This window comes from Anser anser (genome assembly GCF_964211835.1).
Source record: "Anser anser genome assembly, chromosome: 13".
Classification (NCBI taxonomy): Eukaryota; Metazoa; Chordata; class Aves; order Anseriformes; family Anatidae; genus Anser; species Anser anser.
Window position 1 is genome coordinate 14,483,031 of NC_139734.1, and position 71,503 is coordinate 14,554,533.

Here is a 71,503-nt window from a genome sequence, read left to right on the forward strand (position 1 = left end):
CAGCTTCAGAGTGATGTGGGAAGAAAGTTTTGTGCAGAACTGAGCAAAATGGGGCCTTCACCAGGAATAACCACTTCTCCCTGTCCTGGTTTGGTGTTCTGGTAATTAGGGTATGCAGCTGGAGAGATGCTTATGCCAGAAAATGGAAGAGACGCCACTGTGTTTCCCCTGGAATGTTTTTGTTGAAAATGTTCCGACAAGCTAATAGTGTCTGGGGCGTTGGATATTTCTGGAAGGACAAACTGTTAATTGCTTAGCAATGAACACAACAACACAGTCATGCTACTGCAGAACAAATAATTATACAAAGAAAATTACGAGGTGTTCAAAGTGGTAGGCTCAGAGATGTAATAAGAGGTTGTAGAGCCTTTTTACCTTTGCTGCAATACAGATTAGGTCAGTAATGAGCACAACTGTGCCACTAATTGGCATCTTGGTAGTCTCAAAACAAAATATAAACTACATGAGCTGACCCCAGCGCTACCTATGCTTCAGCCTTATCTGTTCTGGGCATAAGTACAGCTTATATGTTTTCAACTTGTCAGTTTGGACCTGCTCAAAAAGAAGAGTTTTCATCAAGTCCCATGCCTGTGCAAACCTCCGCAGGTAGGAAAATAAGACAAGAATCTGAAATGCAGCTGCAGTTGGATTTACACCTGTGAGAGGCAAGGAAAATGAAGACAAAACTTCCCAGAGGATAGAGCAGCAATGCAGGGTCTCCCATGGCTGCAGCCAGAGGGCAGAAATCAATGACTGCTTCTTGGGGCCGAGAGCTGCACTCACTTTTTTCTTGTCAGAAAAAAAAAAAAAAAGGAAAAAATAAAAGTAATAAATGGGAGGCAAGACAGGGAGGGGAGGATAATCAATTCTTCCAAAAAATGTCTACCCAGGTCACATTCTGCAAAGGTGATAAACCAAGACTCACTAGCTCAGCAGAGTGACATTTCTGTTTGCCAAATCTGCTTTGTATTTTATACATAAGTCATGAATTCTAGTAGCTTGGTTAAACAAACACCCAAGAAAGACTGTCTGGAGAGGAACCTGAGATAAAAGTTGGGAAGATGCTGTGTTGGTGTTGCTTTATTTTTAGAGCAAATTGAACACTGTTGTGCTCTATGACTTTTTCATACTAGAGTTTCTCATGGGACTTTCTGGGGATTTTCATGGAAAATGTGATTTTCCACACTTTTATCATGTCGTGTTTATTTTTTTCTGGATTTCTGGAATGTAGACAAAAATGCAAGTTGTTTTTTTTTGTTTGTTTATTTGTTTGTTTTCTTGCAAATTTAGAAGCTATTTTTTTCCTTTCAATAGAACATTTTGCTGATATTTGCAAACCATTCTAATAGTTATACTGTGTTACAGCCTCTCTCTAGCAGACCTCAGATTCCCTCTCATGCCCTGATCCTTTGCAAGCCTTGTGTTCCCTTAGGGACTCACAGAAAATGCAGCCAGTCAGTCCAAGGAGCGATGTGCAAGCTGGGGAGCCCCACTTATGCTTGCTTTGCTGCCCTGCAGCATCCTGTGCCTGTCCTGACACTGCATCCTAGCGTGATGCATGCAGTTTTCTCAGGGAATCTCAAGCACATGTGTGGTTTCTCAGTGTCTTGGTCTCTGTGCAAGTATGGTGAGATGAATTTATGAGCAACAGCTGGATTTTGGAGGGGTTGTGCCAGTGTCAGTGCCAAGGCAAACCTACTGCAGAGGGGTGAATGATGCTCTTCCAGATGGAAGTGCTAATGGGTTTGGAATGAAGCTGAGTGGCAGCATGATTTCTTTGGAAAGGGGGATGTTCTGGAACATTTCTAGGCCTATCAGTGTGTGTTTCCCGAGAGAGGGATGGAAGGGATGGTTTCCCATCGGGTTCATTTGTTCTCTGTCATATTTGTACAGCAAATCCTATTTGCATCTTCCTTTTCTAGCTGTATTTGATTACTATCAGCTGAAATGAATTGCAGAGAATCTTGATCCAAACTGAGCATCCTGTGTGCGTCCCTGAGCTGACTTTATAGCTGACTTCAATATATGAAGCAGAGAAAGTCACTGGCATTTATTAGCACGAACTAGTGCTGAGTGCTAAGCTAAATGTCTTGTTTATATAAGTTATACAATAAGAAATGTTTGGTACAGCATGTTCTCACTGAGAAGTCAACACAGCCTGAGCCTGCCCTGGCACCTACTCAGCACACTTGTCCAACTCCTTGGGCCAGAGTATGGGCAGGAATATCATCTTGCTACCCTGCAGCTGACTGTTGCAGCTTGGCTGCCCGCTGTGGTGAGTCCCCTTGCCCTTCAGCCAAGGGACAAACAAATCGCTTGTGCTTCCCTGTGAAAATGAGACTATCTGGGAGTTGTCCTGGAGGGAACACGGAAAAGCTGAAACGTGGGGATGCGGAGGTCTGGCAGCCTTTCCTCGAAGCTGGCAGACTTGCTGCTCTCGTCTCAACTCTCCTTCCCTCAGAAGAAAATGACTGCTCTTGTTGGGATGGGCTGCTCCATTTAGCAAGGTCCTGGGATGTGTTCTCCTCCTGTCTGCCCGCTGCGGGGTCCGGCTGAGTGCAGCAGAGAGGGGCTTGTTGTGCTGGCCCATTGGCTCTGCCAGGAAGGGTCTGGGAGTCTCCTGTGGCTTTGTCTTACCAGGTACCTCGCTGTGGAAGGAGCCCAGGGCTGCCGTCTTCAGCGTCACGTACCTTCTCTTCCAGGTACAGTGGCTGGCTGATCACCTTGTGGTTTGGTAGAGTATCTACTGAGGTACCTGTCTGAGAACAAGCGCTCCCCCAGTTTTCTAAGTTTCACAAGAATCAGGAGGAAAGAAGCAAGAAATACAAAATAAACAGGAGTCAAAATAGAGAATTGCTTATGAAAAAATTCCCGAGGTTTTTGTTTTGTTTTGTTTTTTTTGGGGGGGGGGTGTAAAGTGAAGTGATGCCTAACCCTGTGGAATACCCAGCCAGCAGCTGCAAGTCTGTGTGCATTTCCCTCACCTGACGAGGTGCTTGCAGACCTTCTTTCGCACTGCCATTTCCACAGCTGTACTCGCGCTGTTGCGCTGCCCTCGCAGGAAGCAAGGCCAAGGGGTGCTGGGCCCATGTGCAGATGGGGGAACACCCACGCCTGGGCACAGCAAGGACACGAGCAGGGCTATTGTGCCTCTTCTACACTGGAAGTCCAGAAGCATCTCCCCACAGCACTCATGTTCTCCATAGCCCAGGGGATATCCATCCATCTTTCTTTGTGCCCAAGCTGTAATCTTGCCCGCTTTGAGTGTCGGCCCTTGTGTCTGTAGACGGTGGTATAACTCCCTCAGCTTCCAAAAACAGCTTTTTTTTTGGCTTTGCAGCCTGTCTGCCGCTGGGAATTAGCTGGGGTACAAAGCCAGTGGGAGACATTCCTGGACAATCTATCCGCAGGCCTGGCAAAAATGGTCCTAGGCCTTGGTCTGGGAGTGAGGAGCCCTGGGAGAGGAGTGGACCAGCCCCGCTTGCTGCCTCTTTCATATGTTTACTTTCCATTTCCTCTGCAGCTGAGACAGAATCTGAATTTGACACTATAAACTCCAGGCAGAACACTGTTAGTCCCAGGAACATTTCACGGGGGGACAAAACACAGTAATACAGAAGTGAATGTGAGTCATGATATCGATTTCCCTGCTGTGAGGGGATCTAAACTTAAGCCCTCACCCACTGACAGCCAGTAGCTCTTCTGTTTGAGCAAATTTAGGTTTGCAAAGCTCCACTCCATGCCTTTAAGACAAGATCCAGTGTGAGTTTTGTTTTAAAAAACATAAGTTTAAATATCTTATTTTTTTTACATTGGAAAAAATAAAAATAGATAAGAAAATCAGCAATGCCCAATTTAATGCACTGCAGCAAAAGCAACATATCCAATGCAGATGCCAGGTCAACATGACATGCAGCTAAAATGAAATGTGATGGATTGCCTCTAGAAATCAGTCTCACTTTGTGATAAATGTAAGAAGCCTTTCTAGCAGGAAGGAAAACGGCATAGTCATTAAATGCATTTAGAAACAGATTTATTAGGGATGTAAGATAAATTTACATGTTGACTAACATGTGGGAGAGCTTGCAGAGAAAATGCAATGAAATTGAAAGATATCATTTATATAATTATATTGTTCATGTCATTCATATGAACAATAACCATAAAGAAGCAAAAGCAGCACATTATTATTGCTGTTAGAATTTCAGTTCAACAGATTCTTCTGCATTCCCCAGGGAAGCCTTTAAGTTTTTGTTCCGAAGCTATCTGCCCATGCATAGGGCAGTTTATTCATCATGTAGGAAGTAAATGCATGCAAATGGGTTTGCTGTTTTATCACCAGTGCTGGAGGAATGGGGTTGAACCCTGGAATAACTTGCCTATGCCCTAAACCTGCCCCTTTGTGCTTTACCAGGAGTTGGCATGCAGGCAGCTGCCATGGGAGCACTGAGGCTGGGAGCCACAGGCCACAGCCATCCCTGCCCCAGTGTGCCCCACCAGCTGGGATGCAGTGCTATGCACAACACACAGCTTCCTTCAGAAAAATTACAGCAAAACATCTGCATTAAGTACTAGGACAGCATCCAAACATGCAGCTCTTTCGCAATGACAGGAAAGTGAAAATTACAAATACAAAATGTGCAAGGCATGCAGCTGTATCACAATGGAGCAGAAAAAGTATGGCTGCTACCACTGCCTCTTGAGAAAACAAAGCATTTCATCTCTAGTCCAAAACCTGCTTAAAATATGTTGCTTCCCAAAATCTTTGATGAGATGATGATCACATGGCATGCAACTGTTCAGGGTCTTCACTTGCAGGGGAGCTCAATACGTTTTCTTTGCAGATGTTGAGGAGGCAGCATCTGTACTCTGTACTCTGACCTGCTATGGTAAGTGATGTAAGAAACTTAATACATCATGAAATAGATCTCATGACCCTTGAGCTGCTAGCATCTTACCCTGCAAACTCCTTCACTGATCACAATGAGATTCATTCTGAAGTAAGGTCACTCACTGCAATTTGGTTCTCTATACAAATCTCTACTGTTTTGAATTCAGGGCTGTTAAAGCATCCTGGATCCCTTTTTATCATAAAATGTTAAATGTCCTTGTTTTACTGTATTAATGGCCTCCTTTTAGATAAGTATGTTGTACAGGATTTGTTCTTCAAAGTGCTTGTGCTTCTTTGGAAGAGGATTCCTCCATGTGTTATTCAATATGCTATTCAAAGTAAATATGTTTGACAAAAGTCTGATTAAGAATGTATAGAAATCTTACTATAATCAACATATTGACTAATAAAAAGATTTGTTTTTCTTTCAAATCTAAGATAATATACTGCTGTCTAGCAAAGAAATGATACAACATAAGGGAGTTATTTTCAAGGACATGTCTGGAAAAAAGACTTTAGAGTATGATACTAAATGTACTGTATTAACTGGAGAAAGCCCCATGGACATCACTGGCTGTCCGCCCAGGATTTGGCAGTCTTTCATCTGATTTTATTTTGATCCTTATCCCCTGAAAGACTGCAAAGTTATCTTTCTTTTATGCACTGGAACACCCGAAAAAGAAATTACCCAGAGAAGTCAGGAATGTTTATTCCTTCAGCTGAGAGTCCAACATGGATCCATCCTACAACAAAACTATCTTCTTATCAGAGGCTCTTCTGCTGAGATTCATTCATGTGGAATGAACAGGATGGATTCAACATGAGGGCTTCTTAAATGTCTATGAATGTTCAGAGGCAGTACTGAAGAATGTTCACATGTTTTCCATGGGTCGCAGAGCAGGTGACAGTACCAAGAACTTGTTCTGGTACATTGGGACACTGGTAACAGGTGGCCTGGTGAACCACACTAGACGTGGTTGGAGACACATGAAGAATGAGGGGTTGTTCCCAGAGCTCCCCCCTACTGTGGACCCTGTCGTAAATCTTTGCTGTGTTCATGTTGCTACCTGTGTTTGTTCTATAATCTTTGCCTTAATATTACTGCAGGTATGCAGGTTAGACCAGCTTAAAATATAACAGCAAAGTAAACTCCGTAACATTTAACATCATGTCTGAATAGCTCATAAAGAAGTAGTGTAAAACTAACTGTTAACATCTACAGTTGCTGTACAGAGCATTTTCTTTGCCCTTGCCCCCTTTGTGTATCCAAGTGGTTTACAGAGAAAATATTTAAAGAAAGCACATAGAGGAAATCTGTTTTCAGTTTCTTTGAGGTCTACAACCCTCGCTGTCACTGGTTCAAGCAGAAAAATACTCAAAAGAAACAGTGGAGCTAAGCCAGAGAAACTGCAACAGGGCAAAGAGAGAGCTGAGTGTTCTCCTTCATGCTGTGACTAAGAGAAGTCACTATCATCTGCTTTCCTCTTCACAGGGGTGTCTGTCCATGGAATATTTGCCTCCTCTGTAAACAAATTCATCTAATTTCTGTGGATGGAGGAAGTTGCCACACCATGGCAAAACATGCTTTATTTCCTCATGTAATCTCACATAACAGCACATACTGCTCTAAAGACTGAATGTGCTTGCAAGCATTTGTTTAGCACAAAGTTCATTCTGCAAAAGCACAGTGATTTTGCAAGAAAGTGATTGTGCTTTCTGTGGTTGGGAAATACTGAAAGGCAAATTAAGAACCCCTGTCCTGAAGCCATTTTGCCAGATTGCTCTCTTGCTCTAGGCAATGCCTTAGTTCCTCATTAGTGTCTTCAAGAAAGCTGAACACTCCCATTAAACTATTATGTGCTAGTCTCTATTTTAGAAACCTCAGTCCCATTAGAATTTTACCATCCATGAAAGTCTCTTAAATGCTCCATGACTTATCACAATTCTCTGCTTTTGCAATCCACTTGGCAGCAAGAGGACACACCAAGCAGGAGCTTGGTTCAAAGGGAGAGGTGAGGCTCTGATTGTGGTTTTGGATATTATCTGGGAAAACCTAAGCAGGGTAGAGAAGAGCAACAATTCTATCTTCATAAGCTCTTCCTTTCTGTACACTCTGATATCTGTTAGTTGGATGAAATGGTATTGTTTTTATCTGTTTTTAAGGAATAACATACTATGTGTACCTTCTTGGAGGTTGCTGTGTGGATGAAACATTGTTCAAGGCCCAGGCTGCTAGCCAAGATATTCAGTTCCTTATTGATTTACAGTAAATACATTCCAGTTAGGAAACAATAGACTATTTTGCAGCAATGATCTTAAAACCCTACTGAACAAAGTTCTGTAGATATGCTTTTTTTTTTTCTTTTCTTTTTCCTTGTTATGTCCTTAGTTCATATAATGATATATCAGATTTCTTCAAAAGAAGAAAGAGGCCACCTAGTGACTAATTACAGCCTGCTGCAGTAGAAAACTGGAAGGTATGAAAACAACTTCAGTGCACTAATAATGTTATTTATTTTTTAAAAAGAGAAAGACAGTTGGACATTGAAAATCAGATTACAACCAGCTGTGCTTTAAAAAAATTAACATGTCTATTTTTGGCGTGGATCTCATGCTCATCGTAAAAATAGTCAGATTTGGCAGTTTGTAAGTTACTGAAAGTTCACTGTGGCACTCAGAAGAAAACCATTTCTACTCTACCTGGTAACTTTACTGACGTATTTGTGAAAACTCCATGACCCCACAGAACAATATAAAAGCTGAGTGAGAGGTGAAGTGTGATTGAACCAAAATGTTCATAAAAGGTAATTGCTGGTGCCAGACCACCTGCTAGGGCGCTGCAGAAAATCCCTGTGGATTGTTCTCATCTATGTGCAGAGATACCACCAGCACTGCAGAATCTTTGGCTTCCTTTTTTTTTCAGCAGTGAAAAGGGATCCACAGCAGTTTGTCTTACACAGACAAATTTCCCTCTGTCTATATTGGCTTTTAAGGGAGCCTAAAGCTGTTGGTATGGTTGGAGAAGGGTCTAAGTTTATGTTTTTTTGAATTAATGTTTCTTTGTTTTCAACTGGACATACTTAAGTTTTCCTGCACTGTCTGCACAAGGAAATTGGGCTCCTAGCTGTCTGTGCTTAATGTCATTTGGATGACTAATATAGATGACATGAATAGCTCCCTAAGACATGTATCCGGTGTCTCTGTTAAATATTGATCTTGCATGCTTTAAGTGTTTAGGCAGGCTTCCAGTGACACCCTTACTTTCAAAGAGAATTTACTGTATAGTATGTGCAGTGTAATCTCAATACCTGCAATCACATTTTATTGTATTCAAGCAGTATCCTGAAAATACCTTCTCCCTACAAATATTCCCTACACACATCAGGGCTTTGTTTCAGCAGTGTCTCCAAGAACAGAGAATGCTAGCCTCGGACTACACAAGTCATCAGATGTTGCCCATATTACAGTTCCAGGGTCATGTAGTGCCAGTATGGTCAGTTTCATTTTTTTTTGCCTACCTGTAACAAGATTCTGTAACAAAATTCTGGTTTACCTGTCATCTAAAAAAAAAAATCTACATAGAAATGAAGGATAAAACAGAAGACAAGGTAAGATTCCACCGAAGACTATGCATTGATGAAATCAGCTTTGACCTGTGTTTGAGGAATTTTGCTGCAGGTATAAATTGTTGTTTTCCAGACCAGATGGGAATAGCAAAAATAATAATTTAAAAAAACAAAAGTTGCATAACTTTGGAGAAAAACACATTTAGAAAACTCAGTGTGACTAACTCAACAAATATGAGTGTTACTTTATACCTAAATGAAATATTTCAAATGTTTTGAAAATGCTTGTGGCAGTTTCCTGTGGCACTTCCAGGCCTCTTACATATTTCATTATAAGCTCTAATTCAGTCTGGTACCCTATGTGAGTACTAAATTAATTTCAGAGCAAAGCCATTTGTTTTCTATTTGCTGGAATATAAGTTAGTCATAATTTAACTCCTTTGCTTGGCTTTTATGCCTCCTAGGTATCTGGTTCATATCAAGTCTATTCCAGGTGTTCTGTTAGATATGCCCTATGTTTATGAATAGTACAGTTCATGTAGGCTAATGTGATGTAAGCGTAGGAGTTTTGTTTTTGTTTTTGTTTTTGTTTTCTCTATACCTATACGAAATTCCAAGATCCGAATACAGGAAGGATATTTATATTAGCCTACCCTTGTCTCCTGCAAAGGAATCTCATGCAATAATTTTTGCTTCAGCCAGTTCCTGTGGTTGAACTCAATCAGCAGTTTTCTACCTCTTTCTATATATGAATCCTAAAAAATGTCCTATGAAAGTGCAAGACCAAATGAGCTATAGGAGACTGGTGTTTTGTAATTGTTCTTTGTAGACCCTTATGTATCCTTTCAGGTACATAATACATTCTTTGCTGGTGATGATATATTTGGTAGGAAGTGTTTTTTTTTTTCATTAACTTTACTTGAAGTCAGCAGCAGACTGTATCTTCATGGCCCCTTCCAGAACACTGTCCAGGAATAATACACTATAATCAGAGCGTAAAAACAGTGTGTTTGACAATGTGTTCATTGCAATGAGCAATACCCACTTTGGGGAATTTCTGGGCTGCAAGGCTGAGTTAAATAGTGAAGTCCTCCTTTCAATATGTACAGTCACAAACAACAAATTTGCCATGCCTTTACGCTGTATCTTTAACCCTCTTCTATATGAAGCAAAATGATTCCTTGAGTAAATACGTAACACCTGGCAGATTTATCAGCAGCAACCTTTCCTTTCAGAGTGCTAGCTTCTGCCTGCAGAGTCCTCTGGTATTTTCTGTCTTGTGCAATCGAGGAAATGTTCTTAAACACTCAGAAGACAAGAAGTGAAGGAATACTCCAGAGCTTTTCTGATAAGCTTCAACATTCCAATAGTATTAATGTCTTATCTTTCCAAACCTGAAGAAATAATACAAATAAAAATTACACGGGGATCAAACACACACAAATTGCAGATTTCATAACAGTTGTGGTTTTTTATGATTTCCAACAAAAAGAAAAGTTAATATTGAGAAATCTGGTGCCACCCATCAGTCTCATTCACTGCAATAACTCCTGATGAAAGACAACAGCACCCAAATCTTTGCTTTGCTTTTTCTTTTTCACCCTTTGCTTTTCCACAAGCCTATTGAAGCTGGATTTTAAAAGCTCTCAAGTCAGCATTTCAGAGGTGAACCTGACTGTTCCTTGCCCTGAGTAGGGATGGAGTTAGTCATCATTGTTAGCAATGATCTCATCAGTTCTTTTTTTTTTTTTTTTTTAAATCTTACCTTTTCTATTTTGCAAATCTCTGGCCATCTCTACTCATGCATCTTCCTATCTGGCTTACAGCTCTTACAGAGCTTTAGCACTGCATTCCTCAGAGCAGAGGTTAGATTTTGTGTTTGATCTTGTCATTTGTCTCCTGTGCCATGACTACATTCTTCCTCCTGATATTCCTTGGTTTCAGTAGAACTGGTTAAATTTTATTTCTGTTTTTCTTCTGATAGAATACATGTTTTGCTGGCTGATATTGATCTAGTAATGCAGCAAGTTACAAATGGCAGGACCCAAGTGTTGGTTGTTTGCCTTGTATTTGTTCCAAATTTGTTAACCTTGTCTTCCTTCCCTCAAATCCCATTATACAAATGACCAGGGTAGTGCTGGGATGCTCCTGGCAATTGTCTTCCTACGTTATTTTTTATTGTTGCCTGATGTAGGAAAACTGTTGGTGTCTGTCCAAGAATTTTGATCTAGTAGCTTTTAATGGGTATGCTCCTTTTTCACAACAGTCTGAACTTCTTGTGTGAGTCATAAAAAGCAATTATTTGTGTAGGTGTAACTCTGTAAATGTTCCCCTAGGTCCCTGTAGAGATTGCAGAGAAAAAACTACTCCCAAAAACTATGCCATGAAAAATCTATAATGTACTTCCTGAAGAAGTCGTCAAGTGTTGCTCCAGTGTAATCCTCTAACCTTTTTGCTGCGGGGCTTAATCCTCTGAACAAGCATTTCTCTAGTTCTCAGCAATGTATTTTAGGACACCGTCCCACACAGTCAGTGTCAGTGCTTTATTCTTTCTCCCACCAGGCGGCATATTGGACATTTTACTGTCACTTGTTTAGATGGCAAGAAAGAAACGGTTGTTGGGAGCAGCTGGGAGGGGGTTGGGGGAAAGGCTGCTGTTGTGTTTATCTTTGGATGGATGGAGGGAGAGGGACTGCTCAGTATTTGGTTTTGATCTGGCATCCAGCAGGTTCATGGCTTTATTCCAGTTCTTTGGATGCTTTGTCTCATACAGTCCTGAGACTCTGCCTGTTGGGCAACAATTTTGTTGCTCTTCTGGAGCACAGCTATCTTGGAACGGTCCAGCTGGAGCACAGAGTAACACCAGAGCAAAGGACTATAAGTCTGGCATCTGCCTTGGGCTGTTGAGTGGTGAGATCTGCTCAAAGCAGTCTGGAAGGGGTGGCACTCAGCTGTCCATGCCTGGCTGCTGTGCCATGCCCAACTGGGAGGTGTCCAGAGCCAGCTAACAAGAGCTGTGCTCACCAGTCCAGGCGTTAGGAAAGCCCATTCTGATCAGACTGCCTGTGATACCTGGACCAGACCCAGATGAGTGGGAACATTTTTTCCAAACTACAGCTATGTGCAAGCCAAAGAAGGTCCCAAGAGTGCTTATCAGTTGAGAAGTCTGAGTGTAGAAGCCTTTAAGGGAAAAACTTTCCTATGCAGGAGTGAAGTTGTCCATGTTCTTCTCGCTGTTGTATTATAATGGGTAGATTGCTATGCAAGTCTCAGTGCACACTGTGATAATGTGTACCACAGTCACCAAGACGGGCAGGCTGTGGGGTTTTAACTTTCCTGAAGTGCAGGACCAAGGGGAATTCCTGAGAGGGGGTAAATATGGTAGGTTATGGGCCTGGAAAGAAGGAGGAAAACCCAGTCTCACCTTTACTTTCAGTTTCAGCAGAAACACCTTTATCTTGAGGTGAAATCCACCTCTCCTTCCTCCACCCTTTCAGTGAGGTCACTGTAGCAACGGAATGTGCTTATGAGTTTTGGGAGAGAGAAAAACAACACCCTCCCACACCCAAATATAGCCCTCAGAGCCTACACTGTCCTAAGACTTAATAGCATGTTACCTGCCAGTATCATGATAATTTAATGAGAGATTAAACAGAATCACCTGTTAGTAGTAGCCCTCCCCACTCTAGTCTGGGTCTGCTATCAGCTTCTGAGAGGCTGCCAGAAGTACAGCTTCATTGTCTTGAAGAGCTGCAGAGATGGACATTCCCCTTGTACACGGTCTTGCTCATTCTGCCCCCAGTGTGATCCTTGAGCAAGCATCAGAGAGCAAGCTGACAGATAGTTAAGCTTTGCTTTCTGATAATGTTCTGCGTTGCCAGTATCCCACAGCTGACCAGGTCTGGGGATTAAATTCTGGAGTTGAAAATACAAATTTTAGGGCAGATTTGCTGGTGGATGATGGGAAGAGGAAGGTTAAGGAGTTGTAGCTTTTGGTTGTACAATGGAAAAGCCACTGCCTCTTTCCCCACTGCATTCATACCCTGAAACAGACGTAGCAAAGGCTCTGGGCTCTGCTTGTCTTTAGGCACATCAGTTATCAGGTCTGAAGTACACACATACCTATATATGCAGCTTTTTGGAATAACCACACATAAACTTTAATACTCTACCAGTCCTACTGATAAATCAAACAGGTGCAAGGTTTTGAGTTGCTCTGCTCTACTTAATGCTATGGAAGGATAACCTTAGGTTAGATACATAGCTTGGTCATGTCCTCCCTGTTTTACATATGAGGAAACAGAAAGATGAAATTGCTCTCTCAAGCTGTGTGTCTGCATTCCAGGCATATGCCAGCCTCCTACAGGTTCACTGACAGCTGTAGGTGCAGAAAGAAGATGGAAATTGGCCAGCAGTGTGTTGTGTCAGACTCAGAATGGGTGTTCTTAGTTTCACGTTTGATGTTCTGTCTAGCAAGCCATATGGTCTTTGTTTATGAAAATGTAAGAATGCACTATAAGCCATGAGAAAAATGAAACTGCCACTAGTTCCATTTATTTCACCTGATTTTACAATGTAATAAAAACAAACAAACAAAAAAAATTCCAGTCAGTTATGACAGCAACTGCAAGAACCACAATGATGATGTGTTGTTGCTTGTTTGTTTCATCATTTCTAATATTGTAAAGCAAATAATTTATATAGGAACATAGAACTGGAGGCGCTCTTTAATGAAAAGAGCCACAGCTTTTCATAGCAGTGTGGTAAATACAGAGATAAAGTTATGAAGCAATTAAAACATCTAGTTCAGAGGATTTAGTTTGGCAACTGTCTTTTTTAGAGTTGTTTTTAGAGTAGTTCTGAATTCTCCCTTGAAACTACTGTGGGCATGGCATTACTGAGAGCTGCCCATGCCCCTTACAGTGAGAGCAGATGATCAGTTCTTCACAGGTCATTCTTTATAGCACTTGTCCTCTGCAATTGCCTTGGGTTCAGTCATGTGCCTCAAGGGCAAGAGCAACTGTTTTGGTATTCCCCGTGGGAACACTAGGGCTGTCTTTTCCTGGAGTGATGAAATCCTGATCCTGCAGTGCCAGTTCTGTTTGCAGTGCCCTGGTGTGTACTTTTGTTTGCTGTTCCCTGGCTCTTAAGTCATTTCCACTCATTCAAGTCGGGTTATTACTACACTGTGGAATTCCAGTTCATAAGGGAATGAATAGCTTTAACCTGAATATTATTTCTAGTCTTTTCCTCATTTATTTCCTGGACACCCTCACCTTGCTCTCTCCCCAGCTTTGGCCTTTATTCTGTAATCTTCTGTGACCTTTAGAAGTATTTCCTTGCCAAAAGCCAAATAAAAGTCTCCACACAATAAGTTTCTTCAGTCGATACTGAACTTTAAACAATCCATAATGATTGTCTCGTTTTGTTTTAAACTGTTTTCTGCCCATAACTGTGTGCATTGTTTCATACAATATTCTTGATCAAATATGATTCCTTACCAGATTTCTAATCTATTTAACATATTCTATGAAAGGTCACAGTATTTTGCCTAAAACAGATTGGATCTCAAATTCAAGCTCTGGGTTGTGGTTCATAACCCTGATTCTGAATTTGTCCAGTGGCTCCACTTTGGGACTTAACCTTGTTTCCCAGTTGTTGGTCAGATAAACTGGCTCTCCCGTAACTTTTCAGCCCTTCAAACAATAAGGGAGCTTATAGTCTTTCCTCTATACACAGTCTCAAGAACAATTTTCAAATCCAAAATTTACCTTGAGTTATAGTCCTGATATCTGTTCTGAAAGCCAGTACAGAAACTGAGTACAGAAGTCAAGATGTTCCAGGAAGGCAGAGCTAATGCGTTTTTAGATCCCAGGCCCATACTGAGTTGTACCTGGCAAATGAGGCTGACCTCCATATACCTCATGATACAGTCAAGGTCTTCTGCCTCAGAGGTTTATTTTTGATGGTGTTGCTGTCAGACACCATCCCAGTCAGAAAGCCTATATCTTGAGAATCCAATGGAATAAAATTTGGGAAATTTGTAACTAACAGTGAGATTAATGACCATCTAAACTAGACAGCAATAAAACTTCCCGATTAAGAATTCTTTAGCAGCTTGTATAAGACATTTCTTCTTGTTTACACAATCTGCTCTCAGTAGTGTGTGATCTCATATCATTTTTATAGTACTTCAGATAAACTCTTTGATTATATTACATTGACTTAAGTTCACTTGAAGTTCATTTAATGTTTTCACTCCAAATACCTACAGCAGAAACAAAAAGCAACATCAGAAGCAGAAACATAACTAAAAGAGCAAATAATTAAAGTGTATCTGATGTTGTTACATTTAATAAAACAAGATTGAGACTGATACCAACCCTGACCCAGATGCCACAGTGAAGGTGATGAAATATAGTACAAGAGTGGGTACTGCTCCTGCATGAGCTGACACCGAGCACTACTAGATAGTTTTAAGGTCTCCTTATGTTTCTGTGGTGAACCCATTCCTGCTGTCCAAATTTCTTAAGCAGCACAAACACAAAAAATGTGTTCTCTGCCTGACGTGAACAGTGTATCACTACATGCTCATGTGCTTTGGTTATCACCATGCTATGGTAGGACTTTTTAAGTCAATGGTGTGAGTACTTTTCCATGCACGTTTCTCCAGTGGCTATTGATGCAAATAAGGGATCTGCAAAGAAAGGAGGTTACTTCTCCAAGGCCAAGATAAGGAGCATTTCATGCCAGATATTAAACCTCCTCTACTAGGTGTCCACTTCTCGCCACTCTCTGGGACCAGCTGTTGTCCAGTCCAGCTTCTGCTCACCCGCTGCGAAGGCATCCAAACAGCAAAGCCCAGGCAGACAGCAAATGAGAAAAGGAAGCTTCAGTAACATCTGTATTCTAATGCAAGTGACTTCTAGGGTCTCTCATATTCAGTATGATTTTGAACACATTATTTTTTGATACACAGCCTTTCTAGGAAGAGCAGTAAGAGGAGACAAAACTGAAAGCAAAAAATGGTTGAACCCCTCTGCTGGCACTTATGAAAGAACATTGCAGTTTTAGGGGCAGTGCTGGGCAGGGAGAGGAAGATGCTGGAGGGAGTGCAAGGAGAGATTGATTTGCAGTTGTGAGATAGATTGCTTGTGTTAACCAACACAAGAGATTGCTCTTATCCGCAGAGAAGGAAGTTACAAGAAAGACCCAAACAATAGGTGAAGTCCTACCTTACTTAAATCAACAGATTATCAACTGTGTGTGCGTGGTTTCCATAAACACACAGGATTTTCTAAGCTAGGAGAAAGTTAGTGAGTTTGATACTTTCATACATTGAATGTTCATAAAAACCTATTTGAAAAAAGAAATTTTCATGTTAAACCTCAGCACCTCCATGAGCAGCAGGGTTAGGACCAGTGTCTCCAGGACTCTTTATGCCTTAGAAAAAGAGGTTTGGAAACTCTCCCTGTCCAAGATCACCATCAGTACCAAACAGGACAGTGTAGAGCCTGTCACAGCCCCTGTCATCCACAGCTACATCAGAGGCTTAAATAGAGACCTGAAGGGCCCAGAGCTGCCTTTTGTGCCCAAAGCTGGGACAGAGCTAGCTCTTCTGCATCCCATTTGTGGTTTTACTGGTATGGAAGGATGGCCTTCAGGAACAGAGTTGTACAACAAAAACTTGCAGCCAACAGTACAGAATGTTTTCCTTTACCGAGTTTGGGGATTTCCTCTCATTGCAGTGTCAGACTCAATCTTGTTTCCTGGTTTTTGCTTCAAAGGCTCCCATGCTGTGTGTGCGTGGTTTACAAGGCTTTGTTGGCATGACACGTAGACCTTTGTGATATGATAACTTACCTGCTTTCTTGAACTTTTGAGCAGTTGGCCTTTACTCTGTGACTGCCACAGGTGGGACTACACACTAATCCTTTTATGCAGTCTCTCTGGTCTCAAGTATATGGGAGGAGAGGGCTTGATAAAGGCTTTGAGTAAACTCCTTTTGGCTAAAACAGAGAAAGAAAGGTTATCTTGGGTTATATTTGTGTCTAAACTCAAACCACTTGTATGTAAATAAATTACCTTCCTCAATGGAAGTAACCTTAAGGAAAGTTTAAAAAACCTTCACACCTTTCAAACAAATTGGCCAGAAAAAAAAAAAAAAACATAGCCAAACAATTGATAGTATCTGGGAGTTGCCTCTTTACACAGCTCCAAGTCAGGTTTTAGAGCCTCCCACATTTCCACCTGCCACGATCTCACAGCACGGTGTGAACAGAGAAACAGAGTGGTAAAAAACAAAGCAGGGGCTCAGCTGGAGATGCACTGCACGCATTTAATGCCTTCCTGTGCAGGTTATCTTTTGTTCTGTGGGTTGGCAAGCTAGAATAAACAGATCTGGGTGGCACAGTGAAGTTGCTGTTTCTAATGAAGCATCCCTCCTCAGTTCCTTCATTTCTGAGTATTTTAACTCCACGGTGTCTGGGGGGGTGATGGCCGTTGATGGAGGGTGGACAGGAGTGCTGGAGGCTGTGTTGAGTTTCAGAGGACATGCACGATGGAGCAAGGGCCAGAAGTGTGTCTGGGATGTTGGATGCCATCTCCTCCCACCTGAGAGCACAAAGCTCTCAGCAGGGTTAAGGTCTGATGTGACCAAACAAAACCACAGCTTTGGAGAAACACAATCATTTAGCTCAGAGTGGACTTACAGGGGTGGAGACTTTTAAGTTTTCATGTGTTCAAGACTTGCTGGCAGTGTCAGGAATATAATTGGGAAAAAAAAAAAAAAAGAAATTAGTCTTCCAGTTTACATCCTAAAAGCTATGGCTTATATGGCAGGAAGCAAATGCAACCTTAAAAACAATTAGCAAGGCTTCTTAGGTTCCATGTAGTAGTTTCTGTGAAAATATATAAAAAATATATAAATATATATTAAATAAATATGCATATATAAAAATTTGATTGTTTTGGCAACTACCATAGGAACATACTGCGTCCCATTTGGGAGGCAAAACGAATTTTAAGTAGCCTTTTGGATTCTGATTCCCCACCTGGCCTGCTGCTCTCTTTGTTCATACAGAAATCTTTTGATCTGAATGTCACTGCAAATAAAAAAGAGAAGAGCTGCTCCATCTGTTAGGCATTGCATCTGACAGATGATGGTGTAGTTTAACAAAGAATTAGAACAACTCTGACATTTCCTTTCTGATCTAGTTTAAGCCACAGAAAGCATACTAGACATGGATTTTTATTTTTTTTTGAGCTTTTTAAAAAGAGAAACTAAGGAAGAGGATGTACAAAGCAGCTATAATGACAGAAAATAAAATACTAAGATAAGTAAATGTATTATATTTTTTTTCATTTTGAATGAGTACAAGAATTAAATCATCATGTTGTCCTGCAAAATCTATGTATGTCCTTTGACTACTAACTTTGGCCAAAATTGCTATCTGTATCTTTCCTCTAAAAAGAAAGAAGAAAAAAAAAAGTTATTTTAACAAAAGTTTTTATTTTTTGAGTGAGACTTCACCTCTGTTTTTATGCATGTGTTTTGTCATAAAAAGAGCTGAAGAGAGACAGGAATAATAAAATATTTACAAAGAAGTGTTTTGCTGTGGGTTGATCCTAATGAGTTTTAAACTGTAGTGGCATTTTATCTAGCCACTGGCTCTTATTCATAGACACAACCAAACCATATACATGGGATTTCTAATACTGAAATGTTGCTATTTAATAAGCTGCCTTATTCTCAAATACCAGTGAAAAAGCCACTTGCTAGAGCAAAGAGACACCATTGCCAGCACTTGACCAGTTGCCCTTCTCTGGGAGAGGGCACACTTAGCCCACACTTAATACAATATACTTCGAGTCAGATGTCCAGGAAAGAGTTCTCCAAGTTATCACTGAATTTTGAAAACTTGGTCAAGGAGAAAGACTGGTCCCATCATCAGGAAAAACAACCTGTTGTGTTTCAGTACTGTTAAATCAGCTTGATTTCTTTAGCAACAGTAAACACAAGTAATCCCTCTGCAGAAAATAATTGCCATGGGGAAGGCAGTGACAGGGGATGGAATCGTCATGCTGCAGCTCCTAGCAACCAGCATCACACCCCGAGGACATTCTGCTTGCCCAGCTACGGGCACCCAGCCACTCTCCTTGCCCAGGGGTGACCACTGAGGTACATGTAGGCATAACACCTGTGCCTGCCCTGGCCGAGAGGCACTGCTCTAGAAGAAGAGGTTATCATTATGTAAGCACTGAATTTCCCCGGATGTAGTCTGGCAAAAGCTCTGCCCTAACACATCGCTGAAGAGGGAGTCTGCTATCTTTGGACAACCACGTTTGCACCATGCCCCCAAAGAAAAGAAGGAATTTTCATAGCAAAGAGCTATGAGATGTATTGTCTTCCTGAAAAACTGAAACACCTGGGAGACCAAACAGACAAAAAAAAAAAAAAACAAGTGCAAATTCTTAAATGCCATCATTAAATTTAACAATGTAAGGATAAAAAGGTAAGAGGGAGGTACAAGGGTGAAGGGTGCTGTGCCAAGCAGTGAGAATTCTCTTGCAGCCTTGGCACAAGGAGGTGTGGACGTGGGTGACAATGGGTAATTTGCATGAAGCCTCCTGTCAGTGCAAGGCGTGACAAACAGAAATGGCCGCACTCAGCTGCTGTATGAAGTGGAGTTTTGGTTGTAAAGTTTGGAGAGAGGGAAAAGTCCAAGGCTACCGCGAGAGAAAAAGACGAGAAGAAAAGCTTCTGGACGAGGAAGAAGTAGGTATTTATATGAATGGCTTAGAGGTCATCTTGAGTGTGACCAGTGTGACTGACATAGGCTCCAAGCCTCGTCTTCGTTTCAGCTTTGCATGTACACAAGCTAAGCTTGGCATCTCATTAAAGGGGTGGGGAATTAAGGTAGTGTTAGTCAAACAAACAAGTTACACTTGTTATCTTCCTTCCACAATTAAGCATGAACTTTGTCTCTTTCTCACCATCCTGCTGTGAAACTGGAATTTCTGTTGTGATTGTATATGGCTCAGGTATTGTGTATGTTGGTTAAGTGGTGTCTGGGTTACATATCAGTCAGTCCAAACTGGAAGAAACAGGAATAGATGCACAAGGATTGGGCTGAAGAGAGAAAGGGAAATAGCTAACACACACACACACACAAGCACACCTTATCTACTGCATCTGTAAATTCTTCTTCATTTATAACACAAAATAAGTGTGGTCAACAATCTTAGAGGCTGGCAGATTTCAATAAAAGTGAGAAATTTCATATTGCAATCTCACAAAAGAGCTTTTGAAATAGATTTAAATCCAGTGAGGATACAGGAGATTGACTCATAAACAGTTGCAGAGGGGCAACTGCAACTGTTTGGATGATATCATGGAGCTTTATTGTTTCATTATTGTGGGGTTTCACAGTATCATCACCAGACTGTTGTTTTTGTGAAAGACCTGCCATATTGCCTAGGCATGGGATACAGGCAAAGGTGCATGTGGAGCTAACAGTTGCTGTGATTTCTTATTTTCATGGCTCTGTCAAGTCTTCAGCTTCCAATGTCCTCTCAAATGTAATCTCAGTAGAAAAAAATTAGGAGGATTTTTTTTCCAGAATATCTTATATTTTCCTGGTGTTAATCTGGCAAGAATTTGCATTCCATGGACATGAAGAGATGACCTATATGCTGCTTTCCTCCAGCTGAGCTTGTGAACTGCTATATTATATCCAAGCTCCATCTCCAGGCTTCAGAAACATTTGTACCTTTTATCTGCCTGTTTCAGTTTAATTGCTTCTCTATGGATGTCAAAGCCTTGTAGTGTTTTTCGTTTGTTTGTTGTTTTTTTTTTTGTTTTTGTTTTCTATAACTTTCCATAACTTTAAATGATTTTATAGTATTAGAAGCTTAATTTTCTATTACACTGCTGTTTGTTTTTCTCATCTCCAAAAGGCTTTTGATTTGGTGTTGGTTTTTAATCACTGAGCATGAATCTCTCTTTTTCAGGAATCTTACTTGTATTACTACTAGTATTCATTAAATTTGATCTCAGGACTTTCTGTAGAAATGTTTGTTGTAACAATATTAAGACAGGATATATCCAACTGTTTTGTTTCAGTCTGAGATCAGAATAACCTATTTCTCTTGGCTAGCTCTCAAAGGAAAAATCAGTCTCAGCAGAAGGGGTAGATAAGCAATATCTGAGTTATCACTACAGCCTGGATCTCCATCCTCTCCAGTGATATAATGATATTGCAACTGTAGATGTTCACTTCATTTACTTGCATCCTTTTGTTTTCCCTTTGGATCAGACTACACAATCCTACATTTAGAGACCTTGAAACAGCAGGATTTCTGGCAAAAAGGAACATTGAAGAAACATACACAGGGTGTGCATTGTGAAAGGATTTGCAGTTGTCTGTTTTATTTCTTCCCTGTGTGAAAAAAAACATTTCTGTTCTCAAAGGTTTGGTCATATCATCTGTAAGTAAACGGCAGTAAATGAGTGAGTGTCCCAGTAACACAGAACAATGTTTTATAAGATCTTAGTACAAAAATTAGTGTAACAGGGCCCGGGGGAATGGAGTCAACCAGTGACAGGGGAGGTTCAGGCTGGATATGAGGAAGAGGTACTTCACTGCAAGGGCTGTCGCGCACTGGAACAGGCTCCCCAGGGAAGTAGTCATGGCACCAAGCCTGTCGGAGTTTAAGAAGCATTTGGACTATGCTCTCAGTCACATGGTCTGATTTTTTAGGTAGACCTGTGTGGAGTCAGGAATTGGACTCGATGATCCTTGTGGGTCCCTCCCAACTTGGGATATTCTATGATTCTATGATTCTAATAAAGGTTAGAGGAAGGGTTGATGGGATGACCTGTATAAACCCAGAACATTTGTCCCTTTCTGTAACCATCTTGCTAGCTCTAGATATCTCCTGTGCCTCATAAAACTGACATCTGACTGAATTTCTCCTTAGCACAGCATTTTAAAAATGCAGAAAGCCAAGGATTTCCATAACATCTCATGAAAAAAACATCTCAGTATTATTTTATCCTATTCTGTTTCCTGGGAAGAGGAGTCCATTCTCCTCAGAGGCAGGAGGCTGGACTAGAGGTACCTTCCAGTTGAAGTTATTCTGTGATCCTAAACAATGTATTTCTTAGTTCAACGATTTAAAAATGTTTTGAAAAGAAAAATATCAAAAATTTCAAAAAGTTTTATATGTTTTAGCATTTATTTTTTTTTGGAAATGCTCAAGCTCTATGTTGTATTTTAGAATTCTTTTGTCCTTTAGACATTCACTTCTAATGAATTTGCTGTTTAACACAAATGTTTCCCATCTCCAGCGACTTCCTCCTAGACTCTTTTCTTACTATAAAACTAACTAATATGACTTAATCTTCTGCAAATATAGTTTAGTTTGTTTTGTCTCCTCTGGGAAACTACCTTCAAACATTAACCAAAGAATTGCCTTAATAAATAAATGTACTAAGGTGACAAAACTTTAGACTTGCTGGCTCTGCTTTATCACCCTGCTGAGATCAACAGCTTTTCAAATGGCTGAAGAATGTGCCTCATCTGTTTGGGCTCTCATGTAAACATGATGCTTAGATTGTCCTCAAAGGTTGCATACTTGTCCTCCCCTCCCTTTGTCTCTGCCTGTGCTTACCCACTTTCAAAGAAGCCTAATTCAGGCTGGAAGAGTTGCAGAGAAGGGATGTCAGAATTACCAGAGGAACTGAGATGTGACTCTTAAGAATTTGGTTTATTTATCTTAGGAATATCAAAGACTGACAGAAGATACGATAGGTCTCAACAGACAGGGTGAAAGGAAAGATGGGAGGAAAGACATGGGCTGAGGATAACAAAGAAGGAAAAGAAAGCTAATTAAGCACAACAGCAGTTGCTAAAACGTATGTTAGATCTTCAGAGGTGTCTTCACCTTTGAACGTTGTGGAACAGTGCTCTATTTGGAGTAACGGGGGAAAACAATGGGCTAAACTGAGTTATGATCATTTTAAGGAGAAAATGGGATGACACTACTGTACACAGCGGGACCCAGATCTGTCCTTCCCAAGACTCCTGCTTTGGGTCTTCGGACACTGCAGTAACCCTTCCTATTAAATAAACTGATTAGGATAAACCCTTTCAGAGTATCTATTATAAGCACTCTAAAAAGTCTATAATTTTTTTATTATTATTATTTTTCTTCTTGCTCTGAGTCTGTAATAAGAATGCTTAATAGTTTCTTTTGGTAAAGAAGATACAAGCGCCAAGCTGGTAAATATCCATAATATCTTGGAGCAAAGATACCAAGTTATCTATTTGCAGTACATTTTATTGTTTGTGACCTTAGTGTGCCTTTGAAACACCTGACCTTTCTCAGAGTGCCACGTGGCGATAGCATTCTTGTGTTTGCAATCTTTATCTTTCTAAGTGAAAGGACTAAAGCACATGTCCATGCCATTACATATATTGCTTGAAATATTCAAACTATTGGATATGTTATCTGGCCTTGATTTAGGCAAACAAGGAAGAACCGGTTCTAAATATTTATATAAACACCTACCCACATAATGGTAAATCTGTATGCCAATGTGACAGATTGAAATCTACTCTAGGATTCAGTTTTCTCTCATCCACATCCGCTTTAACAACCAATGCATGCCCACAGAGGAAGTGTATTCTTTGCTAAGTGAGCCAATGAAAACTGGAAAGCCTAATTTATTAGGACACAATAAAATAAATTTATCAGAATTTTTTAATGAACTGGTATAATCAATAGTCTTTTAGTCAGTGACAGGAAAATGTTTCACAACACCATCAACCTCCTTGTAAACTTCCTGAAGTTAATAAATTGAAACATCTAGTTTAGTGTCTCAGCCAGTTACTGACGCACAAGATTAAGCCCCAAGTGCACGTCATTTGAATATAAATGAAAAACACGACTGTCTTCCCATCAGTTAAACATGTCGGTAAATGCAACCCACATCATCTCATCTCAAACACTCTACCAGCAGTGTTTCCTCTTCTCCCCTGCCCCCATTCTTGCAAGGAAGGATACTAGTTAAACAAGTTTGGACACAAAACTGTGTAATTTAGCCTGTAAAGCAACACTATATAGGAGCAAAGAGCCAAGAAATGAGAAGCAGTGAAACACGAAAGACAAAGCCAGCCCCTTGCTAGAAGGATTCATGTGTTGACTCTTCTAATACCAGTGTCCAGTTTAGTATTAGTGTCATATTATGCTGCATATGTACCTGGGGCCCTTCTTCAGTGTCTTGGTGAAGAAGGAAACCATGATTTACACTCTAAGAAGATTCAGGTAATGTCTTGCTTTAGTTCCATACATGTGTATCAGGCTAGAAGTGACCAAATCACATGCCGAACAATTAATTCTCTTTGGAATTACACTCCAACATGAAAACTCATTTTCTGGGGAACAAAAAACAAACGAACAAACAAATAGCAACAGCAAAAAGCCAAACAACCAAACACAGAATCACAGAATCACAGAATGTTAGAGATTGGAAGGGACCTTGAAAGATCATCTGGTCCAATCCCCCTGCCAGAGCAGAAACACCTAGATCAGGTCACACAGGAATGCGTCCAGGTGGGTTTTGAATGTTTCCAGAGAAGGAGACTCCACAACCTCTCTGGGCAGCCTGTTTCACAAACACACAAGCAAAAACAAAACCAACCAACCAACCAACCAATCCCCCCGCCCCACACACACGCAAAAAAACAACCAAACAAACAAACAAAAAAAACTCATTCCAGAGCAGAAAGCAAATTTTCATGTAACTAAGTTATGCCTTATGAGACTGCCTCCTATACACAAAATCTTGTATAAATAAGACTGGCATGTCTTCGCAAAACTGAATGTTTGCTGACAGCATAACAAACATATCTGGAAAGAGTGCTGGTAACATTACGGTTTGGTTGATGTCTTTTACTAGAACGGCTGATGTCTTTTACTAGAGTGGCTTTAAATGAAACACTATCTTAAAAAATCTGTACAGCAAGAGTCGCCTAGGATTAATCTAATTCCTCAAACTACAACAACTAAACATAAAATCTTACATTCTGCACATTAATAATCAATTTTTAATTTTTAATTGAAAATGTACACTAAAGCATTATTGTTTTAAATGAATCTAATTTTTCCATACTGCAATAGTTATTTTTGAAGTGTTTCTGCCCAGCTAGTTTTTCTAATGGGTGTCGTTCTGTAATCCTTCTCTAATGTAAAACAACAGCATTCAAGGCATTATGTCTCTGGACATTGGAAATTCCATACATTATTTCAATATCCTTTATTAATGGGCACAAAGTGTGCTCAGCATAGTTCTGCTTTCTCACAGTGAACAGCATGCTCACATTACACAAACTACTTTAAAGAGTTGTTGCTGGAGTGTTTTACTAATTCTTGGAATATCAGCTCAGATATACTTGGAATCAGATGGAGTAATGGAGTAAAGTTTCCCAGGATGTTTCCAGGCCTCCTGGCACTACATTTTGTTGTTAGGAAAACAATCATGTTTCCTGATTGTCACTAAGACAGAACCTTTAATAAAAATTAAAACATCTAAAGACTAGATTATTTAATCAATACAGGTTGTCTCCTTTTATTAGCTTGAAAATACATTGTATTTTAACTATATACCTCAGGCTGCTATAATATAAAATTATTCCTACTTATGTTGGTATAAGAGGCTAGTGTAAAAGAGTATATATGAGAACAAATGTAATCTCTGTGCCCACAGTCTTTAAAGTAGACATTCTGTAAACTCTGGTGCTTGTTACTACTTTTAACTTCTTACTGGCTACCAGAACTCAGCAACAAATCTCCACAGCCTATTTACGTGGTCCTAAAAACAGTTTTATTTGCTCAGTGCTGTATGGAAGAGTCCTGGAGACTTCCTTGTCACAGACAACAAATCTAGTTACCTCATTCAGTTTTTACAACTGTTTGTAAAAAAAAAGTCCAAAGACAGACATTGGCAACAAGAATTTGAACAGAGTAGAGGCATCACAACAAGATTTTGACTTTAAATCAGGGCATTTTTCACAGCTAGTTTTCTCTGGATCAGTATTTGCTATCAATCATAGATTATATTTCAGCTTTTCAGGGGCTACTCAATCCCTTTTTACAGCAGTCACTGTTGCTAGGATGTGCCCTGGTGTTCTCTGCCAGGTGCATAAGTCATGCTTATTGTGTCTTGTTTCATTACGTGAAAAGGATGTCAGCCCATTTTCTTACTTTGTATTCTTGCACTCCTGTGCAAACTTTTCCCCCTCTCTTGCCAGCCAAGGAGAAGCTTGTAATGAGGAGTATGGGACATTACAGGATTGCCAGACCAATGTTACATAAAGAAACCTGTGACTGAAGAAAACTGTCTGGATGAGTGCCAACATCTTCTGTTGGCAATTGCCCCATCTTGAAGGAAAAATATCTTTGTTATATATATATATATATATTTATACACACATATATATTTTTGTTCAAATATTAAAACCAGCTACGAAAATGCAGGTTCTTTGAGGGGGAAAAAAAATCATAGTCAAAAATGTAACACATTATATATATACATATAAAAATTAACCTCTGCAGTTCTGAGGTAAGGAAACTAGAGTGTATATTTTCATCCCCTGGATAAAATACTTGTAGAAGTGGGCATGCTTTACACTGCAGAGTAACTGTAACCTGGTGGAAGCAGGTTGTTGGCATCACGTACGCTACTACTTTTACAAAATCTGCAGAGCAGAAATCCACAACATTCTTGTAAACTTCTCCCTAAATTTAGGACTCCAAGACATACATTTTTTATGCTAGTTGTAGCAGAATTATATCCTTTAGTGTTTTCTTACATCTGAAGTAAAAAGACAAAAAAGCATTCTCATTGTGCAGTGATACTTGCCCACCCTTACATAGAGGAAGACATAAAGCTCTGTTTGTTCCATCTGAAGCTCTGATCCCACACACGTTATGGACACTGAAATGTTGAAATGAAGTGTAAATGAGTCAAGCTGCAAGGAAAGATGGATTTTACACTGCATAATTAATAGGAAATTGTATCCTGAGAAATTCCTTTCAGATGTACACCCACACTTAGATATCACATCAGGACTGTACTCTGTTTCTCACCTTTCTGTACATAATTAAAAAAAAAATAAATATGAAAGCATTTAGCTAAGTAATTGTTGTTATATTGTCCCTATAACTTTGTTAGGGGAAGTATCATACATCGTATATTGCAATGGATGTTAATGTGTAAATCCTCTCTTCTTTTCCTTTTTTATTTAGAATTGTGTTTTTTCAACAAGTGATTTTATGATGTTATTACTTAATGTGAGGTTGCTTTTGCCTACATGAGAAGTTCCACTGATTTGATGAGCCATTTCTGAGAGTATCTATAATCTGCAGGAATAGATAGCATGCAAAGGAAAGCATTGATGGAGGCATTTCCCTTCCTAAATTGTTATGTATGGCTAACAGACTGGCTTCTATTGTGAAAGATAACAATTCCAAGGATAATTCCCTGAGAGATCACATAACAGTACTGTATTTTAGTGTGCAAAATTACATGAATGAACGGTGGACAGAGTTGAAAGCTTTTCTTCTTGCTTTATGGTAGTCAAAGCCTATACCTCAAAGCCTTACTGTTAGGTAGAAGTTTCTCAAGAATATGGATTTATGTTATCTTCTGTGAAAAGCTGTTTGTGTGTAACCGTTTGGCTTTGCTGAAATATCAGCACTTAATACTGATATTTCAGTAAAAAAATTGAAAATAAAACTGTTCATGAGAGTGATGTATTTGGTTCAGCATATTTGAAAACTAGTATTGTTCTCATTCATAGGCTTTATTTTACTCAATTAAAAATGACTCCTTAGTTTCTACTGGTCACGCCTCTGGAATGTTTCCCAAGAGGTAAGTCATTATATTCTGACACCTATGCACTCCCTAATCATTAAGTTCTGATTATGGCACCCTCCCAGGTTTTTGTTCTCCTGTACTTTGTGTCTTCCCTCTATTAGTTATATCTGTTGTTATGACTTTAATGATACTCACCCAAGGTTTTGCATTACACAGTGTTTCAGTTGCTCAAAGACAAGCTGCGTGTATTTGGAGCATCCCTACAGGATGTTCAGGGAAGGGGCAGGTAGGGGCTGGCCTGGTGGATCTCAGACAGACCTAGATGCTACTTTGGCACCAGGCTCATTCATCTATGGAAAGATGAGATACTCTGGGTCATATATAGCGGCAGAACCAGGGAAATTAACAGTCCTGGTCTGCAAATGCAGCTGTTCACTGCACTGAAGTGACTCTGAAGCAAGTCAGTATTTCAGCTGTCATTTTTCAGAGGTTTATGTAGTTGATATAAACACCTAACCTCTATTTAATCCTACCTTGAACACCCTAGTTTGTTTTTTTTTTATTGTTTTGTAACTTAATCTAGTTGGAGCTCCATGTTTCAGAAGTATCATATTCATATGTGACAACTTCAGTAATATGTGACAAATCAACAAGTTGTCAGGAACTGTGACTTCTAATGTGTAGACCAACTGCTGTAGATAAAAAGCTGACAGTCTTGAAAATAGTCTTGAAAACACTTTGATTAATTCAGGGGATGGAGACTTGCTATTCCCTTTTGAGTAGCTGGGAGGATGAAGTCCTTTTCCTGCATCTGTTTAGTAAAAGATCCATAGTACAGTCTTTCAGTTTTGCCGCTATATTTGAGAGTTTTTCTGCCTTATATATTTTTTTCCCACATGCATATGTAAAACATCACAATCACTACCTTTACTAGTGTGTATTCTGCTAATTGTAGGTTGCACCCTGCTAAAAATACCTGAAGGTAAATTTGCTTTCCATATAGTTTCAAGCCTCCACCTTCAAAAATAAAAAAGGGATTTTCCTAGTAGTGTGACTTAGAAGGGTTATACATTTTGCATTTATGGCACTTTTCCAGCCTATCTGTTGTGAGGAGATAAAAGAGTTGACTTTCAGCTGCTGTTTGGGGTATGATAACAGACAGAGGCAAATAGTTCAGCAGAAGTGACCTTGCTGCACTTCTCACCTCTGAGATGAATCCAGAAGTGTTAAGGTTGAAGAAAAATCTTATCAAGGAACATCTTTGCAATTTGGTCAATACTGATCTTTAATATGATTATATAATGCAGAATAGAGTGTAAGTCTCTTTAAAAATATTGTGGAAATTTCTCTTAAGACAATGCCACTCCTGCAAAATAAAAAATATTTCATGGAAGTATGTCAATTTTGCTAAAAACCTTGATGGAAAAATCCTCAAATGATTCAAAGTTAAAACAGACTACTTAATTTGGATTTTCATTCTTTGTTTCTAATTTCCATTTTATTTCCTCTAATTTCTTTATCTAGACTCCTTACCAATATTTAATATTATACTAGTGAATAAAATTCTTTTGATATTATTGAAAACTTTCAATACCCCCTTTCTAAGTTTGTGAATCAAAAAATCTTAGAACTTCCGTACCAGGAGATTTTTAATGAAAATGAGCTTTTGGCTGTGAGATCCAGACTGAACAGAAGTTAGCTTCCTAATGACCTGCTGAACAGCAGAGACAAAAACCAACCAACCAACCAAAAACTTCCAGCTGTGGTTTAAAAAAAAAAAAAAAGGGCACAAAGGCCATAAAGAAAAAACAACAACACCAACAAACAACAAATAAACAAAAAACAGATCCAGGAAGAAGGATGTATAAAAGAACATCTCCATTTCCCATGAACAAAATCTCATCCCTCACCCTGAAGGGATCAGCAGGGCTGGAAGCAGAATATGCTGCTCTGTTTCAGTTGTCTGACTCACACAAAATGTTGGATGGAGGCCATTAGGATTAGGCAAGCGAGTATTGGCCAGAGGACTCTTAAATAATTATTTTCCACTCTCTTTGTGTTCTGTTACAATCCCTGACAGCCTGCTTCTTCAAGTACCTCTCTGCAGCTGCAGATGGCTACTTCAGAAAAACAATGGGTTTCATCTCTTGAATTTGCATAGCCCGTGCCCTCATTAATACTATCATCATCTCTCTGTCTTGTCTTCTGTGTAATTCTTGCTGTACATTCCTTCCAGGTGTAATCCCACCTTGCTTACAGCTGGCATACAATGAAATAATACATTTCTCACCTGATGGAGAATGCTGTCTTGGTTTTGTTGGTTACTTGATCATTGATTGACTTTTTGTTTTTTTTTAATTTAGTGGTAAAGGTTCTTCCAGATCATCTGCAGTCCAGCTGACCACTAAGATCACCATCTCCTGGTCTTTTAACCAAGGCTGATACTTTCTTAAACAAAAAGTATTAATTTAAGTAAGAATTGTCGGGCTTAATTTTGTTCATCTCTGTAGGAGTAGATAATCCTTGTTACTGCAGGAGCCTAATGCCTAAATCTGCTTTACCTTGTCTGTAAGTTTATAGTAGTCCCTTCTGGCTTTCTGTCTCTTCTCATCTAGAGTACAATGTGGCTGCGGAGGTCTGGATTACAGTAATTATGTGCTGGTGAGAGATGGTTATATGGTTTAGATGTGACATCTTCCTCAGGTCCTGAAGACCAACTTTTTTTTTTTTTTTTTTTTTAATTTGGTTGCATGTGTTACTGCCATCTGGTTACCTAATGTTTGTCTGCAGCTGTGGAGAAGCTGCTGCAATGATGCTGGAATAAAGGAAACATGAGGAAGCTCTTTCTGTCAGCCAGCAAATACAGATATGCAGTCCATCACTCCAATTTTTGGCTTTGTGGGAAGGTACCAGCACCCTTGTCATGACCATCCAATGCATGCTGGCACATACCTTGTTTTTCCTAGGTGTGAAGCAGGTTCATGACACCACACTGTATTCCATGGGGTGAATGTCTCGTAGCTGAATTTACAGGTATACCAAAAGTTAATTTCTATAATAGAGAGCTACACAGATAAAATGTGTTAGCTTGTAGGCAGCTGGACCAGTCTGCCAGCTTTTCACATAGGACCTTTGTGTACCATTGGTGTGTTTGCCTGTTAGCTTTGCAGAATACTGGCAATTATTCCTGCATTTGGTCTCTTGCTTATTTTGGACTCTTAGCTAGGACAGACATTATTTTGAACTACATGATTTGCATCTCACAGAGTCTTAGAATGGCTTGGGTTGGAAGTAAGTGACTTTAAAGGCCATTTAGGTCCTGAACACCTCCAGGCATGGGGCATCTACAGCTTCTCTGGGCAACCCGTTCCAGTGCCTCACCACCGCCGTTCATAGGTGGACACTTACATATTGTTGCGTTAAAGCTCAAAGCAAGTGGGAGTGATACCCAAATAGTTATTATAAGTCCAGTTGTGTTCAGTGTACTGAACTATCACGATTATGGATGCACAAAAAATGTTATACACCCTCAATCTAGTTGCGTTCCATGAACTACCACAGCCATACCTAAAAGAGTTTGGCTGTATTCAATGTGAACTACCACAGCTAGATTAATGAGCAGTACAGTTTACTAAAGCAACAGATATACAGGTTCTTTGGATTGTTGGTGATAAATTCACTGTCTGCAAAGCACGTGCAAATACCAAAAGTATGAGTAATACAGCCTAGCTACAAGCATGTTAAAAGATATGAAGCAACTCTACAGAGATTTTTAAGTTTTCCACACATATGCAGCTGCTTGATCTTTTCTGGATGGGAGGGAACTTAATTCAAGATTCATGACCATTTTTCCAGGACTGTGGTCTTACCATCTTACCAGATGCCTGTGGTCTTACCATCTCTATAATGTAATTGCATGGACCAAGGCCCAATGACCAGTCACTGTATTTATTCCTTCGCAACAACAACTGTATCCTCTGGGACAGTGTTCTCCTTGGTGTCACTGTTAACACTGTAGGAGATGTGTACAGCTAAGTCCCATGTTTAGACTGCATCTGTTGGTGAATTTTCAGGTTTTCTTGCAGCATTCACTCTTGTTCCTCTCTGGATCACTTTATCCTAGAGAGGACTGCCTGCCTAGTACACATATCAGTAACTTCCCTTTAGTGCTTCAGTGCAAGGATTACTGCTATTCTAAAGCCACTGCTTCTGTTCACAGAGTGGGTTTTCTGGTCTTTAGTTTCTGCTCATTGGCAATAGGAATGGTGAATTCCCTAGCATTGGTTTTGTCTACTGAATCAGTTTTGAATGTGTGTGCCAGGTGCCAACGCTAGTAAGCATTGTTATCGTGGAAGATATTAAGAAACAGAGTTTAATCATCTTGTTCTTAAGTAAGCATACCAAATACATCTACTTCATTGTCAGAGCTGTATTGTGATAGCTAGAGGCCATGTCCAACATGCGATAAAATCACTGGTGCAACTGAATGGAAAACATGGGGGATCTCTCTACTCCCTAGGAACTGCCAGGATTGTTTGCTGTATTGTCAGCACATTAAGGTTATTAACAATAGATATATTTTTAAAAAGTTAGATTAACAGAATTCTCAGTAAGTTGAGTTCATAATAATTCAGGAGTGATTTTCCAAGGTAAAAGGTGACTTAGGTACCTGCTACGCTGCTGGGCAGGAGATGGGATATCTCATCTTTGCCAAAGCCAGGCTGTTATCTCTGTATTTCTAGCTGAGGCATTCCAATGATAAGTGGCTCACAGGGTGCTTGGTGGGTGGGGGTGGCTGTGCTAGCTGTAAGGAAGCAGCCTTCAGGGTTCAAGCTTGATGGTCTCAACCTCTAGTAAATGCAGATCAAAGTACTGTGCTATTCAGCTGCATATCTAACACACAGGCAAAATAAAGCTCTGCTTCAGGCACAATTCTCCCCTTTAACTACACTCATCTCTCCACTGATCACCCCTGGAATGTTGACTGTTCTGTGATTTTTATTTCTCTCTTTAAATACAAAAATGTATTAGAAATAAACATTCGAATGGTTAGAAACTGAATGCATCCCAGGAGCGATACCTCCAGTATAGTTTTACTTTTAGTCATCTTGAGTTACACAGAGAAAATGCCACAGTTGGTGACTCCACAACATTACAACATGCACTTAATCCTAATAAGGAGGGAGAGGCTGTGGTTAACAGGTTGTTTTTCATCTCATTTTGTTTCTAAACAAGCTGATAACTAGTTCTGAATCATGAGTTGGGAAGAGAAGTCAGTGCTTTTGTCAGGCCCAGCATTGTTTGCAGGAACATTTTCTTTTCTACCTGGGGAGTTAGTAATCCACAGATACCAGAATCCAAAACAAAGTCATGCTATCTCATTTTATATATTTCATACTCCTAACTCAAATCAGGATTGTCAGAAAGGTTATTTTAGTTTGTTTAAATCAAATTGGCTTTGGAAAGATCTTGCCTGATTTCTCGGTTTGTCCTCAGGGTATGTAAATTCTGTGTTGTTTTGGGCAGAACTGGTTTGAACCTTGGCATTTTGTGGCTTGACTGTTTGAATCCACCATTCATGGGCAACCTGTCAAGAGCATTTACTTGATTCATTTATTTTAATTTCCAGAGTATCAGGCCAGCACACTAGACTTGTGCTTACTTTCTGTTCAAAAGATACAGTATTCTAGCATCCTTCTAGTGGCTAAAATAGAAGTCTTCTACAGAACCTGCTGCACAGGGTGTTTTTTATTTTTTATTTTTAAGTAAAAATCTGATTTGACCTTCCTATGATTCAAACACTGTCTCCCACACTTCTCACTCCTGATACAGCTCTTACTCATGGCTAGACTGAGCCATGGTAGTGCTTTCTTCAACAAGAAATCTCACTAACTGAGGACCGACAGTGTATGTTTGTCAGAGTGTGGATCTGAGTGTCTTAGAAAAGAGCAGCTGAAGATGCATTTAAGCAGCTAGTCAACCTGCATCCCCTTGCACACGAACACCTGGTATTCTTTGGCCAACATATTCCTCTGTGTCCTTAGGGCATGCCTGGGGAATGCCACTTGGGTGGGTGAAGCAGGGGAGGTCTTCAGAAAAGTTGTCATTAAAGTTGTCATGCTCGTTAAATTCCTCCTCTGGAGGTTGGCTTTGCTTTTATGACCTGCCCTTTCTGTGCCTGTCCTGTGCTTGGAAGGTGTGTTTAGAAACTGAAATTTCCATCTTGTTTAACCCCCTTGTGCCCTTTGCTTTCATGTGTCTCTTTTGCTCAGACTCCTCCAGCACGGAGAAGAGAGGGAAGCAAAAGGAGGCAGGGATGTGTGGGAACTGGATATGAAAGAGGGGTGACTCGTGAGCAGGGGTCTGCTGGTACGGCATGAACATAGGTGAGGTGGCTGGGCAGCAGCCCTGCAGTGAGAGGCAGGGGATGAGCGTGGGGTTGGCTGTTCTGGCAGGCGTGCGGTGCTTAGGCGTGTGTGTGTCGGGGGGGAGCTGGCAGCTCTGTAGGTGGAAGCAAGGTACGGGCAGAGAAGGAAGAAGGCGTGTGATGAGGGAAGCGGGTCTGGGGCAAGGCTGGGAAGGGCAGGGGGTACTTAGGAGGGGAAGTGGGCAGGAGGCTGGGGCAGGCTTAGGCAGGTGGGTGTTGCCGAGGATGTGGGTTGCGCGGTCGGTGTGCGGAGGGGAAGTGGGCACGGACTGGGGCGGGTGGCGAGGGGATGCCTTGAGCAGCGCCCCTGGGGCGGGAGGTGCCGCATCGCCGGCGGCCCCGCCCGGACCGCGGGGCAGCCCCGAGGCCGCGGTTCCCGGCAGGGGGGCGGGCGGCGGGCGGGAGGCGGCTCCGATAAAGGACCAGGAGCCGGGCGGCGCGGGCAGAGCGGAGCGGCAGCGGCAGCGGCAGCTATGGGGATGCTCAGCCTGCCGGGTTTCCTCTCTTGCGGGAAGAAGAAGGTGGGGATGGGGGGGGGAGGCACAGGGCAGGTGGGGGAATTCGAGCAGGTATGAAAGCATGAAGGGCAGGTGAGGTACAGAGACACCTGGGCAGGTATGAGAGCACCTGGGCAGGTGGGCGATGGGGGTACCTGGGCAGGTGTGGGAGAACAGGTATGGGTGAACCTAAGCAGGTAGGATATGAAGGTATCCCGTGTGGGCGTGGGGCACTTGGGCTGGAAGGGTATGTGTACCTGGGCAGCCATGGAAGTGCTGGACAGGTGAGGTATGGTTGCACTTTAGCAGGCATTAAAGCATCTTCAGGCAGGTACAAGAATATAAGGGCACTCAGACATGTAAGCAAAGGGGGATGAGCTGGGGTCAACACCTGGACAGGTAGGGGTGTACCTTGGCATGTACAGGGGCACAGTAGGGGGGGGTGTCCCCTGGAAGTGATGCCCCCACAGGGGCTGAGGTAGGAGTAGGGCAAGACTGTCCCTGAAGATTCTTTGGGCTCTCTGGGACGACATTCTCTAACAGGTCCATGCTGCCTGGCCAGGGACCAGCTGGACTGGCAATCCGCCTGGCTCTGCCTTCCCTGTGTAGCTGCCCTGCTCAGTGATGCCCAGGTGCAGCTGCGGACAGATAAGTGAGGATATGACAGCCCTGCTCACATCGGGGGTGAGTGATCCCAAGCCATCCTTCTTCTCTTCCAAGGACTTCAGTTTGTCAAATGAAAAAGATGCCCATGCCAGTGACAGCGATGAGAACTTGGAACGTGGCAACTGGTCGAACAAAGCTGACTACCTGCTCTCCATGGTGGGCTACGCTGTGGGCCTGGGCAACGTCTGGCGTTTTCCCTATCTCACCTACCAGAACGGTGGAGGTAACTGTATTGAATGGCCGTTTTGGGTGGGCACACCTTGCTGTCTCTGAGAGTGGTGAAGGCAAGCCCTGAGGCTGGGTGTGTTTTGTCAAAGCTGGATGTGAGCATCTCCTTGGGAAATGGCATAATGCCCACTGATAGGAAAGGCAAGAGGAGGAAGAAGCATCTCTGTGTTCTTTGGGTACCACCTGAGGAGGGAAATATTGAGTTTTAACTGCAAACTTCCATCCGAGTATTCCAGAGCTCTAATGATCTACTCGTGACAGGCTTGCATCTTTTTATCAATGTGCCAATATCCTCTGTTAACCTAAATAGCCATTATCCTTCCTCAGTGTTAACCTTCTGATATGTTTGTAGAGAGCAATTGAATTATCTCTCAACCTTTGTTTTGCCCAGCAAGCAAGCTAAGCCGGAATAATTAATCCAAGCTTGATAATTATCCCCATCAGATACTTGAGAAATGTGAGGCAGAGAGAACCTTTACCTGCTAACAGGATAAACTAGTGGCAAAGCCAAATGGAGGCTCTGGATTCCCCGCCTATGATCCCAGGGCTTTGTCTACCTGCCAGACAACTGCCCCTAATTAAAGAGAGTGTAAATGCCAAGTAACTGCAGAGAACTTACCCGTATAGACTTCTTTACTCTGCCTAACAGTCATTTTAAGTCAAATTCTGGTTTCTGAATGCAACACAGTGCTTTCAGCTGCATGTGAAACACAAGATGAGATTCTTGGTACAGACGTTTTATTGGTTTGAGGTTATTGGCCCAGTTGTCTTAGTTACGGTTGTTGAAGAAAATTGTGAAAACAAAACAAGCCATGACATTATGCCATCTACTAGGTGGCTTTGTATCTGCTGCAGCAGAAAGCTTAGCATTTGGAGCATATCTGTGCCATTTTTTGTATCCTTTCTTTGCCCCAGCTAATTCGGAGGGGGGATTTACATCCTTAAGTTACAGCAGGTATTTGCAGTTCCTTGTAGTACTGGGTCCTTGATTGCTTTTATGTTTGACAGCAAAGAGGATGGATTTCAGTTCACTTACACGTGTGGATATCAGGTCATGTTTAGGAAAGCTGAACTCTCACTTTCCCTATTTTTTGAACACACACAAAAGCAGTGCCAATCCCTTTACAGAACAGGGTTCTCATTGATATCAGGTTAATGTGCACTTTAAGATGGACTCACACAAAAGCCGTGCTGAGATCCTGTTTGACACAGGAGTCAGCCAACCGTATAAAATAATTTTCATGCTTTGACATCCAGTAGCTACTCTAACAGTGCAGCTGCAACTCACAGTTAAGTACATGAAGAGATGGTTCTGTTCCTCTTTAAATTAAAAGCCAGAAGATGAAATAGAAAGCAGACAAAGCCAATGGAGCCTACAGCTGAGCAGTGCTCCTGTTTCTCTGAGAACAGTCTTCAGCAGTTCTTGTAAAATGCTTTTAATTCTATAAGAGAAATAATACTATGTAAATAATTGGTTCTTCTGGTAATCTGTGTCTCTTCATCATAGGTACTATTTAGTCTTACAGAAAAAAAGGTTTATAAATCTATATTCTGCAAAAAGCAAAACAAACAATCAGTGGGTTATTTGAGGCAGGGAAAAGCGGGAGTATAGAATGTACTACAACTGTGGTGACTACTGAAATATTCATTGTTTTATGTGCTGTTTTTTTTTTTTCCTTCTTCCTTCAGGTGCTTTTCTAATCCCATATACACTGATGTTGGCATTAGCTGGCTTGCCTTTATTTTTCATGGAATGTTCCCTGGGGCAGTTTGCCAGTCTAGGGCCAATTTCTGTCTGGAGAATATTACCATTGTTTCAAGGTGGGTATCGTTAAAATTTCTTATAGTTATTTCTCATTTTATTAGTAAACAATTCCGTGGACTAATCATTAATCCACATCTATTAACTATGAGAAGTCATTTTTTTGTGTGGAGAATATTCCTACCATTACAAGGTTAGTGTTACACTCTCAAATATATATCTTTCTCACTAGTGAACTAATAAATAGGTGTGGGTTAATGATTTTCCATGAAGTTGTTAATTATGAGGGGCTTTATCTGTGATTTGCCCTGGTGTCATGCAGCCTGCCAGGCTAACTGCAGCTGTCCAGAGAGAGGAAAGTTAGAGAGCTTGCTGTGTGAGGAAAACCCTAGTTAAATACTTGGCACTGTATGTAAGAGGTTGCAAATCATTTTTCGGAACTTAACTTTACTGCTGTTTCTTTACGTATATATCCTAAATACCTCGCAAAGCAATTCCATGCTGATTTGCTAATTCTGTGTTTGGCTACTGGAGCTGGCACAGGAAAACAGGGTTGATTGTTTTGTGCACCACTGTGTGTGCATTCATCCACGTCACTGCATTGGGATTCATCTGTTGTTATGATAAAATAGGTTAGACGCCAGCTTTATAAGATGAGGTGCCTCTTGTGATAAGAGAAATTATATTCTGTAGTAGTAGTTTGCATATCTCTGTGAGAGTTTGAATTTGATATGAAGACATGCATTTGGAAGCAACTGGCTGCATGCGTTACTCAATTATATTCATCCAGGACTTCTACTGATGGGTGTAAAGGACTATGTAATTGGTCTTGTTTGTCCTCTTTATCTATCAGAGAAATTAATGTAGGAACAAGGAAGTTTCTTCTGATACAGTAAGAACTTTACTTGCCACCTGCTCTACAGAAACAAAAGGGATTACAATCTAGCTGATTGGCTAAATACTTATTCCTTTTGCCAGTCTCCATTCTGCAGCACAAAAAACAATTTTCGAGAAGAGCAGTGTGTTTATCTGCAAAGCAAAAGTCTATAGACATAGCTAATGCTTTATGTATCTGTGAAGATAAAAATTTAAATATACACTCTAAAACAATTAAGACCTGTTTAGCAGATTTTCCCAAACTTTCAGAACAATGTTAATTTTAACAAAGGAGGATAACAGTATTATTCACAGAGATAGACTAAGCTGTGTTGTTTCTCATTTACTGGCAAAATTAATCATTACACAAGGATCTTTAGAATGTCTTGATCAGTCCTAGTTTTTGTATAGTTTCTTTTATTTTACTAAGCAATCAAAGCTTCCCACTGAACTAGGAGAGAACAAAAAAATTGAATTTCTCCTTTAGACTTGGACTTAACAACTATCCCAGTTTTTCTATGGGTCTTATTCAAACTCTGTTTGAAAACCACATCTGAGTTGGTTATACCTCTCATTTTATGTTTTTACCATTTCATGGTGGCTGTTTGCAATTATTAAAAGTAATCTTTTTCCCAAGTAACTTCTTAAAATTCAGCTGAAGGCTGTTCAATTTTTCAGCCCAAGATCAGAGTAATTAAGACAAATGTCTTTTCTCTTTCTTAGGAGTGGGCGTCACGATGGTCATCATCTCAACGTTTGTGGCAATCTACTACAATGTTATCATCGCTTATGCACTCTACTACTTATTTGCCTCATTTCAAAAAGTGCTACCATGGTCAGATTGCTTTTCATGGGCAGATGAGTTCTGCAGCAAAACACGCCTAAGTACTCAACTTAACAGATATAGCTTAATATTACTCTTTTGAAAAATTGTACTTCGTGCTGTTTTCTGGGAGAAATTATAGGTGCAAGATGGCTTGAAACAGTTGTTCCTGGATTTTGTCTCTAAACACACAAGCCTGAAGCTTGTCTGCTTCCCTTTTACCAGTTTTGGGTACTTAGGAAATCTACAGAGAGGTGGGGTGGACTTTCATTGTTGGTTGCCTTTTTTTCTCTTTTAAGCTCTGATGTTTCTGGGGATTGTACATACTAGAAGAAATACTGTGTTCCAATTTCATTGGGCTTCATGGCAAAGTAAATACCTCCCTTATGTGAAACAAAAGTATTCTTACTTTTTTTATTCTTACTTTTCTTCTTATACTATCTTATTCTTTTATTGGGGGTACTTTCATGCCTCTCCTGTGGCTATGGTAATCCCAAGCACCAACAAGGCATTGGTTTTGCACTTTATTCTATGTTTAGAGCATATCTCCATGCTATTGTTCTTGATGTTTGGCAGTCCACGTACTGCCAAACACTAATCTCACCAATTTCCGTATCAGACCAGTTTAAGGCAAAAGGTGAAGTTGGTGAGATAATTATTAATTATTAGCCCAGTTGGAAATGTGTTGCCATGTAACCTCTGAAATTATTAAAATAACAGGGACAGGATCATGATGGATTATATTGTTTAAAAAGCTAATCTAATTGTAACTCTATTAACTGTATATTTGGTAATATCTCATAAGATTCATAGGTTTCATAAAATGAAGTTAAGATGTTTTATTTAACAAAAAAAAAAAAGACTCCTGCTTATGAGTAGAACAAACATGTTTTAACCTAGAATTTCAAAGTGCTGGAGCAATACAAAACACAACTGAAGGTGATGATCTCAAGTATTCTTCAACCAGACTTCCACACTAAGTGCTGATACGGTGCTGTTCTTCAATACTGAGAGCAGATCATGTTTGTTTGATGTTCTAGCACCCCCTCCCCCAAATACAGACTGACAAACAACCACAACAAAAACCAATGACAGTAATGAAAATGTTTAAAGTTCTTTAGAAGTCCTCTACCATAATAATGTCAAGCTGCTAGAGGATAAACAGCATGTAAGCTTGGTTTGGGACAAAGGTTTTCATAGAATAACTAAGGCCCAGATCTTAACTATCCTCAGTTCTGCCTTTTGCAAGTACTCTTTACAAAAAGTGAAAGGGGGAGCTAAGCACACCAGATTTCTGGTGTTTAGATTTACATTCAGAGTAATAAACTCACAGCTGCAAGTAGTAGTTCAAATTTACTTCTAAATGTTGCCACTTTAGTAGAAAAACTGAAGCTATAACTTGAGAAAACATACTTAGTGATAAAAAAAATGCAAGCCTATTATACTGCCTGTTAATAGGTCTTTTTTTCTGTTTCACTTTTTCTTTCAGTAAGTGACTGCAATGCAACCTTAAATGGAGAAATCATTCATGCAAACTACTCATTCATCACAAGCAACAATCTCACGTGTATCAATGACACCATAAACTATAAACCAGTGCAATTTCCCAGTGAGCAGTACTGGAAGTAAGTAAGACACAAACTAGTCAAGGAGTGTGGGCATGTAAATCTGTGCAGACAGAACTTAAGTTTTCATTGGTGAGGCTGGGCACTCAAAATTATATATATGGAAGCAAAAGAGTCAATCTGTAGCAAACTGAAAAATAATCCATCTAAAGAAGTCCTCTTCTCTTGAGTCCTGGTTGGAACTACATCATATCTTTATATATGGTGTGTGTGTGTATATATATATATATATAATATATATATTTTTTAAGGAGTTATTGTGTAAAATATATTCACCTTCTGAACCTGGGCCTACTGTGAAAACTGTTTCTTTAGCCACATTATTTTTATTTGCCTGGGAACTGATTCTTCTCACAGGCTCTTTTTCTGCCATTAGAATTTTATGGTTAACTTGAAAGGCTGTGGTAGTCATGATGGAAGACATATGGAGAACTGAGGGCTGGCGGAAATTAAAAAGTGAAAAACATGCAGTTAAATATTTTTTCAACTCCAATCATGCAGTTACAACTGCACACTCATGAAAACGTCTGCAGGGTCTTGTAATATCTGCAGAAAGCAGCACATTTTCCTTTACCTTTAGGAAGGGGCCAAAGGGGAGTGTGTTCTGCTGTCACTCTGTTCTCATTGCAGTGTTTTGTGCTTTCAGTAAAGTGGCTCTCCAGCGCTCAAGTGGGCTGGACGAGACTGGTAACATCGTGTGGTACCTGGCCCTGTGCCTCCTCCTGTCTTGGATGATTGTTGGAGCTGCATTGTTTAAAGGAATAAAATCTTCTGGAAAGGTAATTTAGGAAAAGCAGACAGCAGACTTCTTGCCTGATCCTGCCTAGCAGCACTTCCAATGTCAGTTGGACTTGAGGGAGGCTAGCACAAGGCAGGATGCAATCCTAACCCACTACCCTCTGTTGGTCTCTGAATTAGATGTTGTTGCTGCTCCTTGGCTTCATAACTGTTACATAAAATATGAGTAAGGTGCTGATTGCACAGCAGTTACTTAATGCACTGCTTTCCTGGCTCTACCAGGGCCATGTATTCAGAGATTGTGCTGTCATGCAAGTGATCCAGGCTGAATTCTGGCAGTTGCTTGGCCTGTTGTGATGGACATGTGCATGTGACTGCACACACCTGCCCGCCCTGGTAACACCCAATAATTTGCACCTACAGACTAGCTGAGATGTTTGGACAATACAGGTCAAGTCCTGCAAACAGATATGCAGGTACTGGTTCCTACTTGGTTGTGAAATCTTGTTTATATTCAAGATTTCAAGCAGATTTTAGGGGCCAGGTCCCCACAGATGCTGGTTTTCAGACTCTGGTTCTGCTGAGCTCCCCTGGCTGCCTGGGTTCTCCTGGGGTAGGTGAGTTCCTCTCCAGACTTCAGGAAGGCTGAATTTCATTTTTTCCTGCCTTCTGTGATTCCTTACTACCTGTTTGCTCTTGTTCATTCTAATATCTCCCTCTAGTCTCCTTTTCTATTTCAAGCTTTCTACCGTCTCTCTCAGTACTGGATTACCTGTGGAATACCTGTGCTTTCCCAGCCTTGTTTTTTTCTGGCATAATGCTCTTCTTATACTCACATTTCTTGGGTTCCCAGCAAATGGCTCTTCCAACTGTCACTTCTGTTCTTGTATTAAGGTAAGGCTCTTTGAGGAAAAGTTAAGAATCAGAACAATCTAGTTGGGAAGGAATTGGGAAAAGATGAAGAGTGGAGAGAATTGGCCATTGTGGGCAAATATATGTGAAGGAGGTCTTTAAATACGACAACCGGTCATATGATGGTGTAGTGCTATGGCTTGATGTAATCAGAAGTATTGTGTCAATTATCTGGCTGTGTAACACTGAAACCAAGATTAGAGAAACAATAGTACTGTTGAATATAACCTGCAGCATAATAGCACTGCTGGGCCCTGCTGCTGGCCTGGATCCCATCATGCTAGAAGTTGAATAGACAAACAACAAAAAAGATCTGTGTCTGGGAGAGCTTAAAATCTTTGTTTCCAGTAAAAATAAAAGCTTCCAGCATGGTTTTCTTTTTCAGTCTCAACAGGAGATAATTCCATCCTGATAACCTAATTTAGACTGTCTCCAATCTCTCATTCGCTAGAAACACTGCCTAGCAAGAGGCAGCTGGGGTAGTTGAGTTTAGGCCTTGCTACTGCAGTAAATCATACCAGAAAACATTTCTGAAACTGATCAAGTGGTATCTAAGAAGTGGATATGTGGCTTGGGCTTTCTGCTGGAATGAAGTTCCAGAACTGGCTAAGCCAGATGATTAGTGTTTGACATGTGTGTTCACCTTCAGCCTCACTTCCCTAATCATCTGCTCTTTGTTTGTACCAGCAGCTCTTAGCCTAAACACTCATTATTCCTCATGCACAGAGGGCTGTGCATCCCCTCACTGCTAATGTGCGTCCCCACCCTTCTTTCTGCAGGTTGTCTACTTTACTGCACTCTTCCCCTATGTCATCCTGCTCATCTTACTGGTACGAGGTGCCACCCTGGAAGGTGCTCTGGATGGCATTGAATACTACATTGGGAAACAGTCCAACATCACCAAGCTGATGGAGGCAGAGGTGAGACATAGTGTGAGGTCTGGAGGCATGACAAACTTCTGTGGTTGTATGGGCTTGTCATTTATGGAGCAATTTATTTATTTATTTTATTTTTTAATCCAGTCAAATGCTTCTTCACTTCCTGCCCTGGTTCCTTATCCACAGCTGGGTTCTGATTTTCCAGCTCTATAAGAAGTCCAAGTTCCTGTTCTAGCTATGCTTGATCTAAAAAGTATATACCCTCTGCTTCCTCCCTACCACACCAGACAGTAGCAATTTCTATTGTATTGCCTCCAAGTAGTTCTCTGGAGGCATGGGTTTCATCCTAGCAAAGCCTGAGAAAGTTCTTGCTGTGGGAGCGAGCATTGCTTCCTTGCGAGGCCTACGTTGCTAAAGATTTCAAGGGCCTTTATCAGAAAAATGAAGGACCACCTGAGTTGGAAATTCGTGCTGTGCCTTGCACAGCAATTTAGCTCAAAAAATTAGATGGACAGGGAAAGGCACTGCATGCAAAGGGAGCCTGGATTTTTTGCTGTTCTAGTTTAGGACAGCATTAGATCTGTTTGAAGAAAAGCAAATATTCAGTGCACTTAATTTGTGGTATTTTTTGCAAGCATTTGGCACTAACTGTGGGGCTGCAGCAGAGGCACAGTTTCTCACAGAAGTGGTTTGTCTGGGTCATGGTGTGAGGAACACAAGTGGGTGAGCACATGGAAACTCTCATTTCTCATACCCTGTCCTGGTTTTCCTTATTCATTGGCACTGTGACAAGACTCCTATCTTGACAACCTACATATGTGAATGAATTGAATCTCTTCTTCAGGGTTAATCCAACAAGGCTTACATATTTGGCAACATACTTGGGATGTGACCTTCCTGAGATCACAGATGATATTATTTTTTGCTGGAGACTGCAGAGTCACTAGCAAGTTATATCCCACCTACTCTGAAATTCATATGAAATAAAATTAGATATTTTGACTAAGTGTAGAAAAATCCTGGAGCTGCCATGGAGGGAAGACTTGAATATTTGTGGTATGTTTTATAAGTAGTACAGTAACTCTCATGTTCTTGTTTCTGACAGGTTTGGAAAGATGCAGCCACTCAGATATTCTACTCCCTGTCTGTGGCATGGGGTGGGCTTGTTGCTTTGTCTTCGTACAATAAGTTCCACAACAACTGCTACTCGGATGCTATTTTTGTTTGTGTAACAAACTGCCTCACCAGTGTGTTTGCTGGGTTTGCAATTTTCTCCGTCTTGGGACATATGGCATTTGTGCTGGAGAGACCTGTCTCAGAGGTTGTAGATTCAGGTAGGTTGATCTGCACAAGGCTGTTGTCAATATAGGGACCTACTTCGACCAAGGCATAACAGTAACATCTTTCATTCCACTTCTTTGCAGGTTTTGATCTGGCATTTGTAGCATACCCAGAGGCTCTCTCCAAGCTACCAGTTTCTCCTCTTTGGTCCTTTTTATTTTTCTTCATGCTTCTGCTCTTGGGCCTTGACTCTCAATTTGCCACCATAGGTGAGTGAGGCTCTAAATAACCCATTGCTTTTCAAATGAAAAGTCCTTTTGTAATTGTGCTGCTTCTGTTCGAAACCCACGCTTATCCTTCCCTTGCAGAAACACTTACAACCACCATACAAGATATATATCCCCAAATGATGAAAAAGTTGAGAATCCCTATAACCCTGGGTGTGTGCATATTGCTCTTCTTTCTTGGTCTTATCTGTGTTACTCAGGTGAGGCATTAAACTTTCTTTGGCAATGGCTTTAGTTATGTGGCAAGTGATAACTCAAATCATCCCTTCACAGTGTGACAAGGGCTTCCTTGAGTGCTCCTTTTTTATTTTTATGGATCTGAGAGAATCATGAATCTTGTCAATGTGCTGGACATGCAAAGCGGAAATTCTCATGGGGAAACTTTGAAGAACCTAAAGCTTTCTGTGGTTACTAAACTGAGATATGCTTTTAAATAGAAGGCCTATAAATAGCCTGTGAGGCGTCAACCTGACTTTTTGCTCTTAAGTTTAGGAGATTATCTGTCTAATCTCAAGCATATGTATACAGTATATCTGCAGCACTGTGGGAACTGTTTCTAGATGTAGATGGGATCTTTGTGTTCATAACCAACTAACAGACAGGACAGCATTTGAGTAATAGCCTGTTCAAGTCATAAAAAACAATTAGCTCATGGTTACTTCTGAAATATATGGAATTTTCTGTACAGTCTACTTTTTCTTGAGGCAGTTGCTCTTAAGGATGTAAAGGTTCATTGCAATGTTTACATTAGAAATACAGATTTATGCATGCGATTAGTCTGAGAATGTAATGAAGATGGTTGTGGTGAATAGGCAGTTGTATGGTCAAGCAAAAAACAGGTTATAAAATGAGACAGAGAAATTTGCAAAGGACTTAATATGAAGGAGTGTGAAGTGTTATAAAGCTTGTTTCCTGCTTTGTGATCCTACTACTGTATTCAGGTGTTTAAAGCTGTGTTTAACCACTCTGGGACACTTGTGTGTGTAGGAATATACAAACCTATCAGAGTTATTAACTGGCATAGCTATTCCTGTTGCTCAATATTCAAGCTGGTGAAGCAATATTTGCCAACATTTAATCTTATATTCTTTCTTGTATTCCTGTGAAGCTGATGCTTTGATACTGTTAAGTTCCAAAGCTGAATCTTGCTATCAGCTGTTTATATATACTTTGCATGTACACGTATCTTGTTAATATGCAGATCTATAGTATTTCATCAGACGTGCTTTTCAATTTTACATAGAGATATTTAAATAAAATAATGTTCACAGATGCGTATTTAACTCAAAGAATCAGGAATTTAAAAAACTCGGACTGGTAACTAGTTAAAAAGATTTGAATGACACAACTTATTTTATTTACATAAAAAAATTTTGGGGACCAGGTAAATTTTTGCCTCTTTCTTGTTTGTTCTACAGGCAGGAATTTACTGGGTTAACTTAATAGATCATTTCTGTGCTGGATGGGGAATACTTATTGCTGCTGTCCTGGAGATAATAGGCATCGTCTACATTTACGGTAATTTTTTTGCATTGAAAAGACATGATTTGACTATACAATCACAGGCACAATCTATATTAAATGTTTTATATTACGCAATAAAATATTTATAACTTCCTAACGGTTAAAGTCTTTCATCTTGTTATCACAGAACTGGAGACCTTTCTTCTATTACTTTTAAGTAAACACACTTGCAAGGTACATACCAGCTTTACAATGCACCATGTAATTGTTTTTCAACAGGAGGAAACAGATTTATCGAAGACATTGAGATGATGATTGGAAAGAAAAGCTGTTTCTTTTGGCTGTGGTGGAGAATGTGCTGGTTTTTCCTTACTCCTGTGCTGTTAGTGGTGAGTGCAGATGACTGGATTACGTTAGTGTGATAGAATTTATTAATTTGATATAGAATGGGTTTTCATGCAGACATGAGATGAATGTCTGGGCACCGTATGTAGAGACAAGGTATGATGGAGTCAGTAGACCAATCTATATGCTACCCGTGCTTTCCTATACATATCACTCCTTTCTCGGTCCTTTCCAGGAGAAGCTAGACCTTCAGATCAGTAGCTAGTGAGATGAATCTACGTTTCAAGGAGTAACACAGAGCAACCAGAGTCTGCCCTAGCAGCTAATTTCTTGTTCTCTCAGTCTGCAGTGATGAATTGAAAACCTAGACTTTCCTGTTTGAGAGAAATCCCATTTTCTGGACAGACCCCTGACATGAATTTACTCTTTGGATGTCCAGCTGTAAGATTTTTGTCTGTGCTGTCACATGCATCTCAGTTTTTCATTACTCCTGCATTTCTAATTGTAGTTGTAGATGGTTGGATTATATTTGTATTACAGAATTTGTTAATATCACAAATCCAAGAGATTTGCAGACACGTATATTCTCCAGCATAACATTGCAACAGAACCCAGAAATCTCATTCTGTTTAAATGTAAATGTAATTGAAGTGTTGGGATGCATAAACAAATCTCATGTTCAGAAAGCAAGAGAGAACTGTGCAGTATTTGTAGATAGTCCTTTTTTTAACTACCTTGGAAATACAGTGCAAGTTAATTATGTGGAACTCTGCTTCCCTCTCTCTCTCTCTCTCATTTTAATAGGCAATTTTGGTTTGGTCTTTGGTCACGTTTTCAACTCCCACTTATGGCTCAGTGTTATATCCAGCCTGGGGAACTGCTGTTGGCTGGTGTATGATTATCTTCTGTGTCATCTGGATTCCCATTGTCGCTGTTGTAAAAATATTTAAAGCAGAAGGAAACATTTGTCAGGTAAGGGCACAAAAAATCTGTCAGAGCATCAAATCTCACTTTCCTTGGAATTTTAAGGAATTTCTGTGCCCTCTTTTCAAGAGCATGTTCAGTACCTCAAGGTGTCATCAACTGCGTTTTTAGACGAAAGCACATCTTTGGTAGTTTAATTGGAGGTAAATGTACACTACTGTGATCTGATATGAAGATAAAATCTAATTCTCTGGGAGTGTGCCCACACATTCAACAGTGTTTTTCGTGGTTTCTGTTGTTATTCCATCTACCTTTAAACTTTGAAGAAAAAAAAAACACACACAAAAAAATAATATATATATATATATATAAAAATATATATATATATATATATTTTTTTTCCTGAAGTTTTGCTTCCTATTCCTCACTGAAATGAGCAAATGTAGGAATTGTGATATGCTCTCCTTGCCAAGCTTTGCCAAGGAGTCCCGCTGGACACAGCTTTCTTTGCTTATATAATTTCTGTGGCTGAATCTACTGAACACAAAGACATTTGGAATGCTTTAAAAAAAACACATAGATAATTTGTCTGCTATTGGTTGAGTTGCAGGGCATATTCAGAATTACAGCTTTATTGAGTTTTAAGAATCCTACAGACTAAGGTAGGACATTAAGTATCTCTTGTTTTTTGTTTTCCAGCGTATTGTGAGCTGCTGCAGGCCCACTGCAAACTGGGGTCCCTATCTGGAATGTCACCGAGGTGAAAGATACAGCCATGTTGTAAATCCCAAAAAGGAAAAGGAACATGAGATTCCTACTGTGTCTGGCTTCACATACTTTCGTGAATGAGATGGCCATTTGGATGACAATTTTTTAACATAGATGTGTTTTTTCTTTAACCATTAGAAAGTGACAATGCAAAACAACAACAGCAAAATCAACCCTCTGCCCTTCAAAGTTCAACCCTCAGATGAAAGCAAGCCATACTATTTATTTTTAGAGATGTATGTTTAAGGGGGAACACGCCTCCCCAGACAATTTGGTTGAGAGGGCAGAAAAATGCTCTGCAGCCTCCCCAGGCTGATGGACTGGGCACGCTTAACTGCATCCAACCAGTATCCAGCTGGACTGTGCATACTGGTGTGGAGGAGAAGAAAAACACATTCTGGTGCTCCCCAGCCATGTGAAATTTAAGATGAGGTGCTGTGCTTGCATGCACCTGTGTGCTACAGGCAGTGTGCAGTTGCTACCTTCTGCTGCGCTTTGCCCTCCACATTTGCTCCCCAGTTGAAGGTGAGCTGCAGGAGTGTGCTGCTGCTTGGCTCTGTAGCTTAGGGAATATGAATAACTTTTTCTCTAAACCTTGCTCAATGCTGTGAGGCTGGTCAGGATTTGATATTTTCTACAGTGTGTGTTCATTTCATCTATGCATCTTAATGCTGAGTAGCAAAAAACTTTCATCACTGGAAATAAGGCTATGACATGGTGAAAAGCAGGCTTCTTCATCATTATTTCCCCTGAGATCTACAAATAGTCATCTTTTTTGTGTCATGCTTCATTCCCAGCATTCATCTGTCCATAATTCAAAAATTCTTTGTTTCCAATAATCTGTAATTAGGTTCTACAGACTGAAATAGTAACTTTTGATTTCTGCTGTCTGCTCTCTCTACGCTCATCAAGACTTTTTTTTTTTTATTGTTCTCTGCATGTTTCATTCAGGCTGTGTTTTTTCCTTGCAAAGGAGACTAGAGTGCTTTTCAAAGGTTTGGACAGTGTTATTAGTCTTCCGGTAGAGCCAAGAGAAGCAGAACTTTACCCCAAGTGAAGGTTAGAACTGCCTTGTAATACCAGTAGTCCAAAATTTGCTGAAATCATGAGATTATTGAAAAGTTAGGCTCTCTTAACCTAACTCCCCAGTTCCTAGGTAGAAGCGTAAGTCTGCGCTCCCAAATACAAGTGACCTCCCAATAAAGGGAAGAAAAGATCTGTGGAATGAATGCATACATTTTGTGTGCTGAGGAATGTCTCTCTCACTGTGATAATAGTTCCTTGGGAACAATGCAACAGGGTTTCTAGCTGTCCCTTCCTCTCAGGGCTTTGTCACTGTTTCTGGACATTGAAGGATTGTGGATAATGGCTCGATGCCCAAGCTGCATACCTTGCTGTATGTTTTATATTGATATTTTTGTGACAAATCAACACTGTATTGCAAATAAAATGCAATTTTCTGTTTTTAATGTGTTTTGTTCGGAGTTTTTTTTTTTGACCTGGAAAATGAGATTTCAGCCTTTTACATGGAGCTGTGGAGAGCAGTTGGTTGGGTGGGAAGTACCACCACCTGTTCCATGATCCTAAGCTTTTGGGAGATTCAGATGGAAAGGCTCAACCTCAGGAATCATTTTCTTAGGGAAGTTAGGAAGGAATGTTTTGGCTTCTGCTCTAGACTTCCCTTACAGGCTTCTAAGAGCTATTTTCATGATCTTGTACCATCTAAGCCTCCCAGAAGAGCGACAGAAGACAAATTCTCAAGGGCTGGGGGCCCGGCTAGGTGCTTTCTCTATATTCGAATGTAAGAAAATCAGCACGTTTCTGAATATGAGGTCTGCCTTCCTCGCCTCTAGCAGAGCTGGGATCCCTCTGTGTGTGTGTACGTGTGCATGAGCATCTTCCATCTTTGCAGAGCACCCAGTTATTCTGTTCTCTTTGAGTAAGCTGATTTACTCCCTGCGTTGCTGAAAGCTGGCATGTGCTGAGGAGTCTTAATAAATATTTAAGAGTCAGCATTCATATTCCTTACCCATCGCAACTCTGTCCTGGCACCTGGGGTTGTTCAATAGCCCCTGAGGGTTATCAAAGAATTGCTGTCCCTCAGCACAGAGGCAGCACACCTGGGCATCTTCCTCACCCATGCAGCCTGCTGCCAAACATCCTAGTGCGAGTTGTGCTGAAAAATCTGCAGTGCTGACCAATGTAGTGTTCCTGGTAAACAGAGGTTGCTCTGTGCTGGGCAAGTGATCTAAGTGCCTGTGTTTTTTCTTGTATGGTGGGATATATATAGATGTATATATATTTCTTTCTTTCTTTTTTTTTTTTTCTTTAAGGAAAAAGGCTCAAGTGGTTCTGTTTTGAATCAAACTAAACAGGAATGAGAGGAAAACTCTTGGAAAAAGAAAAGTACAACTGGAAAAGAAGTATGTTCATTTTGGATTGGCTCAAAGCAGAAGTATGTTTTCAGGCAGGAAAGAGAACTTAGAACATTAGCAGTTCCAAATAGCCTAAAAAGCCACATCTATAACGTGGAAACATTTAAAAAGAGGTATTACAAATGGTGCTTGTATTATTTGTATAAACATGTAAGTCAGCGAGGGGCCTAGCTTATGAAAGCAAACATAACACACCCACACACGCCAGTCATTTCCATTGCAGAGACGGCTCAGGGGTGAGAAGTCAAACTTAATAATAATCCATGCGTTTCCGCCGCACCACCTCTCGGCCCCCGGCCGCTTTCCAGCCGGGGCTGCGCGGCGCTGCGCTGCCCAGCAGAGAGCAGCGTGGGGCCGTGCTTGCGGCTCCGCTGCCGGCACCCGCGGCGCGGGGTGCGGGGGCGGGCGGGGACCCCCCTGCGCCCAGAGCAGCCCCCGGCCCTGCCTGCCCCGCCCGGGGGCTCCGGGACCTGCATCGCGAAGCAGCCGCCGGAAAACGGAGTCGTTTGGCACTCGGTCCTGCCCTGCTGGTGGCTGTTGGGCAGCCTCGAGCAGCCTCTGAGCGTTGAATCAGTCAGGCAATATCAAAAGGTGTTTTCTTTTTTTTTTTTTCTTCTTTTTTTCTTTCTGTCTTTTTTTTTTTTTTTTCTTTACATGTTCCGGTTGGGTGGAAAAAGATGCTCAGTGCTCCATCTAACCTCTGCTTGACCGACTTATGGTAGCAATACATCTGCCCTGCCAAAGCCAGTCTGGCCTCTCTGGAGGAAGGAGCTGGCCGCAGGTCATCCCAGCAGACGGGTAGTCCTAGGAAATGGCTGCACAACTCAGTTTTAGGATGTTTTGTGTTGTCCCCTTTCAAGTCCCTAGATTCACCCTGTTCTCATTCTCCGTACCTGTAGGTGACGTGCCCTTGCTGAGGTGTCCTCTTCCTGGCTATTTGTGTGTGTGTGAGGGGGGGTAAGTAGCAGCACAGGCCCAAAAGCAACATGCATGTTTTAAATTGAAGTCTTCCTTTTCTTGTTTCAGCTTCAAATCTATTTTTTCCCTCATTTTGTGGGACTGTGGCGGGGCTTTGTGTCATCGTTTGGCTTCAAATCCATGAGTATGTATGTATTTGATGGGGGCACCATGGTACTGCAGCTGGGCTCTGAGGGATGGCGCATCCCTCACATAGTTGTAGTGCAGCTGTTTGGAGAGGGATGAATGAGAAGCGAGAGGTACCAATATGGGCAGAGCTGGCTTTCCGAGTAGCCACACAGGACCAAGGAGAAATCTACTGCTTGCACAGCCCATCTGCTGACAGCAAAATCATACAGTTCCTGCGAGTCACCTTTCAAGCATGTTGGGAATGCTCCACAATGTCTGATCAGGCAGAAAGTTCCAAAATGTTTAAATTGAAAGTAGTCTTGAAACAAATTAATGGCTGCTGGCCTCAAAGAAATGGTTGGGGGAATAGTCTATTTACCTCATTGGAAAAACACGGTTTCAGTGATTTCGGTGATTTTGCCTTTTAGTCCAAATCCTTTGGTTTTGAAACATTAGTAAATACAGGTTATTAAATACTGAAAAAGACAAATAATGAAGTTTTACACTCTTGAAACTTAAAATAATTTGCCCAATTTGAGATGCTTTGGAAGGGAGGTGAGGGGGGAGTTGGTGTTTTGACCTTTCTTCATTTGGAATGAGGAAGTAGTCATTGCTTTAAAACTATCTGAAGGATGACAAAAATCTTTCCCAACTTGTTCTATGATGTAGATATGATGAATATGCTGGTAGGACCTTTTACAGATTTAAAAACAAACAAACAACAAAAAAAAAAGTCAAGTTCTGGTCCTGGCATCTGGTTGGCAATACTTTTAAGCTTATTTCTATGCCATGGGTAATGACCTTACCCAAAACTAGATTGGTGTAATGATTCGTTTAAAAAATAAACACACACACACACATCCCAACAGCAACAGTGCTGGCTTTTATTTTATTTTATTTTATTTTATTTTATTTATTTTATTTTATTTTATTTTATTTTATTTTATTTTATTTTATTTTATTTTTCACTCATAGGATTATTTAGTATATCCCCTGAAGGCTAGAGTTACTGTAATCAGATGAATCAAAGACAGCAACCTCTGGCCAGGCAGCAGGACATGATGTGGAACTGAGAGGCTATTGTGAAAGAGACAGCAGCTTGTTAAACTGGATCTCTCACTGAAGGAATTGCTGTGGGGAATGGTAGCCTTACCTGGGTTGACCCTGCTCCATCGCAGTGAGGACAATAGATAGCATGGTCACAGCTGTTAAAGGAAGATTTTCTTCCCCAGTAAAACCAGCTAGAGTTAACTTTCCTGAACTGTTTTATCAGTGCGTGACAACTCAGCCAATTAAGAAAGTATAACTGACCTCAGTGAAGCACGGAGTCAGTGTGGGGTGAAGTCTGTGTGGGCATCTTGAATAGAGTCCAGCTCAAGAGCCAGAGCAGAATTGAAGAGGTTTCGAGAAAGGGAAAGAAGACAGCTGGAGTGTTGAAATAGGCTCTGCTCAGCAAGCAACTGATGGAATTAGGATTTTGCTTTGCAAAAATCAGGGCTGGAAAGCAGAGACAAGAGTCATCTAAGGAAAATTATGGGAGAAAATCATCTAAGAAAAATCGTTTCCAAGGAAATCAAGAGAGTATTGAAGGAGGCTAGGTAATGACAGTTTATGGTTTCTAACAATTTTAGAGCCAGAAAAAAAAAAAAAAAGACAGAAAAGGAAGATGGTGAGCTCCCCTGCTCCGGTACTGAGGAGTCTCAGTGGAAGGTGATGGCTGGTGGAGACAACAGCCAGAGAGGGGAGATTGTCCAACAGTGCACCAAAGTAACTGAAGTAACTTGCCTGAGGACACAGGGCAGCACCAATGGCAAAAGAAGACCCAGTCCACCTAGCAGTCACTGCTGCCTTGCTCTTACTACCGATTATAATGGCAGAGGTTTAGTTACTGTACGTACCTCTCTGTCTTGGGCTGAAATAAAAATGGCATGCAAATGACACTAGGCAGGGAAAGCAAGTAATTCAAACAGGAGAAAGTCAGCAATATTTTAATGGTTTATCCAGAAAGCCCTGCATAAATGAGCCAGTGATTGCAGTTGAGCTGATGTGGGAGAGCTGGGGCATCTCTGAACCTGTGATCCCATAGTGCTCCCACAGCACTCCAGCTAGCCACTAAGTCTGTTTTTCCTTGTTATTCCTGCACAGGCAATTGCTGCTTTTCTGTGAGTACAACAGCTGGCATTTCCTTATTCCTTGTGTTCTCCGCCAGTTCACCTGTGTCTCGTGGGACAGGCAGGGCTTGGCAGCTGAAATAACCAGGCACCTGGCTGCAGTTACTCAAATATGGGGACACCCTAAAATTTTGCTTGTCTTCCAGCCATGAAATGGGAAGATAGCTTTGGGCTTCCTCTGCCTACCCACAGCATTGCTCAGAAGAGTTTTCAAACCAGCAAGGAAGATTTTCCATCCAGCCTCTATCTCACAGAAGTGTCTGTGAGGCCACAGCTTCATAGTTGGTGAGAACAACCTCCTGTGTGGAAGGCTGTGTGTGGGGAAGGTGGTCAGACCTGGTGGAAAGAAGGGAGCTGCTAATCCTTCCCCTCACTTACCGGGAGTGCTGCTTTGTGCCATTTCCCTTTGCTTCCAAGGATGGCATCTGCAAGTGTGACCAGATGGCCTGGGGTGGATGGAGAACGGGCGCGTGAGCAAGCAGGGGAGCAATCACTCATTTTTATTGCTGCCAGAATTTAGATGGCAGCAGAAAAAAGCAGCTGGGTACAAATAGCGCTGCTGCTAGGAAGCTTGTGCACAAGCACAGAGCTGCACTTTTGATTGTGGGAGCCCAGAGTGGACTGAAAGAATGGACTGCCTCCTCACCTGCAGGAGTGCTTAGGCAGCGTGCTCACCTGGGTGCAGCTTTGCATGCACTGAGCAGAAGGGCCCGGATGCATGGTTTTGTGATTGCAGTGGTGTTGTACAAGGCAGGGTGCAGAGTGTGCCAGGCAGGAAATTAGGGGCAGTGGTTTGCTCAGCTGGATGCTTGACTGGGTGTCTCATGTCAGATCCCAGGGGAGTGTGTTATTTTAGGGAGTCTTATTTAGGGACAGTTTAGAAATGGTCTTTTGCAGCCCACCTGTGTCCAGCTTGAGCCATGAGTGAGAGTTCCACAGTAAGCCAAATTGGGGGGGAGCAGCACAGCTCCTCAATTGCAGCACACGTGGGCAGCTGAGAGGTTATCCGGCAGCACTGGCTTGGGCAGCTCTGCTGGCCCTGCTGCGGCTGGCAGAGTGCTACAGTTGTGGTAGGAGCTGGGTGCAATTGTGTTGATGGTGTGCAGTGAATATCTATCCACTTTGGTGCTCTGAAAAGGTAGATCCCCTCTTGCAGCCACAAAAAGATAGCCTGCAAGGCAGCTTGTAGCCATGAATGTATGTTTTAATAATTTTCAAGTATTTTGAAAGCAAAGAGGGAAACAAGTAAGCAAACACCAAATAGGAGCCAAAAAGGCCAAACACTGGTCATATTTACGGGACAGATTGGGAAGGCAGACAGCAATGTGGGAGCTAGTAATGCAGCGGTGTATTTGATACAGCTGTTGATCAGAGAAAGATGAATGCCTAGGGGAAAATCTAGAAATATGTAGAACGCTGCAAATTAATATTGGTAGTTTGACAAAGACTAAAGTAATGAGAGGAATCTGCCATGTTCCACCTGTTCAGATAGAGCTACTGGGCTGTGAAATGACAGATCAAATTAATGTGCCAGGCAGAAAGGCTGTAATGAGAGGCTTTGATTGCTGAGGCGTTGGCTAGACCCTGGAGCCTGTGACCTGGGAGAAGAGAGGAGGAGGGCGATTGCTGGAGGGATCCTGGGTTCTTCTGGAGGGTTTAAGCCTGGGTGGTCCTGAGTGCTTTACTCCCTCCAAGATCTTGGAAGTGATCATTTTGGATTGATGTTTCCATGAAAATCAATATGGGAGAAATGTTTTGATGCTTTCCAGCTAAGGAGTTCAATAGTAATTAGATATAGAATTCATTTGAGTTTTCTCCAACAAAGTCGTTAAAAATGTTTTCACAAGTGTTTCTGCATAAGTCAAAATGTTTCTGTTAATCTTTGGCCAGCCTGCTCCCCTTGGACAGGGACACAATAGCCTGAATGTCACAGTGTGGAGCTTATGGGGCAGGCAGTCCATCCTTGCTCCCAGCACCTGCCTGCGAGGCTGGATTCTGCATAGAGCCCCATGGCCAGCTCCATGCTGCAGCTGGGTGGGAGCCAGCCACACTGCTGTGGGAGGCCTGAAATCATGCAACAGGAATCCAAACCCTCTGGCTGACCATAGACCCTTGTCCCGAGTCTCCAGAGAGTCGGCTTGGTGCTGTCAAATGAGACCTGTCTGCTTGTGCTGGAGCGATGCTCTAGACATTCAGATGTTGGACAATTGCACATTCAATTTTGGAGATGCAGACTTTGATTAAATCCAGGATTTACAAAATAAAATAAAAAGGAAGGGGAGTTCAGGGGGAAAGACGCAGGTAAAAAGAAATATTAGTAAACTGTGAATCATCAAAATGGGTCTTTCTACCCCCTCTCTCAGAGATTTGACAGGGCTAATCTTAAAAAACTGACACAGCCCCAGACAGAATAACATCCCCATGTACTCTGAGAGCCATAATCCTCTGGAGCTCTGTAAATGCTAACAGATATACACTGTGATCTGTGGTTTTGTCGGTCTGAGTTATTTCTGCAGACCCTGCCTGGCTATTGGCATTGTCTCACAGGTTTAATAGGTGCTCCTTCTGCACCCCCAACCCGTACAGAACTGGCTAGTGACTGTTGGGACAGTCTGGGAAGTCTCCAGATGATGCTCTTGGACATAGAAGTCTTTCCCTAAATAGTCAGCTCTGGCCCTGGCACCTACCACTGGTGTACACAGACAATGTGGCAGATCCCACGTTAATCTTGGGACATTTAGAGTTGGGGTCAGGTATGAACTGCAGCATTCCCACAGATACGGTTACTCTGTTAGACCAAGCCAGCAGTGGGTAAAACCCCTCTCCTGTCTCACTGCAGTTCTGCAAGGGGATAAGTTGGTATTTTATCTCTTGCACCTCTGGTTGAAAGTTAGATTCTCTGGTCCTGCTTAGCATGCGGCAGCACTGAGCCAGTGCTCCCCTTGCTCATCTAGAGCACTAAGATTCATTAACCTGCATTTATCAGCTCTTGCCAGGGAAATGGTGAATAATGAGGCCTGGTTCAGGTAATGAAATGATCTCCCTCTCACATCTGATTACATTGCCTCTTATTATTTCTTCAGTGTGTAATTTTGTTTCCCTGGAAACTTGTTTTGTAAACACTAATGACTGTGCAGTTATGGTCCAAAGTTAAACTTCCCAACAGTGCTGCAGGAGTCTGGTGAGCCACATGGCCAGGCTGTCCGTTACCACATTCGCTAACGTGGGGATGGAGACAGCCTCTGCCTCTTTGCTGCAAGGTACACAGAGCAGCACCAGGAATGTGTAGCCTTTTGCAACCACCAGGAACAGCTTTTATCTTTTTGATCAGGTGCCATTGCTGTGATTTAGCCTACCTAACTGTCCCTCTTCTCTGTTGTTGAGTTTCTCTCAGAGGTATCTACCACGGTCCCTCTCCATTTGTATTTTGTTAGCTAAGAAAAATACATATTCCTCTTTTCTTCCCCTCCCTCCCCCCCATTATTTAATTTCCTTTTTCCCCCTTTCTTGAGTAGCCAGAGCAGTGCAGATTGTTCAAGATATCTCATATAAGTATTCTAAGTGTGTTTTCTCTCTACTGGAATGACTTTGCTTGTACATCTTGAAATTTCATCTGCTTTTTCAGCAGCATCTACTTAGCAGCCTGGAGTCATCCTAAGTTAAAATACTGTGTCCAGAAATTCTCATCCTTAGCCCCAAAGAGATGTGTACTCTTTGCCCCGTTTCTACAACATAAGCCCTCAAGTTCATCCAGTTTTCCTATGACTTGCTTCTCATTTACCTCTGTGTAGACTTGGTGACACCATCCCCACTTTACCCACTTCCTTCTCCAGCTTACCATTTTTATAAGCATCTCTCTTTCTCCAACCATAGTGTTTGTAGCTGTGGAGGATGTTTTACTGAAATCTAAGCAAATGAGAGCTGCCCACCTAACATAGGCAGCACATGCTATATATCTGTGATAAGCTAAGTCTTGTACAAACCCTTCTTGCAATAAGACAGCTCATTGCAATGGCTCTGTATGTGTTTCCTTGACATACACAGTCCAGAAAATGCAGGACAACTTTGTGTTATTTTCAGAGAAGTAGCCTTGTTTATGTAGGATGTAGCCAGCTCCTGGTCTGCCAGTAATCATGATATGTCTTCTCAAGATGAGTCTTTTTTTTCTGTCCTCCTCATTATTTCTTTACCATACTACGCAGGAGCTCCAGTAACATCCTGGGACTCCCTGTGCAAGGCGTTGTCCATGCAAGCTGGTGACGGAAGAGTCACCAGCCCAAGTCTAAGCCCTACAGAGGAGAGGCATGCATGAGCCATTTCCTAGCAGAATGGAGATGGATGTTACCACTGGTTTGAACAAGGCACCAAGGCAACATTGGTGCACTGAAGCCCCTGGACCATGTGAGACAGATTTTCACTCTCCTGCCCTTTCAAAGCTGCACTTGAGGGACTGTGCATCTTTCAGGAGATGCATTTTTATGGTGGTCCCTTTTGTCATATAAGAGCTGCTGGGAAAGTAAATCTTATCCTACAGGCTGGTCATGTCTCACCTAGGAGTGTTTGGAAGAGTTTTGTGGTCTCTTTAGAGGACTTGTCAAGACATCGGTCATAAATTTGAGGTGGTACCTGGCCCTTTTATGAACTACCATGGTGTGCGTTGCTGGGACAAACCTGTCCCCGGGGCAGTGCCTACCCTGTGTTACCCAGGATACATTTGCACATTTGCTCCTGTATTGATTTCACACATACTCAACCAGTCACTAAAAGGTGAAATTTGAACCCCATAGTGCAGGGGCTGATAACAATATGGGCAGGTTTATTGGTCTGATTGATAGTACGTAACTTCTGTGCAGGAGCTGAAAAAATGAAAGTCATCCATATATTAAAACAAGTGTGGGGAAAAGACATTTCCACACATAATTGTTCAATCTGTTTAAATTAGGTTTCTTTTTCCCCAAACTATCAACTAATGGACTGAAAAATTTCAAAATGCGTCTGTTTTTGAAGACAATGCCATTTTTCTCAGGAAAGAAAATAATTAAGTGACGAGTGAGCAACGAGTCTGTCCTTGTCAGTGTGTTTCTCAGCTTCAGCTGGGGAAACAGGTGTGGAAAAGGTTTAAATTAAATGGTTTTCCACACTGTGAGCCAAAATGAAAATTGTTAGGGTTTTGATGGTTTTGTTTTCCTCGTAGGGTTTTGCACGTTTATGCTACAGAGTGCAATTGTGCAGTATTCCAGAAGTAAGTGACCTGGTGCAAAGCTCACAATACATTAATTTCCTTAGTTGTAAAACTTGCAATGTCATCACAATATCTTGAACACCTTGCAGCATTTTCCATGAGTCCTGGGTTCTTTGCTACTTGCATATGGCTCCTCATCAGCCTCTCCATGATGAAGGCAGTCCTAGGCAGCCACCACACATTTCAGCCCATTGGTAGGTGGCTGCTGAGTGTCCCATTCACCTTTGTGCTGGAGGCCATATGCCATTTCATTGCCTCTACATGAGCACCCCAAACCCTGGGAAAAGGTCATATCCGGGCTTTGTCAGAGTAATAGCTTTGTTTTGCCTTCACTAGCTTTGTCCTTCTGACCCCATCTGTTATAAACCCTGCACTTTGTACCAAGTGCATTCTAGACCCCTCCCATGTCCCATTTTTATCCTTGTTTGCAGGGGTTAGTGACTCTAGGTCCAGCCCACAAGCTCTACCTAATTTGACTGCTATTAAGACAATTCATAACTGTGTTTTTCTGTGAGCAACAAATATTATATTGCATCATAGCAACTGACTGACATATATCCTATTGCTTCTTAGATAAAAACCTAGAGCTGATAGAAGGGAACAAAGAGATAGTAGCTTATTGATCTTCTTGGCTTCTGCAACATGCCTGTTCATAGGGGCTTTCATTACCAGCAGAAGAGGGAGGACTGCACTTTCATATGGTTCCAGAAGTGAACACACCTTAACCAGCAAAACATCAGCCCTGCTAACTGTGGTTTGAGACCCCTAAGAACAAATAACCTTGATGGCAGAGAAGCTGTATCTTCTTAGATATGAACCATTTGTAGGTTGTAATGTCAGACATTTCTGCTCAGACCCAACACACTCAGGGCTGATTACATAAAATTATTAAATATAGCAGCTCAGGGAGGAGGCCAAATCATGCTCTGTCTTGTGTTAATGACAGAGATAGAGACTTTTTCACCTGGGGAAAATGACTGCTCCTGTCGTAGAAAATACTGATCAGGTTACATCAATTATCTTTCCCTATCAGGTGACTGATGGCAAAAAGGCTCATATAGTGTGAATTAGGCAAGATTTGCCAAAGTAAGTGGAGTTTTTTTTTTTTTTTTTTTTTTAGTAGTGTTTGGTGTCTTATTTCTGGGTGCTAGACATTTTATTTTTCTAATGTGAAGTGATACTATCAAATTTGAAGTAATAAGAGCAATACTAGAAAACACAAATTTCAGCAACTATAGAACTGGGTAGATGAATTTTGATTTCATTTTTAAAAACAAAGTTGAAGTTTAAAATGGAAGGGAGGGGGGTGTCCTTCACCATCACTACTCTCTTTTATTAGATACCTTGTTTTACTGATAGCACTCAAGATTATAAAAAATGAACCCAAGCTTCCTGAAGTGATTAAAGCCTCATGCTGGTGATTGGTTTTGGTGCTACAAACCCTCTAAGCCTAGGTTTGCTGTAAGATGCCATGATTGTTCATTTAATTTGACTTGGTCTTGGTGAGAAAAAGTTATGGAGCTTTAAGTTTCTCAGGATTCAGTTTGGAGGAGATAGGAGGAGAGAACAGAGGTGCTCGGAGTACTGATCCCTGAAGAGGAGGGATGGGCGCTTGGGCTCTGCAGGTGAGTGAGATATTCAAAGCAATTCATTGCTCTTGCTGTGTTAAATTGTATTCCTGGAGAACACCGAGTTGTGTGGAGGAAGGTTTCTTGTCTCACTTAAAATTTCACAAGGCATAAGCTCATCCAGAATTGTTTGTTTATCTCTGCTATGAACAAAAGCAGAGCTCTGTAGCACAATTAATTAGATGAGAGGAAAGTAAAGAATTTTATGATAAGGTTATCTTCTGCTCCTCATCACCCTCCTGATATGTAAAAACTTTGTGTGGTATGCTAAGCAGAACCTGATGGTAAGCTATTTAGTTATGAGGGCAGCACATGTGAAAATAATGCAGTAATATTTTTTCAGTTGAATACTCCTGTGGATTCTTTTGTGAATATGACTAAAAATGATGTGTAGTCTTATGAAAATTAACCAGGAGATGTAAAGAGGTAGTCCTGCCTCGGCTTTTTGGAGGAATAAACTTTCATTCCTGTGATTGTTGAAAGCAGATAAAGAAGTATAAGTGAGAACAACCTGGGTCCAAATTATTCGTTGCTGCAATAATTTGGCAATATTCAGGATTAAGGTGATGGGAATGCCACTATAAGGGCAGTCAGAAATCAAAGAGTAATGTATTTTATATTGTGGCTTTTCGATTCCAGTTCTATAAAGGTTTCTGTGTACATTTAGGGAGGGGAGGATGATTGATTGCTGATCCTGCTTGCAAGAGCAGAGCCTGAGAAGGCAGAAAAGATATGAGGGTGAAGAGGGGAGGGAGTCTGGTGAGGTTTTGTGTATAGTTTTCCATCTTCAGCACAAGCACCAGTGTGCAGCAAAGTCTATAACTATATATCACTCTTGCAGAGAAAAGAGAAATGTCATGATTGTCACTACAGCTGCAAACCATCTTCTGTTTTATCTGAACTAGCTTGCTCCTTTGTAACTCAAAAACCTTAAGACCTGTGCTCTCTTCGTGCAGCGAGGGTCAGAGAAAGCCTGGGGGATGTCTCTACAGCTACTCGCTGTGTCTTATCTGTACTGTACAGGGCTTATTGAGGAGCTGGGGCCTTGGTCTCCTCCTGGCAGAAGGACATTGGCAGAGGACAAGATGGTGCCTTAAGCCTGGTCTTGCTAATTTTGCATGTCTGAACAAGTTGTTACTGCTATATAATAAACTCCCTGTCTGCGAGCTTAACAATCATGAAATAATGGTTGTGTTCTGATAATGAGACACTGATGAGTATCCAGCTATGTCTGGATGATGGGAGTGAAAAAAAATGAGCCTTACAGGGATGTTTTGTAACCTGGGCAGGGGGGACATTCACTTGCTGGGCATAAAACACCTCTCTCAGGAAGGCTAAGAACATCAGGCTGCATATAGGAACCTTGGTCCAAGAGCACTCTGCATCTCTTCTCTGTTCAGGAAGGGACTCAAGATGCTCTAGGTCAGAGAAAGATCCATGGTGCACAAGGGAAAGTTTGATTTCCTAACGCAGTGGTGTGTATAGCTTTTTATTAGCTGTCTTGCACTGCAGAGCAAAACTCATCCCAGCGATAATCATTCCCAGTGCCAGAGAAATGAGTAAAATTCAGGAGCAAATAACTGCCTTTGTGGTTTCAAGAGGACCTGGGTGTCTTTGCACTTCTAAATTCTGGCATAATAAATCCTGAAGTGCTTTTTTGCTCACAGCAGACATGATTAATACAGCTGTTAGCTGGTGTGTTTTTTAGAGGAAACAATTGGCAACCCCTAGGTGGATAAGCACTGGAGGCCTGGAAACCCTGTGATTTTCTCTGCATTTGAGAAGCTGAGAGATAAAATAAAAATGATATATATATTTTTTTCATTTTAAACCCAGACTGGGACATGAGGTAAAGACAGTCACTTTTGCAATAAAATCTTTCAACATATCTGTTAAGGCAGAAATCACAGCAGCTCACCCTGTCACCTCCTGCCTACCTGCCCGGGCAGTGAGGGATGTCTGAGCGGACAAGGCCCATTTTCCACTCAGCAGCTCTTCTGTGAGGTGAAAACAGGGCCTGTGGGGATGCTTAGACGTGCTGAGCCCTGTAAAATTTATGCTATAAATACAGCCTTCTCTTCTGCACACCCCATCTCCCCCCATTGCAATCCTGATCAGGACGCTGTGACTTTACCAGGTTTCTCTTCTGCTTCTTCCAGCATAATCATAGCCACTGATTTCTGCTTGTTTGCAGATCTAGTTTGCAGCTGGAAGCTCAAACCACCATTTATTTTCTGTATGGGTTCCTAATCTGGAAATGGATCTAATTTGCTTTACTGAATTACACGCAAATTAAGCTAAACACATTGTGTAATGTCCGGATGCATTGTGGAGCTTTCATGAAAGAGGAAAAGGAGCGTTTGTCATTGCTGCGTGTTTCTTCTTTCCTCAATATCAGTTACTTTGTGTTCTCAAAAATATAAAATGTCTCTATAAACACTGGAGTTTTTCCTTGGGGCCAGGAGCTGGGTAGCTGGAGATGCATCTGTTTTGCATCTTTCATCCTCTCAGCCATAAAAGAACATCCTTGCCAACATCCTGAGCTCTATCCCCTTGCAGTTCCTCCCCTCACAGTTAGACACACTTTGGTTATCTGCAATATTGCACTTGATAGTATTATTAAATAGTTCTGAACATTTTCCTTTCGGCAATAGCTTCTTCCCTCTTGAATAGAATTTTTCTTCTTGTAAATCAGCTTTGGAGCCTCGTACATTTAAGGAAAGTAAATACCTCACTGCTACAAATGAGAAAAGAATTTTGCATTTTCATTTCCTGACCCATCAGGGAGAATTTTGTGCAAAATACAGGAGAAATATCAAAGCGGAAAAAAATGGTATTGTTTTTGGTTTATTCTCTGATTAGCGCAGCTGATGTTATAAAAAGCACCCAGGGCTAGTCAGATTTTGTGGAGACTGAATTGAAAGAGGACAAATTCTTCAAAGGTTAGTGCTACTTCTCAATGACCAGTTGTACTCACTGACAAATGCTGCATCACCTGAGGTCTTTTACATGATTTCTTAGTTTACTGATTTAAACCATGTCTGAAATATATTTATTTTCTAGGAAAGTTTGCTGTTTAGATGTGGGACTGTCGTGATCCCAGGATGGGGTCACCACGTGCATTTACAGCCACAAACATTGCCTTTAGTTTCCCTTCACTAAACCATGTTTATTCTGAGACAGCGAAAAAGCCTTTCCACTTCACAAAGGCTGTTTAACAGGACTGATTTGCAAGATTATTTTTTTAGCTGAGAACAATTAAGAACTCTAACAGCTTAACCGACTGTGATAATTAACAGTTACAGAGCCTATCTTTGTGGAGAATGTAGCACGCTGTCCTATTTTAGTCCTAGCATAATAAAGAGTGAGAAAAAAATAAATACCCATTGATATCCAGAGCAGTTCCCTAGGATGGTGAGCCTGGTGGAGAGCCCACGCTGGGTGTGAGCTGCCACAGCAGCCGTCCCTGCCTGTGCAAGGCAGAAGGTTAGTCACTTTGACAAACACGGGCAATAAATTTAACTAGTCATCGTGACGCAAGGAGAAACTTTTGGCAGCCAATGTGGAAAAGCGTGCTACTCCCCACTCACAGGAAGCGGTAGTTTTATGTAAATAACTTCTGGATCAACCTTCTGGGCTCCAGCCGGTGCCCCGGCCGTTTGCTTGCAGCAGCCCAGGATGCTGGGGAGGCTCTTGGGCAGCAGCCCCAGGCTGTGGCGGTGGGGGGCTCGCCCGAGCACCGGGGGCCCCCACACTGCTCCGCTGTTCCTGCGCCCTGCCAGGGCCGTCGGTGACAAAGCCAAGGGTGTGCGGGATGTGGTGCAGCAGACAGCTAATCCAGGTGGGTAGAAATGCTTTGGTCACTGTTTCGTGCTGCAGAATGGAGGGGAAGGTGTTTGTTTTTTTTTCAGGAAACAGCTAGACGATGACCCTTGTTCCCATCCGTGGCTGTGCTATTTCAGTGCTGCGTTGGGGTTATAAGCATTGCCGAGGCACAGAGAGAATCAAGAGTTCCAGCCAGCATAGTAGTCAGGAATAAAGATTTTTTGTGTTAAATAGTCCTTCTCTTGTGGTGGCAAACAAACGGACATCTCATGTCCCGGAATCTGTTAATTAAAAAAGAAAGTAAAAGTTCCTCCTCACACCCTCCTGCCGGGTTTCTGGTGGAGGATGGGTGCACATCCCCACACATTCAGGGGTGGCGATGCCTGCTGCTGCCATGTCCTATCCCTCCCCACCCAGCGCACATTGGAGGTAAGGGGTATGCCAGCTCAGAAAGGGACATAGGAGTGGCTCAGTGCAGTACCTTAAAGGCAGTGGATGGGTTTATTGCTCCTTCTAGTGAGAAGGAAGGTCAGATCCATGCTTGGGCATCCTTCTAGCCTGATCTTCCCATCAGGGAGCTGCTTGGTACCCCCTCCAGATGAGTGAGGTCTCTGTACCCGGCAGCCCGTCCTGCAGTGGGCAATCTCACTGGCACAGTTTCTCTTTATAATCCATACCATCACCTCCTTGGCCGTGCCTTTGCAGATTCTTCACCCTAGCAAGACCGGGCTGTGTGGGGCTGTTGGTGTTCCATGGAATGGATGTGGCTGTCTAGAAAAGGGCTTTGCCCTTGTTTTCCCAGAGATGGAGCCTGTCCTTTTAGCAATCCATCCTACTGCTGGCTGCAAATCAGATTCAGGCTCTCACTGATATTTCAGATGCCTCTCTCCTGGTCTCACTGACACTGGTTAAGAAAAATATGAGAAGCAGGAGATTAAATTTACCCGGGGATTGGAGTACCAAGATTCACACCTGGAATTTTTCAGCCACTCGCAAGACCTGGCACACATGAATAGGCTTGGGGCCAAGACACTTAATGTAATTTCACAACTCAGAACAGGCAGGAAGAGATGCTCTGTGCCCTCTTCTGTATCTGCAGTCATTTCCTTTTAGCCAAACACCAGTAATTCAACAACAACCAGGGAGTAGGGGGTATAGACACTGTCCATGTTCATGTCCATCCCTTTCTGCGTGCCCTGAGGCATGTCTGCCTCTCCCACAGGGCTCTGTCACCCACAGCGCACTACTAAACACCAGTCTCACATTTGCAAGTACAGGGCATCATAACCCAGCATCTTGTGTGCACCTTGCCTGGGTACATGAGCAGATCCAGCTGCCTGACAGTGATTGCCTATATGGACGTGCAAGGCAAAAACCAGGTTCTGGGCTAGCCATCGCTTACCCTATTTTCACAGGGCTTCCCTGTCGCTGGCCACATCGTGGCCTGTCATTGGGCTTGTTTCTGTCAAGAGGCACCGGAGTCTCTTTCTCATCATTCTCACAGTGACAGCATGCTAATGGCATCACTGCGGTAGTCTCCTGGGGTGTAATGTATCATCATTAGATTACGGCAATGTGGTACCCAGCTTGCATGAGAACAACAGCCTCCCACCAGGCTGTATTTTAACAGACCTCATCTCTCTATCAGCACTTTCCAAAGGAGTTGCTGTTGAGGACTTATTAGTGCTGCTGGCAGTGTGCTGAACTCACTATTTAAAAGCAAGATGCAAGCAGGGTGAGAACATACTGTGGGCTTGGGGTGACTTCAGCCCCACATCCCTTCCGCCTCTTAATAAGGAATGTTGGAGAGATTTTTAGTTTAAAACCCACTTAAAATAAAGAAAATACATATATTTAAATTGAATAAGCTCCAAACATAACCAAGTATCTCATACCAGCTACATAATCCCTTTGACATTATAAGGCACATTTGGCTCTCACAGAACAGAAAAGTGTTATTCTGAACTTTGAATCCTTTCCCTCTGTAACTATATTTTTTTCTTCTCTTCCTCTCCTTAAGTTTAGCTCACTGTTGCCTTTTGTAAAATTTCTTAAAGGTTACAAAGCATTCAAGAATGAAAGAAGGCCTACAAATTTTGATAAAAAGGTCTTAGTATGGGCAGGACGCTTTAAAAAGGAGGAGGACATTCCCAAGTACATAACGTAAGTATATGTAAAACCTTTTTCCTTCTGATATTAAATTCATTTTGCTTGAATGATGCTTTTGGATATGAACAAACAGATTGAGACCCCAGTCTGCATTAGTCAGAAGTGTGTTTACAGGGTGGGTGTTTGTGGACTGCCACACTTTTGGGGCTTGCTGCTAATGGTGTCCAAAAATAATCCCAACTTTTGGGAGCATTAACTCCTTGTTATACCTTGTGAAATACACTGGATTCACTTATTTTAGGTAGCATAAGTTTCAGACTCAGCTGAAGTGTCTTTTGCAAGGCAAGTAGCTCTGTAGCTCAGAAGTTACCACGGTAAAATGTCATCTACTTTGGGTTTTTAACATTCTTGGCTAGCTTTTATTGATTAGCAATTAATAATGCTACATACATTTTTAAAAGAAAGTTAGGGCTATACACAGCTCTGGTGACAGACATCTGCAGAGAATTCCTCATGTCTGGTCTGTGGTTTTACACTCCATGATATCTCATGTCCCATGGAATTATGTTAAAGGATTGTATTTCATTTCAGAGACCTAATGCCTCCAGACTTGTGGCATACTGGGGGCTCCTCCACTTGGCCTTCCCCTTGCTAAGTAAAGAAATTCACAGCTGGATAGGATTTCATGAATGACTCAGGTTGTCACATCGTAGTCTCTTGCAAGCGTGAATGGTTAGATAAATACTGTGAGTCACTCGTGGAAGGTGGAGGAGATTTCTCAGCAATGGCTGAGCGCGGTTGTTTGGGAAGACAAGTCTGGACGGACGGTGCAGTTGTCCGCTCCAGCTCAGGCTCAGCCTCTCACTGCAGTAGATACTGGTGTGCCTGTTGCCAGCTGCCTGGCAGAAGGCTACACGGTGGCGAGACGGGGCTGCAGAGCACTTCATGCAGCTGGGAAGGGGATGTGGCTACACATGCAATCACCGCTTGCCGTGCCGCTTTGCTGCATGGAAACTCTCTATCGTTCTCAGCCAAAATGTCATACGTGTGCTTTTATTCCACTGTGGGTGGCAAGGCATGGCCCCAGTGTCTCCTGGTACTGTGCGGCACCACACGCTGTGCCCTGCAACTCCCAAGAGTGGACCTCTTGTAATTCTATTATCATGATGAAATTGCTTTTCTGTCCTTGTAATTTTCAGCTGTTCACTCTGTTGTGAAAGGAGATACAAGAGCAGAGTTTGTTGTTTGTGTTGTTGCTGTCAACAGCTGGGAGTAGCGATACCTGACTGTGTGTGTGCGTGAAGGGGGTTGGCCAAATTTTTCCTGCATAGGCTTTTTTTTTTTTTTGAGTCCTCTAAGCACTTGAAGAAAGAGAAGGTTAAATTCAAAGTACATAAAAAGGCAGTTGCTGGAAGATTTGAGGATTCATTACCCAGCTCCCCATGATCTTATTTCCCACATGCTGCTACAGGATGGAAACTCTGCTCTGTCCTCCACAGGTCTGAGGTCCTCGACGCGGCAAGGAACAGTGTGAGGATAAAGGTTTGCTATATCATGATCGCACTGACCTTGCTGGGCTGTTTGGCCATGGTAATCACAGGCAAAGAAGTGAGTATTGCTTCTGAGTGAGGTGAACCGATCCACTTAATGTATGGTCTGTGTATGCTCTTTTTAAATAAGCAGCTGGGTGACAGATGGGTGTTGAGGTTAAGTCCATATTAGCAATATTTTCATGGGTTGTCCATCACCCTATTCTCCTGAGGAGAGATTGACACAGGGAAACACAACTTGCTTGTTAATGTGTTCCTTCTGACCTACTTTACCATAAGCCAGTGCACTGCAATGTCCCCATATCATGGTGTTTCACCAGGAGGCCAGTCCAAAGGTTGTGGAGCAGCTCACACAACAGCAGCAGAGCCTGGTCCTACCCTGCAGCAAGGGGAGTGGGGCTCCCATGGCACTGCCCAGCTAGCCGCTGGGCCACCATGGCCACTAAAAGATATGAGATTTGTTTCTCCCACCCCACTGGTGGGGAGGGAGGGTCTGCAGCTAGACAAGCATGTCCCAGCTGCAAGTGCTGTGCCCTTCTTCCATCCTGCCTGAGCACCTGTAAACATCAAGCAGTGCAACTTTTCCACTAATTAGAAGCTGGAAATGATGACAGTTTAGTAAAATGAGGAGAGACAATGTCTTTCACTACAAAATATCAAAAAAGATAGTGTGATATCAAAGCAAGTAGTGCAAATACAGGGAAACTTAGTGGTGGGAAATGTGTGCATGCAATGATTTTCACCATTTCTTTTCAAAGGCTGCCAAAAAGGATCACACACTGCTGAGGATGAATGAACAAAAGAAGGCCAAATGGAGGGCTGAAGTGGAAAAAGATCAAGAGGCAGCTGCTGTGAAGCCACAATGATCAGGAACAGATTTACAATAACAGCAGGAGATAAGTGACTTGCACACATGGCGTACATACCTGTTTTCATTTTATGCTTCGGAACTTTTTCCCTGCAGCTCTAGCAGGGCAAAGACTTTGCTTCTTAAAAACTGCTCTGTATGAACTGTGAAACTCCTATGGAAACTCCAGCAACTGCTTTCTGTGGTCTCTGGTCTTAGTCACCATGTTCAGCTAAAAAGCAGATGTCTCTAAACTGGGAAGAGTGAGAGGGACGGGTGCAGGACTCCTCATCTCTGGATCAGCTTCTTGTGGTGCTGTCAAAAGTGACACAGAGCTGGGGCAAAACAAGTCCGAAAAGTCTTCTGAAACCAGAAAGAGGTCAAATATCTCTACCTCTGAGCCTACTGCCATTGCTGTTCCCTCTCCCTCCCTGTGATGGGGGGAAAGACGGGGCACGAGCACAGAGGGGCTGGGAAGATGGAGGGGTGTGAGCAGAGCCTTGTGAAGAACTTGGGCCCAAAGGGGCTTTGTGCCAGAGGAGCTGATGGTGGTGTGGAGTGGTAGTGTGGGCTCATGGAGTGGTTTGGTGGCTGTGGGGCAGCTGCCCTCCTGGGAACCCACACCCTGCACAGGGAGCCTGTCTGGAGGCATCACTCGTCCTGTTGCACTTCACTGGGTTTGCTTTTCCATCTTCTGCTTCCAGTCGTTGTCATGAAAGCTCCCTAGCTCTTGCTTAGTTGTGATTTTAGTCAGGATTAATTGTTAAAACATGGTTTGCTAAAACTGAATTCTTTTTAATCACCATAGTTCATTAACTTATAATAAAACAGCTGTCCAATTACATCTAAAACAAACACTTCTCTTTACAGCTTCATCTAAAGTGTCACCAAGCTTGCTTGGATGTTGTTTAACAAATGGGAGAGATCCTAATAAATTATTGAAAGTTCCATTTTCATAAAGTGATTAAACTTTAAGACAGACCTCAGTTCGCACTTGTGGTCTGAACCCCTGTGCGTCATTCACAAATCCCTAACACCCGTAAAACAAGCCCACAGAGCTGGGTACTCTGCGTGGGGTACCAAGGGATGCAGAGTGACAAAACCCATCTGTCTCACCCTGGCCACCACAGGAGGTGGTAGATGCTGTAACCAAGCTCAGCTTTTGTGCTGTGTCTTGAGCATCACACCAAGGCTTTTCTTTGCTGCTGCTGGTTTGTTACTTGGACAGGGTATACTTGGGCTCCAGCGGAGTCTGGAAGCTCCTACTCAGGTCTCAGTGGTTTATTGTGCCAAAAATCATGTCCACTTATTGCTGGTATGTCACTACATGAACAAGTTGCTGGCAAGGATGGGATAATCCTCAGGGCTTGGGAGTGAGTGGTCAGCAGCTGAACTCTGGCCCTCTGTCTCCTGTGTCTGTGGTCATTTGGTGGCTTTTTCCCCCCTTCTGAGGCTTTTTAGGAGCACTTTTCTCCACGTTGCACACCCATTTGGGATGAGGAGCATGTGTGAGAGGGATGTTACATCTGTCACAAGTTGGCGTTCACAGTCCTTGTTTCCAACTCACGGACCTGTACAGTACAATTTGCAAAAGGTGATGTCTGCTCCCTGTAGTATTCTCCATGAAGCACATCTCAGAGAAGCGAAAATAACAGTCTGGGACAAGTACCAAGTGAGCAAGTCTCTGCTGAGATGGCGCTTTTGCCTGCACAGGTAATATGTGCTCATTTGTTTTATGTGACCTGGTTTTCTTGGGTTAGTGCAATAAACCTGAAGAATTTCCTCAAAGTTAGTGTTCACTTGGGGATGAACTAAAACATCTCTGGTCAGTTGCTTAGATTTATTTATTTATTTTTAACTCTTAAATGGCCTTCACGTACCCTTCTTAAGGCGGCACATGTAACATTTAAAGGAGCCTATTTTGATGCTTATAAACAAAATCATATCCGTGTTCTGAACTTACTTGACTTAAACAAAAAAGGAGAACCCCATAACCATATTTAAAGAACAAGCAAATTGATTATGACTTTTTCCATTCTGGTCTGCATTTTCCTGTGCCTGGAAAAAAAGTTTAAAAAAAAAAAAAGCTTCAGGTATGAATAATCATCAAACCCTCTTGAATAACCTCAATCTCTGTTGACTAGTGTGTAAAGCTGCTGCATTACACTTTGTCGTTAAGAAGAAGGAAAAATCAATTCCTCCTCCCTGAGCTAGTGATGATGGGTCACTTCTGAGCAATCAGGTGACCCAGGTGCTTTTGGGCTCTCATGAAGAGCAGGGAAGATTATGTAGGGGATAATCCTTTACCAGCTCCAGCTACAAAATTATGCATTTTAATATAGCAATATTCCCCCCAGAATCAATTGGACTAATGGCTGGCTTGCACTCAGCGGCAAGTCGCTGCTGGTGCTGGTGTAGCACAGCCTCGGCTGGAGCCGTCCCCTGTAGTAACTGGAGATGCCAGCAGAGGACATTGTACTGCTCTGATGCCTCTCCGACACCGGGGCTTATCACTGCTTGTTAAAATCGGTTTCCATCTGCGTTTGCAGAGTCCTTTAACTCTTCTCTTGAAAAGCTTCTAATTAATACAGCTTCCTGAATGTATAATTGGCTGAACCTCACCACCTTAGGGTAGTGTTTTTTTTTTTTCCTCCTCCCATCTATATTGCTTCAGAGTCACACCTGATCCCACAGTCATTTAAAAAAGGGATGGGAGTTGTTATTAGGTAGGAGATATTCTTCCCTTTTTAATAACATGCCCTGTATCTC

The 71,503-nt window shown here is 41.8% G+C and overlaps 2 protein-coding genes across 5 annotated transcripts; both read left to right on the top strand.

Moving 5' to 3' along the window:
• Nucleotides 1–6,798: 6,798 nt before the first annotated feature.
• On the top strand, nt 6,799–49,310 carry SLC6A14 (solute carrier family 6 member 14). 4 transcript variants are annotated; one of them, XM_083797704.1, is made up of 14 exons: nt 6,799–6,903; nt 34,985–35,153; nt 36,848–36,979; nt 38,520–38,681; nt 40,109–40,244; nt 40,891–41,023; nt 42,674–42,814; nt 43,878–44,106; nt 44,197–44,322; nt 44,422–44,540; nt 45,759–45,858; nt 46,084–46,193; nt 46,954–47,121; nt 47,773–49,310. In XM_083797704.1, the coding sequence occupies exons 1-14, from the start codon at nt 6,814–6,816 to the stop codon at nt 47,920–47,922; spliced, it is 1,965 nt and encodes a 654-aa protein (XP_083653830.1). In that variant the 5' UTR covers nt 6,799–6,813; the 3' UTR covers nt 47,923–49,310. The 4 variants fall into 4 exon arrangements, with proteins under 4 accessions (XP_083653830.1, XP_083653829.1, XP_083653832.1 ...); XM_083797703.1 differs by lacking the exon at nt 6,799–6,903 and adding an exon at nt 19,100–19,234; XM_083797706.1 differs by lacking the exon at nt 6,799–6,903 and adding an exon at nt 33,704–33,726.
• Nucleotides 49,311–63,919: 14,609 nt separating this feature from the next.
• Nucleotides 63,920–69,682, top strand: LOC310881150 (protein FAM162B-like). Its single transcript, XM_083798027.1, has 4 exons — nt 63,920–64,244; nt 66,286–66,391; nt 67,837–67,945; nt 68,646–69,682. The coding sequence occupies exons 1-4, from the start codon at nt 64,082–64,084 to the stop codon at nt 68,751–68,753; spliced, it is 486 nt and encodes a 161-aa protein (XP_083654153.1). The 5' UTR covers nt 63,920–64,081; the 3' UTR covers nt 68,754–69,682.
• Nucleotides 69,683–71,503: the final 1,821 nt, after the last annotated feature.

Excerpts from the sequence above, each read along its gene's own strand:
- SLC6A14 (XM_083797703.1), top strand. The coding sequence starts at position 19,115 with ATGGCCGCACTCAGCTGCTGTATGAAGTGGAGTTTTGGTTGTAAAGTT. Across the intron at positions 42,815-43,877 it reads CCAAGCTGATGGAGGCAGAG|GTTTGGAAAGATGCAGCCAC; the intron begins GTGAGACATAGT and ends TGTTTCTGACAG. Across the intron at positions 45,859-46,083 it reads AGGCATCGTCTACATTTACG|GAGGAAACAGATTTATCGAA; the intron begins GTAATTTTTTTG and ends GTTTTTCAACAG.
- LOC310881150 (XM_083798027.1), top strand. The coding sequence starts at position 64,082 with ATGCTGGGGAGGCTCTTGGGCAGCAGCCCCAGGCTGTGGCGGTGGGGG. Across the intron at positions 66,392-67,836 it reads GACATTCCCAAGTACATAAC|GTCTGAGGTCCTCGACGCGG; the intron begins GTAAGTATATGT and ends TGTCCTCCACAG. Across the intron at positions 67,946-68,645 it reads TGGTAATCACAGGCAAAGAA|GCTGCCAAAAAGGATCACAC; the intron begins GTGAGTATTGCT and ends TTCTTTTCAAAG.